Raw genomic sequence first — 72,089 nt, 5'->3', positions numbered from 1 at the left:
ATTTGTAAAGTAGCTGTTTAGTTATCCGTCTTTCCTCTTATCCGTCACGGCCTCAGTCCCAACCCCTGACAGATAATCAAGGTTTTACTGCATATAATTTTGTTGTGTGTTCCTGGTAAGGAATAGAAACACTCTGTGAGTAATTTAGAAACTGGTTTAAAAAAATCAAATGGACAATTATATGGTCTGTTGGGAGGTGAAATGAGAGTCTTCTGCTTACTAAAGATACAAATAAATCTTAATATTTTGGAGGCAATTCATTTCGAAACAGCTATTATAAAAAAGGTCTTATTGACTGCAGAGAGTTTGACTATTGATAGGAAAAAAAATTAAAAATATGGGTGTTCTTTTAGTTGCCAAAAAAAGGTAGGCCATAAATTGAATACCATTTGGCACCAAGTAACAAAGGTGACAGTTACCGAAATCAGTACCTTAAGGTGTTGAGTAACTAATACTTTTAGCTCTTTTATGGTGAAGATGTAACAAAGATGTATTTCCAGTATCCAAATTTGCCACAGCTTTCAAATACCCACTGAGATTATTACCTCCCATCCTTGTATCACTCAGTGTTTGAAAAAAATACATTTCTTCCTGAATGTTTGTGATAGATGGTTCATTTCTCATAAATCAGATAGTAAACTACAATACATTTTTTGACTCAAACACCCCACTGTTTCGTCTGCCAGGTAACACCTACATGGCAATAAAATGCAGAAAACAACACACAGTGTGTAAACCCTGAAAAAACATATTACAAGCCTGACTCTACAAAATCAGTGTGAGTTCCTGCTTACATTATACAGCTCTTAATGATCAGTTAGCCACTACTGTTATAAAAACATTAAAATGGTAAGGAATTAAACCAATTAAGCAAATAGGAGCATAAAACAAAGGACAGAAAATGATTATTAGAATTCCTTCTCTAAATGAACAGGCTTCAAATGCACCTATTATGCTTCTGAGGAAAATAGCAATACAATTATGAGATTAAATGAGGAACATGAATATCTTCAACAGACACCCAAGACTAATCTTCTAGGTCATAACTATGTCAGTGTACTAAATAATAAACATAATAAGTGAGACACCTTAGACTCCAAATGTGATTGAGTTTTCTATTCAAGGTACCAGTCTACTGTTGGAGTTGAGCAGACCTTTCAGAAAGTGTATTAGAAAATGCTGGTTTAACACTACAAGTGTCATTTATCATGCTAATGAGTGCGGTGTTTTAAATTTTTAATGTGCAGGTCAAAAACCTGTCCCTTCCTGAGGTTTTCTAAATAGCTGCACCATAAATACCCATGTTCTTATAAATGTAAAACTTAATTTAGAAAAATGAATAATTTTTTCTTTTTTTATTTACTTGATAGACCCTCCATTAGCACTTCAGACAATGCTATTGAACACTGTGAATCACTGTTTATCTTCTCTAACTTGACTGACTGCACTTGCAAATTGTTTTACCTCAAAAAATTCCCTCTTGCCATTGTTATTGATTTTAATTAAACATTGCAATACAAATCTGAATTGCAGTCCATCTCCTAGACAGTAATCACCAAAGAAAGTCACACTTACTATGCAATCAGTCACATTATTTCACTATGTGATTAAGATCATAGTCAAATCTGAAACACTGTCAGTTCTACAGTTAATTGTTTTAGCTAAAAAAACTTATAAACACAACTGACCTTACATCACAGTGTTTTATACACAACTTGAAGTAACACACATGAAATATAAATGCAATATTTCCAGTCATTCTTTAAAATATTACTTGATCTTAATAGCAGTAATTTTATTTTTCAAGTACTTATCTAATATTTCAGTAATGTGCTTAGTCATTACTTAAAATCAGTTTATTTACAATTGACTTTCTACTGAAGGTAACATAAGTATATTTCACTTAGTAAATTTATCAAACCTTGAATGCTGGTCTTTTCATTCAAGCCTTTGTTTGAGGATGTCTACATTGAATTTATTACTCTGGCTTTTCCCTTGTGGTTCTTTTATATATCCATCCTGTAGGTATGATTTCAGTATGTTGCCCACCTGCAAGAATTAATCATTGTTTCTGGGCAATATGGAGGAAAGGTGACCTATTGGACTCAAACTCCCAGAGGTTTTATTTTCTCTAACACAATTACATGAAGACTGTAATAGCATTTAGCCGTTTAGCTTTTTTAGCATGCAGCACCTTTTTTTTTAAAGGGCATCTTTGTTGTAATTGCTCAGCTGCAGTACTCACTACGTGCTTGCTCGACAAGTTTCAAGAGTGCTGTGTTTATTCAGCAATCTTGAAGCTTCAATTCTCAGTTTTCTTATTTAATTTACTCTATTTTGTGAGTTCTGATTTTTTTTTATCTTTTAACTATTTGTCCTATAAGGAACAGCAATTGCCTTTGTGAAGCATTTCTGCTAAGCTAGAGTATTCTACTGGCAAAAGATTGCCAGAGGCACGGGCACCACTAAGACAGAGCGAGACAGAGTAAACAGCTATGGGAAATCTCAGCAAAAGACAGCTTAAGTAATTCTTCATGGTAATGTGGGGGAATAAAGACTGGTAGGTGTCAGCAGTACAGTATAATACCTAACATTCTATCCAAAGAAAAACAGAAAGAGATGCAATAAGAAATGGAAGGCAGTTAAGGTCCAGGAATTCCTAGAGCATTTTATGTAGCTCTATAAAGCCAAGGTCATGTTATACAACTTGTAAAGTTTGGAGGCAACAAATATAATGACTGCAGATGCTGATATTGTTGCTGGATGCTGTTAGGATATGCAACTAGATATGGCAGGGTGCACAATGACTTCTTGGCATAGTTTTACATTCCCAAAATATCACAAGCTCACATCTTTTTCATTAGCCAATAAACATGCTGGCTGCCAAAGCGGGTGTCAGTGCAAAGTTCATCTGTAATCTTGGTTCTAAGACAAACCCTATTCTGTTTGCAAAGACTTAAATACCCACATTTCTTATTTCTTTTCACTGCCACTTCCAGATAAGTGCCCGTTGTTTGGCAACTCTCACACACTCAAGGTCTGTAGTATGACCTAAGACAAAACTGGTTTGATTATGTCAGGAGTGGTCACAGATGGGTTGGATTGATTTGCTGGATATGTCAAACTATGCGGCTGCCTCAGTAAGATTATGTAAATAAATACAATACAATACAGTTTATTTTTATATAGCCCAAAATCACACAGGAAGTGCCGCAATGGGCTTTAACAGGCCCTGCCTTTTGACAGCCCCCCAGCCTTGACTCTCTGAGAAGACAAGGAAAAACTCCCAATAAAAACCTTGTAGGGAAAAATGGAAGAAACTTTGGGAAAGGCAGTTCAAAGAGAGACCCCTTTCCAGGTAGGTTGGGCGTGCAGTGGGTTTCAAAAGTAGGGGGTCAATACAATACAATACAATACACAGAACAGAACAATTCCTTAAGACAGCATAATAATAAAAATTTTAGAAGTACGGTTTAACAGTAGATGATATGACTTAATTAGGTTTGGATATTTTTAGTCCTGGAGACCTCATCTATCTAGCTGCCTCCCCAGTTGGCCATACCACGGCAGAAACGTTGCTCCGATGAAAGGACCCCTCTTTCCCATGATTCCTGTGATCCTCCATCAGGGATGACTTTACCATAGGCAGGCAAACAACTTGGTAGGTGGGCCGTGGCACCAATTGCCACATTTGGGTACCGAGAAAAGAAACAGAATAGGTGAGGGTTAGTATTCAAATATAATTATCATGTTAATTATGTTTTAGTGCTAATGACTAACAACAGAGATGCAGTATGTACAGTTAATCAGCAGCTCTAGTCAGGATATGCTAAACTGAAGTAGTGAGTCTTCAGCCGGGATTTAAAGGCTGAGACTGAAGGGGCATCTCTTATGGAAGCAGGAAGACCATTCCACAGTTTAGGGGCCCTGTAACTAAAAGCTCGACCTCCCACTGTTATTTTATTAATCCTTGGAATCCTAAGCAGACCGGCATCTTGAGATCTTAATGTGCGCTCAGGTTTGTAAGTCATGATAAGTTCAGACAAGTAAGCCGGACCTTGGCCATTTAATGCTTTATATGTTAAAAGGAGGATTTTGAAATCTGCCCTAAACTTAACCGGGAGCCAGTGTAAAGATTTAAGAACTGGGGTTATGTGTTCATATTTTCTTGTTCTTGTAATAATTCTTGCAGCGGCATTTTGGATTAACTGGAGGCTGTATAGAGAACAGTTTGAACAGCCAGTGAACACCACATTGCAGTAGTCAATCCTACTAGAGATAAATGCATGAATTCATTTCTCACAATCCTGTTTATTTAGAAAGCTCCTTAATTTCCTAACATTTTTAAGATGCAAAAAACATGTTTTAAAGTGTGCGACTTAAGTTGTGCAGTGTGACATGGCCTTTTCCCTGATTACTGAAGGTAAGTTCAACTTGTATCTGCCATGATACATCATAACCCTTTAACACACTCTTACTAAGTAATCCACATCTGCACAAATAATTTTGGCTGTGTGTCTAGTACCTTATTAGAATGTCTTAAAATGCTGATTTGTCAGGCTACAAAACTAAGTCACAGAGCTGAAAGTAGTAACAGAGTGGATAACAGTGCAATAAAAGGACACTTTAAATAATCTTTGAATGCAGAGAAGAAATAAGCTTTAACTAGATTAGAATAGTTCATTTTTATTGTGTTTTTTATTAATACCCCAATTTATATCATAATTGGAACAAGTTACAAGATATTTATATTGTCATTATTTCATTGCGGATTTCTTTCTCTGAAAATTAATAACTATATAATTTCTTTAGCTTTGGCATTTAGAAAAAAAGCAAGTATTACAATACTGACTCACTAAACAGTTGACTTGATTTTGGTTTTCATCCTCCCCAGATATGCATCTTATTACCACTGTGTCACTAGCATGTAACAATGATCATTGTGTACAGTCATTAGCATGTAATTAAACAGAAAGAGAAGTAGAATGCAGCATTTTGAAGATACTTAGAATACAAACTACTTTTCAGTGGAGTAAGAGATTTCTAATGATTTAAAAGACAATCCTGAATCCATAATGTAAATGGGCATTAATATTAATTTTTCTCAATATATCGATCAATATGTGAGGACAGATAATATTAAACACTGACGAAAAGCTAAGAGATACATAGAAATCAGGCATTTCAACAAAAGAGGAGATATTATGTAAAATTAAAACAGCATGTGTGCTATACTTCTGTTTGCACAGTAAAAAAAAATTGGTGGGTAAATTGTTGAAAGGGACAAGTGTGTGTTATCAAAAATGTTCCTCACCAAATGTTTGAAGCATGTTGTGGTGAGGGCTACTGGCTTAGAGTCATTTTGACAGCTTAATGTGAAAACCTTGGAGACTGGAGTAATAACTGAATATTTCCAGAGCTCAGAGCACCAGTTAAAGAGCACATGAAAAAACTGGAGAAAGCTGCTTGAAACAGGATTTTAGGAGCCATTCTGATAAGCCATCTAGCCCCAATGCCCTAGTGATTCACACCTGGAGAAGTGATTTGTGGCATTTTTTCCAAGAAATCTCATTTACTTTTTTTATTTTGGGTACTAAAACATATTTGTTTTCAAACCTTGACCAAATGAAAATTAGTTCATTATGAAACAGCTTTTGGTAAATGTTGGGTGCAAAGATGATCTTTTCTTAGAACCCAATCCTGTGATCATTTTCAGACTTTTCTGGACATGCCTTGGGTTGTGGTCATTTAATTTTGTTTTAATGAACTTATTCATCCTTCTTGATAAAACCTGCTTTTCCTGTGCCTCACTTTTCTGAAGACCGGCCTTTTTAATCTACTCTTTTGTGTTCACTTTGCTAGTTTTCTCTTCGGTGATTATTGACTCACAGAAACTCATGTTCTTAGTGACAGTATACACAGCTCAACCCAGCCTGCAAGGATGTCAAGGGCTTCGCAGAACCCTTGATGCTCCATTTGTTTATTTTATGTAAGGCTGAATTTTCCTGTTTCAGTTTCTGCTTGTATTTTGATAATGGGGGAATAATAGTACGTTAAGATACAACAAGATCCACTCTACAATTTGATTTGAAGCCTTCAGAGATATTGTATAAGATTTGCCCATAAGTTTTCCCCGCAACCATTAATTTTAATGTACAGAATACAGTCTGGTTAACATCAATTTTAGTTTGCATAAATTGCAATTTCACATTCCAGGAATGAGTGGCGTGGTCTCCTGTTTTTGCATGTTTCTTAAGTAATTTATAGTTGCACTTGCCATATCTATTATAATAGTTTGTTCCACTACATGCAAAGATCTGGCTAAATTCATCTGGATGTTAATAAGGTAGAAACATCTGGACAGTAAGTACATTTTCTAACACTGATTTTATTGCACCTATCTTCTTAGCAGAAGTGGAGATCCCATCTTGCTATTCTAAAATTCATCTAGTTCAGTATCTGTATTCTGAGTCTGTAGTCTTAGAAAAAGTTTCTGTAAATTACATCAAAATAATAGATTATCGGCACATTTCCTAAAAGAAATGCAATCAACAAGGTAAGGGAAATGGTGTGAAGGAACATTGCTGATAGAGGGAGTCTGTAAAACATTTAAACAGTGAAATCTGTGTAAACCGTGTCTAGTAAATTACTGTGTTGTGCAAAATGTACCTCTGAGAATATTACCTTTCATGAAATGGTATATTCAAAAACAGTACTAGTGTTATGTGTGCATTGACTTATTTTAGTTGTTTTAGTAGCACTGTGATAGATGTTGAATATTATTTTGCATTGGACCCAGTATTATTTTGTAATTATATGTCAAAAGAGCCCAAAGGTTGCTTATTTTCTTAACACAAATTTGCAACAGAAGACTTGGAACAGCTGCCCACTCTTTGCATGGTAACTTACCTTTTCAAACCTGCAGAGTAAGGTTGATTCACAGAACACCCTAATGAAAGCTACATTACTAAGTATATAGGTATAGGTATTCACAGAAGAGGCCAGCTTTCAGAGGTGTTATTGTTGAAGGCGAGAAATGATGAAGCTGGTTAGTTTGCTCCATTAGCAAGTCTATTAACAGTAATTACTACTTAGAAATGCCTTAGGATTTTAAATTAAACTGCCCTACCTGCAATTATGTGAAACTCAGTTTTAATGGTGGTTACTTATTTATGTCCCGGGTAGACAAATTTCTGATCTCTGTGGAGAAAACTACTGTTAGGGAAAAATGGCAGGAAACACATTGGATTTGAACTGATGTCAGCTCAAACTTATAATGTGTTACTTTGAAGGTGTAAAGTTTTAGATGGTTGTTCAGATATATTAAGGTTTCAGAAGACCCCCGTGACCCTGTAGTTAGGATATAGCAGGTTGGATAATGGATGGATGGATGGATGAATGGATGTAAAACAGTAACGTTTTATGCAGGCTGTTCTCTTGGCATGCCAGAATGTTTGTTTGATTTCTAATTGTCCTTTCCCCGGTGGTTGTGGTGCTGTGTCGAGCTGTTGTTCTGGTAGAGCACAGGCATAGCCAGTGGGATGAATGTCATGTTTAACTTACACAAAATATGTCATATAAATGACCGTTCTAACTGAGTAATGAGTGATGGAATTATGATTCATGGACGTTCTAAATGGTTTTCAAATTAATTCTCTGCTCCTTAATTATTTCAGTTGCAATCTGTTAATCCTTTCTATGAACCTGCTATTCCACAAGTTAGTTTTGGGGCACTAATTGCCCAGGTAACTGAGCTGGATTGCATCAAACCTTTGATTGTGGAACCGACAAAGACCTAGCCTAGTCCAGAAACAAGCCTGCAATGTCTCCAAGATCTCCTGAATGCTTCTGTACCACTAAGCCACCCTTACCTACAACCACTGGATTGAGGCAACTCCCCCCTAAAAGTCATCTAGTCATCCCACTTGCTGGGATATATCACACTATTAAACTGAAGTGCAGCCCCAGCAGTAATTCATCAAGCTGCTGAAAGTTTCCATTTCACAGTGTGATGTTGCTCTTTCTCAACAGGAAACTTTAGATTTCCATCCATGCTCTTGGTACTAACTCTTGTGTGGGTTGTATCATTACAATCTTTAAGTGAATATCAGTTTAAATGTAAAAACAAGACAATACTGCAAAATGTAATCATTTTTTCACATGTTTTGCTTGTTATATTAAAAATGAATGTTTTTGTAAGAAATAAGGTAAGAAGATCTGGAAGATAATTTATACTACATACAAAAAGTCTTACCTTCTTTTTGCATGTGTTTTCTATTACAATCACTAAAGTATGAGCCAAGTAACTGGAACATGAAGCAGTGACATTCAGCAGGATCTGACATCTTAATGATTGTATCCTATTTCGTTAGCGTGGATGAGAATAGGAGAGGCATGCGGGCTTTCCCCACTTTAAAAAGAAGCTACTTATTTGCTGAATTGTCATAATGCAAACAACAAATTACAATTAATTTAAATGGAAAATGTTTCTGAGCATTCCTTAGCCCCAAAAATGTTCCAATTTTTGTTCAAATAACACCTAACTATTTGGAAATCATCAGAATTGTTTAATAATAACATCAGTCATCAAAATAGACCCTACTAATGTTTACTAAAATACTTTAACTAGACTTTGTCACTTTTTGATTCCTATTTTAAAAGAACACACTTTTGTTTTTCCTTGAGCTTTTCCAACTAGTTCATGATTTCTTTCAGAGGTGTTATGCCCAGGGTAATGTGAGAAGACATGTGATTAACACACATGACAAAGTAAGTGAAGCACAACATGTGAACACACAAGGACACATTAAACAATAAAACACTGTTAATATTATTAAATGCATCCCTCTTATCAGCAGGGATCAAAAATGTCTAGAAAGATGTAGATTCAATTCATTTTAAAAATAATCTCCTTTTTCTATCTGCCACAGCATAATACATTTTCTTTATCAAAACCATGAAAAAAAAACCTATGGCATTTAAAAGGTATGTAATGCGCTCCTTCCAGTATTTTTGTGAAAAAGTCTAACACTAATGTAGTAAAATTTGTAACTTCTGCCAAAATTCTCCAAAACTTCCATGAATTATATTTTTTTCAACTTCATCTTCTCAGTGTGCTCATTGTTTTTCTTACTTAAATGTCTCCCATTCTTATTTGTATTCTTCATGCCTTCTTTAATTTTGTTCACATACACCTCAACTTAATTATTATATATGCTCTTCAAAACCTTTAATTTAGAACAATTTGTTTATTCCTCCATTCAAAATGCGAGAAGACTTTGCTACTGATCTTGATGATGACTTTGCTACTAGCTGGCCACCTCCAAATGCTTGATTTTCTACCAACATTGCTGCAATAGCTTAAGTATAATAAGTCTGGGTTTTTTCATTTCCATAATCAGTTTTATAACATTTTTGACTTGATATTAATTTTAATTTTACAATGGTGATGTCATTTTGTTTTTGGCTTTGGTATGATCATCTCCATTTTGCATCAGTCTTATTATTGTTATTAGCAATTATTTATTGTTGCTTCATCTCTCCTTGCATATATAAAGATGAATACACACAGCCGGTGACATCCAAGTTTTTAGATACTTCCAAACATCAATCAAATTTACTTGAAAAAATCATTTAGGAGTTTGATTTCTGCTCTATACTGTATGACTGCTATTTCACTATATTGTAATTGAATTTTGTTTTTTTTATTGCTAGATAGTTTGCTCTCTCATTTTTTGAATTTTGACCACCTTTTTGCCTGTTTCATTGAATTCAGTTGATCACCATGTCCAGTCTTTCACTCATTTTTGTGACTGAATAGTACAATCAGGGCCTCATTTGCATTTGTATCAGCTTATAATATGACATATTACTGTTTTGGCACCTCTTTAGGAAGTTATTGTAGGTGCATATGTTCCTTGGAACATTAGAATGCAGGATATCTTTACACACTACTGCCAGAGAAGAACTTGTCTCAAATATCCATACCTAATAAACAAAGTAAGATAGTTTTTTTTCTGAACTGTTCAATCTGCACATCAACACTGTAATAATCTGTTTCACTAAATATTTAATCAATAATCAGATAAAAAAAAGAAACCACACAATGCTCAAAATAATGTTTAGATAATTAAATATCTACCTGTAGAATATTTTTGTATTCTGTATTTTGTTTTCACACAGAAGTTTTGATGCCACAAACCCCCACCTAAAGAAGGTATGCTTTGATCAATTAGGTACACATATCTCCTCCCTGTTCTGCTGAAGATGAAAACTGGCAGGCCACAAAATATTAAAGTTAAAGAATAACACCAGGAGAAAAAGGCCTAAACATAAACCAAAAGACTAGTCAAGGTCAACACAGGAATAAATTTACATAAGGAGGATAAAGTAACTGATGCCTCTCATGTACTATCAGGACATGCTATTCATACACAATATATATTCACCAATTTAAAATGAATTATTAAAATGTATACATGAAATCAGTTTTTCCACATTTAAAGTATATGCTTTTAATAGTTCCTTTAACACTGACAGTTTTGCTGAACATGGCCATTTCACTATGACACAGACTAAAGATGTGTTTTAAAAATGACTAGTAACACTGAACTGGTCTGGAGAACAGGGACTGTGCCCAGTCATGGAGGACTGTCTTGTTGAGGATTGCTTCCCAGGTTGTGCTGTCAGTGCAGTTTCCCAGGAAAAAAACTAATTATATAAAGGATGTATTAATGAAAACATAACTTTTAGATTATCGGGTCAACTGGAGAAAGTATAAAGCATAATTTGGAAAAAAAGCAACTCAAACCCTTTATACTATTGTGATGTATTCAATTAGAAGATAAAAAAATAAAACAATCGTTCAGTCGCTAGAATTCTATTATTGATTCACTTGGTTTTCATATTAGAGTCATGCAAGCATGCTTAACATGTAAGAAATGTTAAACACTCAAGGAAATATTTATTGCATGGATGCTTTATTTCTTTTTATTTTGTTATCTCCAACTGTCTGTGTATTGCAAGTGACTGTATTTTTCCCCCCAATCTCCATTTTGCTCAGTAGCAACCTGTCAGTCTCCCTGAATCCAGAGAATCTTCATGTTTCTGACTAACAGTCGCCTATTTCTAAGCTGGTTTCCAGTGGCTGTTTTGTTTTTGTCAGATTGTGTGTTCTATGAGTTGCCATCCATCTCGTGCTATTCTCTCCCTGCTTTTCTGTGTGGCTGTAGAGAACAATAAGGTAACAACTTGAATTTCTTGTGACCTTGGCTATTTCCCATACTGATTGGCTGTAGTTTTGGCTCCTTGTCTTTTCGATTTTTTTTTACTTCCCCAGAGGGGAAATTGTCTTGCCAGTAGTTTGCGAAATTCCAACCTGATGCCAGTTGTTAACTTGTGTTTGTTTGTGTGGACAGCCTCCATGGGTCTTATTTGTCTGTCAGTTTATACCCCTAAGACGGGTCTGTACATCCTGAAGCATTATTATTTTTGCAAATATATGCAGGTTGTTTTGTATAAAGTGTATATTGTTGATTTATTATTCTATACTGTTACTTTAGTGTTCTAAATCTGCAAATGATTATCCCCTCGCTAACAATGTCTGTGTACTAATTCATTTTTTCTGTCCATAGTGGAACATTCCCAAAGTATATTATTCTTGGTAGCACTTTCTGCTAGACGCACATGCATTCTGTAACATCAAAATCCATCCTATATATTTAAAGTTTTTGGCAGCATATTAGGTATGTTAAATATGCAATTTTACAATTGTATATTGGTAATTGTAGAACTACTTGCCAGTCCAACACATTTACCATTGCAGTTTATGATATGGCTTGTATTATTTCATGTATTATTGAACTATATGGCTGCAAAAATTCTGAATATTATTATTAGCTTTGTCTTTTAGTTTCATGCTGGAGATGTGTACACCCATGTCAAACAGCTCTTCAAGATGCTGATTTAATAAAGGAAGGAGTTCAGCATTCTGAATATGAATAATGTCTTCAGAGAGTGAGAGAGAGAGTTCAGAACAGGCTTCTATATGGAAAACAATTTATATTTATGATTATTAAACCTGCCATTCCGGGCACAATTCTTCATTTCCTATCCATGTTAAAATGTCTTGTATGATTTCACATTTTTGGTCAACATCCGTTAATCATGTTTCTGGTTCTCTCAATGAAGACATTTTGTTCACTTTTGCATATTACCGATTTCATCTGGGCTTATCTTTAATTCTAAATTCTAGTTGTGCCTTAAGTTATGCTTGAAAGGGGAAAAAATAATTTTCAAATACTACTTTGACTTCTAGGTACTTAAACTCAGCAACTCAAAAAATACAATAATAGTGAGTAATATGTCATATAATAACAATGTTTGCACTCATATAGCCATGGCCCTAGATTAATATGCATTCATTAATTATTGTGGCCTTAAAAGAAAGCTCCAGTCTTACTAAAAGTCTGACAAATGTTACAACATTTCTATATTTTGATTGACCAAATGTTTGTGCGGGCAGCCATAGTTTAGGTTATATTATTCTTCATACCTAACTAATAGCAATTTTCATTCCAGAATTGTAACATGAATTGGAGACCTCTGTCTGACATCCTCTGTCTGACTCACATTTAGTCATAAAAATATCAACTAGCATACTGGTGCAGGAAGATTATTTTTGGGAAATGTGTCCTTGTAAAAACAGTTAACCAAGAACAGAACTGCAGTAAAACCTTTAGAAAGTGGCAAGTTTGAAATGTTTAAATAAATCAAGTCATCATTATTTTATACTGAATCATCATCACCTCACACCGTTATAAGGTGCATGAAAGGGAAAGTAAGATTGCTATACAACATCAATACATTAAAACCATAGCAAACACTGACAGATGCCAGGAGGAGCTTGAAAGTATACCTGACAGATTTTAAAATAGCACTTCACCACAGGCAGGCTCCAGGACTTATTGTAAACTAGAAGGGATCTTTTGAGGAAGTGGTGTGGATTCTTAATATAAGTTTTCAGAGTCCACAATAATGGGGGTGCAATGAACTGTACAGCAAGTAAAATGATTTTATTTTTTAATTATAAATGAAACCCAGGAAGCATGGAATGTTTAGTGATTGTTTTTCCTTTCTAAAAAAATCACATTGTAATTCTCTTCAATAATAACTGCATGGCCATTTTTAACCATTGTAAATTTTCTAAATAAAATCACTAGAGGTACAGCAAGCACCTTTAAAGGGAAAAAAAGTATGCATTATTTCCTTTCTGGTGATATACTTCTCAGATTTAGTATTCCAGGCTTCAAATCCCATGGATGCTCTCATTCTGGGTGAACTTTTTTCACATTCTCATTGGTTCTCCAAACCATACAACTTTGGTGGTCCCACTACTGTTTTATAGACCTTCCCTTTCTTTCTTGCAGGTATTCTTCTATCACAAATCACTCCTGTCACTTTTCTCCACCCAGTAACACCCTGCTTGCACTCTCTTCTTCACCTCTCTGCTGCACTCTCTGTTGCTTCAGACTTTTGAACCCACCTCTCCAGTTTCATCTCAACCTGCTGTATATTATCACTACAGATCACAATGTCATCCGTGAACATCATTGTCCACGGAGACCCCTGTCTGACCTCATATGTCAACCTGCCCATCACTATTGCAAACAAGAAAGGACTCAGAGTCAACCCTTGATGTAATTCCACTCTCCCGTTGAACTAGGCTGTCATAACCAACCACACACTTCACTGCAGTCACACTGTCCTCATACATATCCTTCACCACCCTCACATACTTTTCTGCTACTCCTGACTTCCTCATACAGTACCATAACTCCTCTCTTAGCACCCTGGCATACCCTTTCTGTAAGTCCAAAAACACTGAGTTCAATTTCTTCTGATCTTCCTCATCAACCCTCGTAAAGCAAACATTGCATCTGCAGTATTCTTTCCTGGCATGAAACCATATTGCTGCTCACAGATTGCTACCTCTCCTCTCACCCTAGCATCCATTACTCTTTCCCTCTGTGTGTTAGGTTAGTTGGAAAATGTATATTGTCCTAATTGTGTGACTGTGCTGCAAAGTCTGGTGTCCCTTCCAAGGTAGTTTTATGTCTTGTGCCTCATGGTCCTCCAACACTTTCCTCTTGTGACTGTGAATTGGATTTGTTAATTTTGACAGATTAAGGTTTAGATAAACTAATGATAAAGTAGTTAGCTTTAAGTAGGAGTGATTTCTCCTTGCAGGATAAAATCTCAGCAGAGACATTTTGTTTACTTGCTGTTGTAAGCTAAAAGGTAATATCACCTGTTTTGTAGAAATTCACAAACAAATAATCACAAATGTTAATGAAATGCAGATGGTCTTCTAATACAGCAACTATGGACAACAAAAAGAACAAAGAGATGTAGAAACCTCTTGTTGTGGTTAGGATATCTTTAATAATTTACATTTACTCATGTAGCTAGACTGCAAATTCATGCCAGGTGGACTGCTCGACTACAGAGTTTTCTCAACATATGAATTGGCTTGCAGCACCTTTACAGGGTTTATTTAAAGCTGTAATGAACACATTTTTTAGACAGGAACTGCTTTAATGGATTGACAAATAAATATTCTTCACATGTTTGTCAAATATAAGGTGTCTGATTTTTCAAAGGGCTCAGAATTCTATAACATCTGTCTGGAAGTGATGAAAATATACATATGCATGCGTAATGGTAAATCAAACCCTGCATGGGATATTTTTCATCCTCAGAATACTGCTGTATCATGTATTTTTTCAAAGATCCACTGTATGTACCAGTTATTCTTTTTACTTGACTGGTGAAGCTTGTCACATTTCTGTTATATGCACTTTGCCCACCCTTATCACAGTGCTATATAACTAACGCCTAGTTAGACATATTTTCAATTTTAATCCTTTCCCCAAGAAAAGTGCTGCAAAATAGGCTTTAATTACATGAAGGTTTACTATAATTATTGGCATAAAATTAATTGATCTATGAATAATCTTTATGCTCAGAAAGTTAGGTTTGACCAATCCAATAATACAAATCTATTGGGGAAAAAATCATTATGTTTTCTCTAGATTGATCCAAAGAGCAATGCTCTAGCAACATACTGTGAGCCAGGACTGCTAACCTTTAGGAAATTAATTACCTTTTTTAAAAAAAAAAAAAATTTAAACTATGCTAAAACATTTTTTCACAGGAGCATTACGTTTGACCTTATAACAGTTTCACTTTTTTTCTCTAGGAAGGACATCTGAGTTGGGCTAACAGCTTATATGAACATCATCAGTTAGTGCTTATCATATAATATAAAGTGAAATATTTAGGAATATGATGTGTGTAATATAAAAGCACAAATGTTTTTGTAAGAATTGTAGTCAAGTGTTAAAAGGAGCATAGGTGGCCATATACCTAAATAAGAATAGAAACATTAGGTCAGTCCAACTGGGAGGCAAGTGAGATCCTAGTGTGGATATTTGGATTACACTGTGAGGATATAAGCAGAAGCATGACACTGACAGCATGATATTGACAGCCCAATATAAAGATTACTTTTAATATGTATCTTGGTGGTCTCAACATGAATTACTGGAGAGCTGCATTTGCACCCTAATTAGTAGCCATATACTACTGCTACAAAAGTGTTTCTATTCTAAAGAAACCATACTTTTGCAAAGTGTGGGTTTCTGATTTAGAAACACTTTTACTGATCACTGTTTGTGCAGTTTATGTAAAATACTGACAAACAGTCATTTAAGGAGACAAGTTCATGTTTCTGCTTAGAAATTCCATGGCAGTATTTTAAGCTATAATAAGTTAATTTACTGCATAAAATGCAAATGTCTTAATGATAGGACTTTAATTCGTCACTACTTTATCTATAGTGAATATGTAAGCTGTTCTAGTGAAAAACACATTTCTTATTTTTGATCACATTACTAAATAAAAATATAAAGCAACTATAGAATATAGCAGTAAGTCAGTTTATGGAGTACTGCAAAAAAAATATTTGAGTTATATTTTTACTAACCTCATTTGTTTTTTCAGTAAAAAAGAGTCTTTGCAATGGGTGTCTGAAAATCAGCTAAGTAGAAAAATAGAGAAAAAAAGATAAAAACGAGGATTACTTTTTATGTATATTATTTAAAGGCAGAATGTAAAATCTCCCTTCACACATTACAAATAATAGGGCTTTCTTCATTTTTTGAGTGAAGGCTTTGCTTTCTGGCTTTATTAAAAATCTCTGTCTTCGGTTCTTGTATTCTTTATCTTTTCAGCGGAATTTGTTTTTCTTTCTGCATCATCATCTATTTCTACTAAATTTGCTGCTCAAAATTCCCTTTTTCATCAGCAAAAGCCTATTGTGCTTCTTAAAGAGTGGGCCATTCTGTACTGCTTGAATAGCAGATTTATTCTGTAAAGATTGACTAGTGCTGCAAAATGCATGCCAGGATCATCCCTGATGAATCCTCTGAAGAAACTACTTCTGTAAGTGGGGCACCTGTTTTATCTAAATAGGGCCCTCAGATACCATTAGTAACTAATTTAAGGCTGAAGGAAAGCAAAACCTCAGTAAAACACTTTTAAGACAAATAGTTCAATTAATATTGGTACACTAGCACATTTTTGTTACTCTGCAAATAAGATACACCAAGGAATGTGTTATGCTGAGATTTGCACGTCATGTGACATCTTCCTGCAATTATAGTATGTCTTTAAGGTATCACCACATGCAACCTGAAAAGCAGATTGGTTCAGCACTTTGTCAGCAGCAGTGAAAGCAATACTCAGCTACATCCTGAAGAATGTTTGTTCAGCAGCTACTGGGGGCTTTCAGTTGAAAAGAACTGTTATATTATGACCTGTATTAGATCTGAAAGCGATTAATTTTAACCCTTTTAATTATCTTTTCCCTGGAATGTTAGCCATGTTCTGTTTGTATGAAATAGTTGTTCAATGATTACATCTCATCTGATTTCCACAGAATACAGGAATAACTTAGGTAAAGCAAACTAAAACCTCCTCCCCTAAAACCACGAATATAAGAACAAAATGTGAGCAAACTGTACAAATAAGGTTTGTTTTAGTAGCTATTTTTTGGTTGATTATTTTTTTTAGTCTTCTCCCTGATTACATCAAAAAGTGTTTTGGAGTGTTACAATCAGGCTGTCAAATGAGTTATCAGGGTGGGCAAATTGTAAATGCATATGGTAGTCTGCTAGACGAGGTATGTTTTCTGGTAGCCTAGCTTTATATATACAGGGTGGAGGTTTACCTGTAACTTTTTACAGTAGTGTTTTTTTGTAAATGCAAATGAGTCCAAAGCACACTTCTACAACAATAGAAACACAATCAGTGTCTTGGAAGAGAATATTTGGTTTAGGTATTGCAAAAATGCACATGTCACAGATAGACCCTTAAACTAGTTCTCATGTTAGTAAAGGGGAGCTTTAGGCCTGAAAAAAACATGTTCACACTCTGAAGTGTTGGAGCTAAAAGTAAGAAGCATTTGCACAATCTCCTATGTACCTGTTAGGAGCCTAGAGTGCATATCAGTTAATGATGAGCATCTTATTTTTAATGGGATTCCTTTCATGGCCTTTCTGTGATTGCAGAAGGAAAGATGCATTTGTAGTGGAGTATAACCCTCTGCTTGCCAAAGATTAATGTTCATTTTATAATGCTGAACTATAGTAATTTGTGACAGGAACATTGTTGGAACATTCAAACCATCACATGTGATCAACAAGCTTCTGAATATTTTAGGTCATTTTCATTGCTGTAGTTAAGACCCATCAGCTTAAAATAGTTACTTACTGCATGACTGTACATTTTTATTTCCAAGTTGTATAGTTAATGAAATGACTCATCACTGCATCAGCATTTTTAGATCTTGTAGGCTGGCTAGTATAGTAAACAATCTAATGTTGCTGTGCTTTCTCACATTTTTAATTCTTAAGTTTATTCCACCTGAAAACAAAAGACCAATTTTATATCTTTTTTATGAATACACTCTACATACATCACAATACATTCTCACATTTTGGTTGTGATGCTGTCCCCTTCCTACAGCCACTGTTTTGTGTCTGAATATCCTCTGCATTTAATCCAGTGAAAAAGTTCTTCCAATATTTGAAAATTTATTTGATTGTAGTCATAATGCTGCTTGTAATTATGATTCCTTTCAATTTCAACTTGTATTGAAACGACAGATAGATAGATAGATAGATAGATAGATAGATAGATAGATAGATAGATAGATAGATAGATAGATAGATAGATAGATAGATAGATAGATAGATAGATAGATAGAACAAACTTTATTTGTCCCTGGGGGAAATTTGACTTTTTAAAGCTCAATCAATAAATAAATATACTTTCTGAAAACACACGAGAATAACTATAAATTAAGAAAATGAAAATGAAAGAAAACCTTTGACTTGGCTGTCATAGTCACAGTGAGGCATTGCTCACACATGTGCCAAGTTGCAAGTATTTTCAAGAAGAACTGATGCCATGCTGAGGCTTGCCCACGGTCTCTGTAACTCCTCCTAACACAACTGTGTCCAGCAGCATCAAACCAAGAAGAGGGAGGAGTGGGGCAAAAGGCCTAGTACTACTACTGATACCAGTTAGGCTCAGAGATTTAGGGCTAAGATCATTTATATACAGTATTTTATAAAAAAAAATAAAATGGTCTATACATTACACAGAGGACCACAGACACAAAGAATGAGTTATCAAAATGTTGCAGGTAGTAGTACTATAAGGATGTCCAACTTGACTTGAAGTAATCTGGGAAAAATTAGGCAAAGAGGGTTGACAAGCATATTGAGCTGAATGCCCTGTTCTCATCACAGTTGTTGTAATACTGTCATACAGGTATATATATGCTGTATATATATATACTGTATATATATATATATATATATATAGTGGTAGATAGGGGGCGCTCTCGCTCCCTTGAACCCCTGTCCACGACTCCAAACACCAGGTAAAAGTCCAATAATCGACTTTTTTTAATTGCCACAGTGCATAAAGCACACTCTCCACCACAATACTCATATAAATCACAACAATACTCAATAAATCAATCCTCCAGCTCCCAGACGCGTTTCCATCCTTTCCACCCAGCTCAGCTCGCCGTCTGGGAGCTCTCACAGTCCTTTTACATCTCCTGACCCGGAAGTTTTCCCAATCCCCATTCCATGCGATTCTCAATCACTTCCGGGTCAGGTAAAAGCTCTTCTCTTTAACCCGGAAGCCCATCGCTCTTCCTATGACGAGCTTCCGGGTCATAGGGCACGAAGAAGTCCTCAGTCCTCCCTGCAGCTCCCTCTTGTGGCCCCCATGGCATCCAGCAGGGTTGTGCATAAAAACCACATTGTCCATGATGCCCTGCTGGTCTTCTGGGAATCTCCATGCTGCAAGGAGGGCTCCACCTGGCGGTTTGGGAGTATTGGCTGGGATAAACGGCCGGCCATCCACCACAATATATATATACATATATATATATACATATTTGTTTGTTTGTTATTTTCCCACTTTTATCTTCAGAACTGATTGCATTCCTGGTTAAAGGATTAACAATGGAATATTTACTGAATTACAAAGTACGTTGTAATTGTGCACTGTCACACACACAAGCCATCAAAGCCGGTAGGAGATGGGGAAGGTTAGGAGTGTTACACTTTTCAGAATTCCCTTTACCTCTTCTTCCTTAGGTTAAAAGACAAAAGCTAGGCAAACTCTGATGTCACTTCCCATGTACCCACAGAAACCCTTTCCCTTTCCCCACCTCTCTATTTAGGAAGATTGACAATAAAAAGTTAGCTTTCATCTTGCACCCTGCTTCTGAAGGAGATAAATCTTCTGAAGTCGAAGACTAATTTGATAAAAGTTGTTGTCAAATGAATTGATGATCCTTCCATTTTCTTTTTTTATTTTTTAAGAGGAAACTGCCTTGTTTAAAATGGAGTTACTATTTTGACACCTCAAATGTTTGACATTGTCAGAACTCTCATATTACAGTGCACTGGGAAAGGACCCATTAAGGATAATTTTTGTTGTAATATTACTCTAGATTCTATATGTTCTCAAACCCACATACTCAAATTAAAGTTTACTTTCTGAAAGGCACTATATACAATACTAAGTGATGATAAAATTACTCTTTTCGTGGCTTATTTTATTTCACACATCTCAGATCCTAGTCTAATTTGTCTAAAAGTTTCTTGTTGAAACTTTTGAAAAGGTCAAAAGCTTGTTCTCGGACAGTAACATTCAGAAACGTATAATCTGTCTAAAAAAAGTTGAAAGCTTTAGATAATTGAAAATAGAAAAAAACAGAAACAGAGCTAAAGGGATCTGCCGCTTTTCTAGGAATATTTCAAGTACATCATCTCAAGATTAGATTTGAGTGCATTCACCGTTTATTTGAAGAAAAACAAGCTGGTCAGCAGAAACAATTCTGAGAGAATTTCAAAGTACACAAAGAAATAAAAAATATAAATGATCCTGTTTGCCAAGAGCGATGGTGACAGCTTGTTTACAGCTGATAAACACTCAATTACCTGTCCCCTTAATAACTAGGCAAAATATAACAGAAAAAGCCAATATAAATGTTATGCTTTTATTGTGAACAGACATCGACTATTATACTGTAATTTGAAAGAGAAAACAAAATTCTAAATGGATTTCAAGTGCTTGCCGACACAATGTTTCTTAGGATTTCAGTAGGCAGACAGATTCTACACTAGGTTCTACTAAAATGTTTTCCAATACTAATGTAATGTATTTCACTACAAGGTGACATTTCCTACTCTGCATTTTCCAAAGTTTTTTGCGGCTACCATAAACTTTTGCAAACAAAAACATCATTGCCTTTTTTAATAAAGGAACTAATAATCAAAGTTTTACTGAATGATTAAAGTTTCAATTGTAAAAACTTTAGATGACTTTTAAGATTCTGAGGAGGCACCTGCCCTTCATTCAGACAAATTGCTATTTTCTTATAGCTTTGCCAGAATTATCCCTTGAATGGCTGGTGCCTAATTTTGGGTTGCATCACAGTGTGTATAAACAAATAGCAAACTTTTTCTTGTTTAAAATATTTTATGGAGTTCAAATGTCATTGCCAGTTATGAGTCTTTGCAAGACCTTTATGACATTCTTCTGAAATCACTAATCTTTGCTTGTACTGTGATGCAGTGCGAAGTGCTTCAGTGGGGTGAAGTTGTTGTTATCCAAGAAGATAGAAATTTGGATTACTATTTTTAATACTTTAAGAACTCTTTATTTAAAAGTAATTTATAAATAGTTTATGTGATAACAAAGCTAAGCATATTTTAAAAAGGCTTCCAAAAATAAATGAAAATGCCTCCATGGTATCATCAAAATGTAAGCCAGTAACTGGTTAATTGATTAATCCACCAATTCAATCATATACAGAATCCACATAATGTAGTTTTAGGTTCAAGGCCAGTCACAGCCCATCCCAGCTGAATTTGTCACAAGACATGAATTTATTATAAACTTGAATGCTATTCTATTACAGGGCACAATTAGACACATACTCACACATAGTAAATCATACTTGGCAGAAATGATTATGGGCTTTCTCTCTCTGTTACACAGTATGCAGAATTTGGCAATACAGAAAGACCCAATGCTTCTCTGTACTGAGAACAGTGTGTTTTGGTGGTTGGACAGTAGTGAAGCAGTGAAGTTGATCCTCTAAATGCTTACAATAGGCGGTGTACCAAGACCCAGTGTAAATGCAAAAAAATGCAGGAGGGTTTATATCTATCAACAGACCTAGAACCTCCTGAATACTATTTCTGGATAGCATGGCACAGTCAGCCCAACATATTGTGTTACTGCCTTGGCATTCACTGGGACAAGCCAATGGAGATTAAAGCAAAGTCTTCGGTGACTTACACTAAAGCTTTGAAACATGCTTATTTGAAAGACTCCTGTTTTATCCAGCTGTATCATATATAACCAAATATCCAACTCTTCAAAGCATTTTGAAAATTATATTTTTAATACTCTACTTCACCATTTACATACCATTTTCAGAATGGTAATTAGTTTTGCAGTGTTAAAAAAGTTAGCTTTACTGGCTTAATACAAAAAAAAAATGATATATGGTAAATTATTCTACATATCATACTGCATATTCAGCAGTGATTTAATTCTGCAACTCACTAGTAAGCCTATAGGAGGTTTTCATGAGTTACACCTTTTGTTTTTGGAAGTTTTAAATAGGCTCAAATAATAAACCATTAATTCATCTGTGGAGACTATCTTAGGAACAGTGGGCACAAGCATGACACAGCTCTGGGCCGGATGCCAGTCCACCGCTTAGTACATTTCATTCCAATTTATACTGTAGCTATCACTTAACCTGAAGTGCAAATCATGGAGATGTGGGAGAAAACGAAGAAGTCAAAGAGGAGAGAGAGAGAGAATATGCACACTCCAAATAGACAGTCACCAGGACCACAATATCAACAGTGTTTTTTGGAGCTTGGAGACAGCAGCATTAAAACTTTCCACAGTACGCTTAAAGTCGCATAATCATAATCAAGAGCCTGTTGGAAAGATTTTAAAGAAAGCATGGTTAGTTCAGGCAAACAATTTTCATTAGTGGTCAGCATAATGGAGCTATATAGTAAAGTTTAAATGAGGCTACCTTCTCTCTATCTATATGCTCCACATTTTGGAATGGTCAGAGCTAAGTTCGAGTATACAGAAGATGAACAAAATGTTTTGAGAGCAAACTATTAAGAAAAACTCCAATAAAACCAAATACGTTTTACTTTTCAACATAATCCCCATGAACACCAGGATACTTGTAGTATTCACAAAACTTTAAATGAAATATTTTGTCTTGCGTATATAACTGCTTTTATGTACCTGTCCTGATATTTTCCTCACTGCCTTTTCATATCCAGCCACCATAAAAAACCTCACACTGTCCCACTCCACCTGAACTAGTGTGATGCTCAGGTGTCACCCATTGCATGGCTGCACTCGGGTCCTAATCTGGGATTTTAAATTGGTTTGTTGTGTGGTGGGTGCAGCAATGCAGTATCAGTGCATGCTCCTAACCTCTTTCCTCTCTCTTGTCATATGCTACAGAGTTAGCCCTTCAGACTGAAGAGCAGGTGGTAGCCATAAACATGTATTTTGCATGTTGTTATCATACAGCTAGATAACTTAAATGTGTATTATGTAACATGAATAAGATTATTATAGTTAACAAAAACTAAAATCAAAACTGAAACTATAAATAAAAAATATTTTCGTAAACTGAAATAAAATAATTAACAAAACCAAAATGAAAAAATAAACCTAAACAAAACTAAAGCAGCTAAAGACTAAAGTAGGAAAGACTAAATAAAATAAAATAAATTAAATCAATAATTTACTAAAAATACTTTTAGTTTTCATTTTTGAATAAATATTCCTGCTGTTAGTCTTTAACCCTTGTAACTTTTAACTCTAAAACAGAAAGTCATCCACCATCCATCTGCCCACATCTATCCGTCCAGTGACTGGCAGCTGGTGATGGAGAGCGGGTGTTCACACAGTATTTGCAGTGACAGAGCAAGCTGAATATGGGCGCATAAAGCACGTGAAGTAGAAAGCGATTTACTGTGTGATAACAGTGACAGTTCTTCAGGAGCTGATAGCGACAGCATGATAGATTCTGGTTCAAGTGTTAAAGTGAAGCATATCAAGGTGAAAGCTAATATTTGCATTTAACCTAATAAAACAATGGCTGCAGTTCATATCAAGGTAATGATTTTGCTTTGAATGTGATTGGTAGCTTTTGTTCACAGGATCTCCGGGGCTCAAGAGAGAAGTATTACATACAGATAATCCCTTACAGAATTTCAATCTGTTCATTAAATCCCTTACAGAATTTCAATCTGTTCATTAATGACAGCATGTTAGCTGAAATTCTGGCTGAACTATTAAACAACAGCACACACTAAGCCAGGCTATATACATAATAGACTGACATCCGTTATGATGAGCTGCTACATTTCTTTGTGCTTCTTGTATAGGCAATATGTAATTCAAACGCCTGGAATGTCAGAATGTGCTGGTCAACAAAACCTTTACCGTATGGACAGAAAAATCATGAGTGAGTAACTTTTCAGTTCATTTCTCAGGTGTCTGCGTTTTGCTCAGAATAATTTACCTGCCACTTCGCACAGGAGAAATCCTTTTTGAAAATAAAACAGCACTGATCAAGACTGACAAGGTTGACATACAAGATCAGCATATTGTTGCTGACCAATCACTTTTGCTTTAAAAAAAAGTCTTTTAACAACAAAGCGATACAAACCTTGTAAAATTCTTGAGTTGGCAATGTCTACTGAACTATAGGTAGGTAGGTGAAGAGAGTCTGCCAACTGGTGAAAATATAAATATACTAATATTTTTTGTATTTACTCTATACTTATTCAATTATCTTTTTTTAATTTACATTCACAGGTTAAAATAAATGATGTTGTGAAAATAATCCCATAGCAGAATTATATTTTCAAATATTTCTCTCCCCTTTCTTCAATTTTTCTCTCTCAAAACAGATATATGAAATCATTCTTTTTGTTCTTAACATCAGCCATATCATACATATTGCATAACAGGGATTTTTCTTGCCTTGCATCCAAACCTGCTAGGATAGGCTCCAGATTTCCTGTGGTCCTACTTTACACACCAGTTGAGAAGATGGATATATTGTTCCTAATCTCAGAAGCTGTCCCTGCAATTTTGTGGCTATCTATACTCCTATTACCTGCTCATACTCTACTCATTATGGGTTTACTGTACTTATGCATGGACTATTCAAGTCTCACTGTCACTACCCTTGACACTACGTGCTTGTTTTTCTTTGTTTCCCTCAGTAGAGACAGGTGGGGTCTGCACACTGATTCAAGCCTAAGAGTCCTGTGCTTCCTAAGACTCTAAGATTTTCATGATCACACCTGTCTATTTTCTGATTATTGATATCTTTTCAGGGCTGCAGGTGGCAAAATTCTGTCTATAAATTTTATGTGCCTGAGATGGAATCAGAGATCAATATGGCTGGTAGAAAATAAAAAAGCCCAGTATGGGAGATTTTTGAACTAAATATTGAAGGCATGCATTATAAGCACATCGTTTTGGAGCAGGATATGTTTTGTGCTATAGACATTTAGAGTAAAAAAACCTGCAAACCTTAAAATTCACCTAAATTTCATTACAAACTGGTCCATCCTGGACAATAAAAGGAACAGATGAAAAGTGACAACAGTCAGTGCACATTTGTTCAGCTCAATTGACATAGAATATATTTAAAAATATATAAAATTGTTCATATTCAGTATCTGGTTTTGATTACGCTTCTTTTTATCAGACAAAAATAAAATCAGATAGTAAACGATGTAGTGCAGAAAGCTTCCTCTAATATTAAACTCCATATTAAATCTAAACCCTTTAAGTGTACTGTTTGATTGTGACACAAAACTAAACTCCATAGTAGCTCTTTAACCACACCATAATTACTAAAACTAAAACAAATAGATATACAAATAAAATAGAAATGTCTTTGTGAAATAAAAACTAAATTAAACTAAAAATACACAATGAAGGAAAACAAAAAATAAACTGAATTTTCAAGTATGGTCAGAAAAAACAGAAATAAAAGCTAATATAAAAAGGCAAAACTATAATAACCTTGGACATGAGTAAAGTAATATTTTTGTTTCCCCATAGATATTTTGGTTATTATTTGCCATTTTACAGGATTGATCACAATAGATGATTATTCTGTTGTAAAATTCGTTTTACCTCCATTCTCCATGAAAACAAAAACATTACAGATAGTGTGAATGTAAGTGAACTTAAAGATTAACAGATAGGTTTTAAAGGGTGAAGGACAATGTGATCGACTTAGTGTACAGGTTTTGCAAACATACCTATATTGGATTGTAGCTGAGAGTCATTTTGAAAACTTAAAGCCTTAATGGAATGTTGTGTGTTGCTGTGCAACCCATCTAAGATGAGTTAAAACCTAAGTAATCAACGTAGACCTCAGCATTAATGTCTGCAGTGCATCATGCAAGGAATATGTCTCTGTTACGTGCCATTTGGTATGGGAATCATAAAAGCAGTGTTAATGTTTGTGATACGGCATCTGGTGGAATGTCAAATACAATGTATTTTATTACTAAAAATATTTGTGATGCACCATCTGTTAGAACGACAAAGACATAGCAACCACATGGACACACAATAAACACTTATGTTTTATTAAGGTAGACAGCAGGTAATCCCTGACATATACTAACCTTCAAACTATATTTCTGGATTGTCACTGTGTGAGTCCCATTACCTTTTTGTCTGTCTGATAACTTCCCCATGAACATATCTGGCTTTTGTTGTTCAGGTCACTATAATTCAGCATGAACTGCAGCAATCCCTTTATTAGGTTGAATGCAAATATTAGCTTTCACCTGACTATTTGCTTTGAATATAACCAGATGTTTCTGCAGTTCACACACAGCTGTCCATGCAACATTTAATACTGAACATTACCTACCCTGTGTAATTACTAAGATCAACTGGAGATTCTTTAAATATACTCCCCTCAGCTGTTTCAAAGGTAGTCATTAGTTGTTACTCAGCTGCAACTGACCAGAAATACATAATTTTTAAAGGACAGGATGTTCTATTTGTTATGAATAGAAAGCACGTTTCCGGAATATGTTGTTATTGGAATTACAGATTCTGACATTTTTGTAATGTGTGACTTTCTAAACATTACTGACATGTGCATGCAAAATAAATCCAGAAGACATTTTTGTGGAAATAAAAAAATAAATTTCTACAGGTTATTCTAATTATCACAACCTTGTGTATACTATACAGAATATTGTCTAGAATTGCAATTGTTAGTCCATCCATAATCAGAATACACTGGAGTACGGAAGAAGACAAAAGTAAATAAATAAATGCACAATAAATAAATCCATAAATACTTAACAAATTGTAAATATAAACAATAAAATGTGTCTTGAAATATTTTTTCTTGCTTATTTATTTATTTATGTATTTACTTAATTATTACTAGTTGGTGTTTTTAGATTGATGAATGACCAATGATGCACAAGTTATGACTGTGTGTGTCCGTGGCAGACATGAGTGAAAGAAAAAGTTGCCCATAATTACTGTACCATGCAAAGTGTCTCCTTTATTTCAAGAAGCCCTGATCATCAGGAGTTTGCATCTGAAGTATATGCTATAAATGTGGCCCTTGATGTTCAGAGATTTATGTCCACTTTACAGATAATTGCCTCCTGAGATGTGGAATGCCACTCGGTAAAAATTTACATGTTTGATTTATATCTACTTGCTAAATATATGCAGATTCACTGCTACACAGCATCAACTCTGATACAAGACATCTCAGCTGGAGACTGAGTTCCTTTCTGTAGTTGTCTTAAGTTAGGTGTGTAGTTGAACTTCATTCTGGTGGATAAAAGGGCCGTCTCAGTAAACCTTCATATTGTGGACAGGAAAATTGGCTATTGTTTTTTGTGTATCATATGAAAAATATTTACAGTTTTTGCCTTGTTGAAAAATTATTAGAGTGTGGCTTGAAAGCTGATCAAAATACTGACATTACTATCATATGAGGTGTTTTAATGCCAGTACATTGAATGACAAAAACATATAATGTATTGACAGAGAGCAACAACCTTCATATTAAAAACATGAGTGCTTAATTATTATTAGTTTTACTGTGTTACTTTCCTATTACCCACAAAAAAAATATCTGTTCAAACAGAAGGTCATTGAAGTAAATGAAACGTTCGCTGGGGACCAAACTGGAATTGTATTTTTGATTTCAGCATAAATGTGACATGTAGGCAGGATGTCTTTTCTCCTTTAACCTCTCCCCTTAATGTTTTTGAAGGAAAATGTGAAACTTATGGAACTTCTCCATATTCATAGAATAAAGCTGAAGGTGCTTTTGATCTGTCTTTTTTCCCACAATTCCACAGTTGTGTTATCATGCTCAAACTTAAATACAATTTTACGTCTTTCCTAACATCACCACAGTCCTTCAAAATAAATACAGGGATCAAGTTAATTGAGATGAAGTGTTTTCTCTTTCTTTAAAATACTTTATCATTTTAGTTGTCTCTTTACAATTTAAATATAAAGCTTCAAAAACGTAAAATTGGAATAATGCTTTTAACACATTACACACACACATATACTCACCTACTGTATAACTATTGCTAACAATACAAATGCATAATAGACACATTAGAAATACCCATTTAGGGGGTCACAGAAGTTGCCTATCTGGAAAACAGGATACCGACTAATGCTCATCTTAAAATATATTAGTTTCTTTTTTAAATGGTGAATTGTGGTTAATTTTGCTGTATACATCATATGTGTGTAACTTATACCACCCCATTACTGAGTAGTTGTCTGCAAAGAGATTCTTAACCTTTGCTTTCATAAGCAGTCATCCTCTGCATTTACCAAACGAATAATAAGACAAATGTACCTGTTTTCTATAATCAAGATCTATTGCATCAAATGAAACGATTTAAATGTTTTACGGCAGTTAGAATCTATTAAAATGAATATTCACTGGCAATGTTTAGATAATCTGTTAATTTAGTCTCATGTGTCTGGCAGACCGAAATAAATACACTGAAAAATGAAATAATAAAGAAACTAGGATTGATAGAAGGCTAAGCGCTGAAATTTTCAACCAGCCCTCCAGGCTAAGACAAACAGCGGTCAAAACTATTATCATTTAAAATGTATTTAAGGTGATCTTGGAAATAGTTTTGTGTCATATTATGTCTTCCACAGTAATTTGTCTCCTGTATCATTGCCCTATTCTGCCCTGCACAATATTTGTTCATTTTAGTGATGAACATATCCGTCTCATAATCACTTAAGTTTGGCAGTCATGTATACGATTTCATCTGTACGTCTGACATTTTACAAACAAAAGACTGTGCCTGGAAGCCCTTGCATGGCTTATTATGCTGTTCGCATCATTAGTAAAATCCATTAATATTCATCATGTCCAATTTTGAAACGTTATAGTGGAACTACTCAGGGTGCTAAAGCTAAGTGTTCAATGAGAATTGATATCACGTAGCTCTTTGATAAAGGCAAGTATAAAAATTTTTTAATAGGATTAGGAAATATATTTTTTTAAATCAAAATTAAAAAATTATCATTTAGATTTCCCTTAGTGTTTAGATTAAACATTTAACAATGAGAAGATATAAGAGTACAAGTGGTAATTCTAAATATAAAATTAAAAGTGCTGAACCAAGTTTGAAAAATGTTTATCCAGATATTCTTTTACCATTATTTATTTTGTCAGAATTATATGGATTTAAAAATGTGTTTTTAAATGCACAATATTTGTGGATGACATTGACTTATTTATTACTATTTACTGAAACCATGTATTTGTATTCTGATGTCCGGGAAAAGAGATATGTCTGTTTTTTTTTTGGTTTTTTTTTTTTTTACATATAGTTTTTTCAAATGAATATTAAAAAGCATGCTTAAAAATTCCTAGAATACCACACATTTTAGGAAACAAAAATACAGTAGTGTCAATCTCTGTCACATCCACAACAGGAATGTCTAAAGTATGTATTTAACCCCTTGTAGACGATTGTCGCAAAATCGCTTCAAACAGCTACTGGCGCGAATGCAGCCGAGGTGGTGTCTGTATCCCGCCAATGCTGATCGAGGCGTATTCAATACATACCAAGGATCGTATTGGAAGCACTGGTCACGCCATCTAGCAATCGTAGTGGAAACTACATCTCCTTGATGGAAGCGAAGTGTTGGCGTGGCCATGCACGTGGATTTTGGCTGCTAATTTTGAGAAATTGTCCAAATTTGAGGAAAGTTGTGCTAAGATAAAAATACATTCCAGTTTATTGTTTGCTTGAGCGCTACTTTATATTCAAATTCACAATCTCCACTTAATTTAGCATCTGCTTGACAGCAAAAACACACATCATTTCTTCTTTTATATAATTATGTAAATTTTGGCCAAAAGGGGTTAAAGATTAGAAATAGGATTAAGATATATTAATGCATTTAACACAGAAAATAATTTCTGTAAAAAGACATAGGTTTAGATCTATACAATATGCAAAGAAGAGAAATCGCATATCCAAAAACAATTTGTAAGCATGGTATGATTCTACTACACTTATTTGCTAAAACAGTGTTTTTGTCCCCAGTATGATACAGCATTTCATCAAGTCCAATCCTACATGCTGTACGTTGCAAGGAATGAAAAAAAAAATGCGCTACTACTACTAATAATAATAAAAACACATTTCAGTATGCTGCCTAAATAGTTTCTGACTACCTGCTAACCTATGTTTACATTAAGCAGATTTAAGCTATGGAGGAATGTTCACAAGCTGAACGCGCCCATTTAATTTAGTTTGAGTATTCATGCATCAGTTAATTTATAACAGATATTAACAGATTTTTAACATTATTTATCTATATAACAAATATACGTGATACTTATAATAGATTTATTGTATACTTCTTATTATTTTTATTACAAATCTATACTAATAAAAGGCAAAGCCCTCACTCACTCACTCACTGACTCATCACTAATTCTCCAGCACCCCGTGTAGGTAGAAGGCTGAAATTTGGCAGGCTCATTCCTTACAGCTTACTTACAAAAGTTGGGCAGGTTTCATTTTGAAATTCTACGCGAAATGGTCATAACTGGAACCTATTTTTTCGTCCATATACTATAATAGACTTCTGCTCGATGCCCGTGGGAGGCGGAGTGTGTGTGTGTATATGTATATATGTAGATATGTATGTATATGTATATATATGTTTATATATGTGTGTGTGTATGTATATATATATATATATATGTATTTGTGTGTGTATGTAGATATGTATATATATATATGTATATATATGTGGATGTATGTGTATATACGCGTATGTATAAATATATATATGTATGTATATATGTGTGTGTGTATATATATATATGGGGGGGTGGGGGGTTTTGGAGATTGCTTCACGTGTTTGCTGAACAAGCCAGTTTCCCTTGCCTCCTGAGCTGAGAGAGAGAGAGCAAGAGCGAGCGAGCACGTGCCTGCTGGGAGGATATTGCTGCACGTGTTTGCCTGCCTATCTGTAGGCTGTAGTGCAAGTGAACCATCCCCCCTACCACAGGCAGCCTGAGAGAGAAAGAGAGCTGCCATGCTTTTTCATTTAAGCAAAGCCGCTCCTTGTTCATTGTTTTCAATAAGACGTGCACTCTCTTTGTGCTCTACAGTATTCCGTGTGCTTTTGCAGTTAACTATGGCTTCTAAGCAAGTGGAGAGTGGTCAGAAGTAAGTTTTGAAGAAAATTGAAATCGAAGTAAAGAAAGAAATTACAAAAGGTGGAAAAAATGTTTACCAGTTTACTCATTTACCAATCTGAGAACCCTCGTGCTTTCAAGCAGCATAATGTAAACAAAGCCAGACTGCCAGTAATGTGGAGGGCAAACACGAAGGGTTGGGTCACAAGAACTTTCTTTTTGCAATGGCTGCATGAGGCTTTCACTCCCACCAGCTAAACAGCTAAAAGCACCAGAAACCCAAGAAATCACAAGAGAGAAAACACCTGAAGGAAAACACTTCATGCCAGAACTCGTTTCATGCAAGGTTAGTTTTCTTGGTGGTTTTTGTATTACCGATTTTTCAAAAGTTTAATTTTTTAGTTCATAGCGCGATTAGGTGCGATGTTACATTTCTCTTTTTTCAAATGTTCGCTTTTTTCCTTGTGCTTAAAACTCATTAAAAAAATTGTTTACATGGAGGACTTCATCGTGTGATTTGTTGCAATGTTACTTTTTTGTTTGCTTGTGAGTTAGTTTTTGCAAGCGCTTCGGATTTGTTGTTCCTTTTTTTTCTGCTGTGCTTAAAACTCATTTTAGAAACATTGTTTACAGCGATCAGGCTTTAGGTTTAATAGCGTGATCTCCTGCAATCTTTTTTGTTTGCTTGTGAGTTGGTTTTTTCAAGCGCTTCGGATTTGTTGTTCCTTTTTTTTCTGCTGTGCTTAAAACTCATTTTAAAAAAAATGCTGCGCAAGCACGTGCTACAGAGAGAGAGAGAGAGCGCGAGCCAGCCAGCTCGTGTAGCTGATCAGGGAGCCTGGGTGTTTTGTGTCAGTGTTATTCAATGTTTTTACATTAGTTTACTATTACACTGTGGATTCTATGGTGTAATTAACTATATTTGTGCTTAATCTTTACATATTTTTACATATTTACATACAGTTTGTACGGTCTGGAACGGATTAATTGTATTTACATACAGTCCTATGGGGGAAACTGCTTTGGTTCACGACCAACTCGGTTTACGACCAAAGTTCTGGAACAAATTATGGTCGTGAACCGAGGTTCCAGTGTATATGACAGCAACACTCATCACTCACAACAGTGACAAAACAATTACATTGACAATCATGTTACGTTATTTTCAAAATGTTTCCTTTTCTTTTTCATTACTTCTTTAACACACTACTTCTCCGCTGCGAAGCGCGGGTATTTTGCTAGTTTAAAATATTTGCAATACAGATTCATGTATGGACTTGGACACAAGGTCAGGTGTTAATGTGGACCATCTGATTTACTTTAAAAGACCCACTGAACTCGATAGGGTTTTGCCAAATTAATAAGGGTCTGACTCACTCTCATAATTATCACCTGTGGTGCTGAGACAAGTTTTAATCCTTTAGATAACCAAGATAATTATTTTTTTACATTTGATTTGTTTCTCCTGTTACCATAACATTCACACACTCTCTATTAAATAAAAAACAGTGTAACCATTAGATTGTACCATACCATACTGGTATGTAGACTATCCTGGCAAGCAGTTGATGCAATGCAGAAATAAACAATGGTTAGGGTGCAAAGGAGGACCACACTCACACACTGGAGAAACCGGAAACAGCCCATGTGGACAACGTTCATACTCAAAGCAGGGAGAACCTGGGACATGAACCTAGTTCTCTTTAATATGAGGCACCAGAACTAACAGCGCGCCATCATGTCACCCTAGATTGTACCACTATGTGCAAATTTATGGATATTGTGAATAATTTAACAATGTAGGTCAGTCAGAGAGGCTTTAAGTGAGTTACTTTTCTCAAAACAAAATGGGTAAGATATAAAGAAACAAGTCAGGTAATGATAACACTCTTGTTCTTCAAATGGAATACCTGAAATCTAAACTAGAAGATGATAGCTATAAAATTACAGAATGTTTAAAGGAACAGTATAAAGAGGCCTGGTCCATTCTGAAAATCATTGCTGAGTAAGTAAACAACCTTTTGCGTACTGTTTATAACCTTTGGCAATTTGATAAATAAGAACTATGAAATGTCACGCAAGTTCCAGCAAACATTATCAGTGCAGACTTTATGTATCTCTTCAATAAAAAAAGGTAAAATAAAATTCAAGACTCCAAGATCTGTTTAGACACTAGGCATTATGATGTTAAACCCTATCTTTTATTGGGAACACTGCCTGATTATTTTCAACTTAGCAATAAATTTTGGAATTCCTTTAATTTCTAAAATCAAACTAATTACCTGTGCCTTACCAGTCCCAACAAAACCGTTGAAATGATTAAATCACAGTTCTAGCAGCACATATTCTAAACATTACTAATACTATAGATCTTTATTGACTAGAACAGTTCAATGCACTTAAATGGTCAATTGTTAGATATTTATTTTAAAAAGTTACATCAAAAAAAGTATATTTAATAATTTAATTTCAAATTGATCTTTTTAGGTTTGTGAAAAAGTAACAGTCAAAGAGATATTTCATCAAAACTAAAACACAATCAAAAGTTCAAAAACAACAGCAAGGACACATAATCAGAAAATAATCAAACAGAAAGCCTTTGGAAAGTAATTCAAGGGTTTATCCATCAATGTTAGATAAAATATCACCACTTGTGCTGACTTTTAAACCCTTGCCATAGTAAAATCAGGGTTATGACATCTGAGAACCCACCCCGGGGAACCAGAGGACGCATCATGGCAATGGGATCCACAAAATGGCGCCATGCAAATAAATATTAAGCTTTTAAAATGTGCAAAAAATTCAAAAATAAACCTGCAATTTGCTTGTCAAATCTCTATAATTGATTTACAGTTAGCAAGAAACTTCACTAGAATTTGCATAACAGATGTTTATATATCAGACCTTTATGTATCATATTGCAGCTCTTTTGTTATTGATTGGCACTTAAGTAAAATTTTGCAATTAATTTGAAATGTCACTTTTTTGGTTCTCTTCAAAGTACCTGAAATACTGGGAAGTTTGAGATTCACTAATAAAATTATTTAATTGTACTTGCACCTAATTATAATTATGGTAGAATGCCCAGAAGGAGTGGGTGGCCAGTTGCCTTTGTTCTCCTGAAATGGTTATGATATTGTCCATTCCAAATGTGGAGCTTTATTTTCAACTGGATGTCTGTTGACTGGATTTTAATTGTCATCACTGTCACATTTTTTCATCACATCACTGTTTTCATTTTCCTACACTCATAACTAGCCATATGTCAGTTATAATTAAATACTAAATTGAATCCAACGATTTTTTCCGTCTATGTTTATTTTATAAGGTTATGGTGAATTAGAGCCTATCCTGGCAGCGGTAGTTAAATGTTAGATCCAATCCTGAACTCAACTGTAATTAATTTTAGGGTAGACTGAAGCTCATACTATACCTTCTGTCACTCACTGTATATAGTGTTGATCCTTAATAAGCCAAATGTGCACCACTTTGGAATGAAGAGATACAGAATAAACAATGCTGGACAAAGTAAAAATGTGCAAATAACCCATTGGCAATGACTGGTCAGAAGATCCATCCTAAGTTCCTTAAGCTGTGAGGCCCAGGCACTAAACATCATGCCTTTCAGTTTATACTGATTGACAAATGACTGCAAAAATTCACTAAAAGTTTTGTGTATTTAGAAATAGATGGTCTTATTGTCATATTTTTAGGCTGCATTATTCTGCAGTTTCTGTTATTGATGATGATAATCAAATAATGTGTCCAAATGACCAGAGGTTGCAATTTAATGTTAACTTCTGCAATTTACTGTCAAAGAGTATTTTTACCCATAACAGAGTTTAAAGACTAAAGCAGAGTTCTTTTAAACTTCTTATAGGACTTTATTCTTTAAAAAAAACTTGCCTTATTTAATTTCAAAATTTAAATTGTAAATAGCTTTATAAATCAATATTTATGTAATAATAATAATAATAGTGGTGTATCACATACATTATTCTCCAGGATTTTCAACAGTCTTTAAAACTCACTTTTCTGTTTAAAACAAGCTTCTCACAATGGGTATCTGCATTTTTCTTGCATTGAAAAAGTACCTTGTACAAATATTGAAAGGTTGAAAGAACGTTTCCTAAGATAATTTAGCTCAAGATGAATGCTGTCTCTGAGTAAATGCATTGTCTTGTTTATATAATTTACTTTCAAAGTATGATTAAATATAATATGAAAGAAAATATATTAGCATATGTAAACTATCTGACAAGTCTGAGGATTCAAAATGATTCTGTCAGCTGCCCATATTTTTGTCACACAGTGTCTTTGTTTAATGTTGTTTGAAAATAAAACTGCTTACAAGGTACAAAGTAAAGTTTAAAACCCTAACCATGTAACATTCAAATAGACAAATTACAATCTGGAAGATTTAAGTCTACTTGATTCTTATGGCTATAACAAACATTGTTTAAAACCTCTAATTACAGGTACAGTTTTTGTTGCTGTGTATTGTTAACCTCTGTGATCTGGATGGTTGTGAAAAAAGAATGATTTTTTTAACTCTCAAATATGATAAATCCTATAGAACCACATATTTTTAAAAATGTCACAGATAAACCATTTCACTTTTCTGCTCAATAGACCATGTGCTGATTATATTATTACATGTTTCCAACCTGAAATTAAAAAGTCACACCTTCTCAATGGGAACATTAAGGAACCTTCTACTGCATAGGAAGGCCTTTTGGATATTTAAACTTAATAATGTTATTGAACTGTGTTTACTGGGAAAGGAAAGTCTAACAGGAATTTGTTTTGAGTATTTCGAGTACTGATTGATGAACTAATCAACAGATGCAAAATGTCCAGCCAGTGGAGTCCAAAAACTCCGCTTGGTATTAATGGAGCTAATGGATTTCAGAGACGGGATCAGCCTCTTTCAGGGTACTGGTTTATGCTTTCTCTTTTTATGTTAATTCACCCCTAGTACAGTAGTGTGTTCTCTAAATTTGTTTTTTGATTGTATAATACCTATGTTCAGTATAGATGCCCATTTTTACTATTTTTACATTGTGTTTTTATTGCAATGTTCATATTGAATGTAAATATTTTTTAACTTTGACACAATTTTTTGTTCCCTGCTTCCCATTAATATAATATTTATTTTGTATTGGCCTTTGTTAGTCACATGCTTATTTGTTTAGTTTGTGTTTATATTAAACCTGATAAGCAGGTTTGTTTAGAAATTGGTATTTTTTCCAAATATTTCATTAAAATACAGTATGTACTAGTGATATCAGAAATGTAATACAGGAATGATATACAGTACATATCTTAATGAGAATGTATTTTACTTTTTGTCTAGCCAGTTTTGTTAATTTTAAAAAGACTATTGTTGTGCTTTAATTTATGTAGTTTATTTCTATTAACCATCGATGGTAATGATGCAGACAAAATTGTTTTGATAAAATATATTTTCTACATTACAACATGCAAATGATCACTTTTATTGGTAGGATCTCATATTGTAGAAGCTAAGGTGGCAGTGAATTCAGTGAAATGAGTAGGAAATGTTATTGCAAATTCAAATTGCATTTTTAATATACTGTCTTTTCCATTCTGTCCTTGTGATAAAAATGGTAATTCGAGGTGAAGCATGATGGAGAGCAAATGCAGAGCATGATCCTAATTTATAGCTGTTTCTTTAATTTGTTTTTACACTATAAAATTAACTACCTTAGTTATGTTAAAATATTAAGGTGGATAAAATACTCTGGTAAGCGCAATGTGCTTTCAACATGGCTATGTATGCATATCTTGTTATTTATAGAATTACGCTGATTGAACAGTAAGCATAGAGTCATGAGAGCCACATGAGAACAAGACTTGTAAAACAAGAATGAGAGATGGATGAGTAATGACAGAGGAAAGAGTAGAAAAGGGAAATAAGAAGGAAAAACCCAGAGATTAACTGACTTTTACATATTAACCCACATTCAGAAGATCACAAAAAGAAACCAAGATTTATTGGACATTCGCACCCTTCAGAAAAACAATTTAAAGACTAAAGTGGAGGTACTGTATATGTTATTCATAAAGGGAACTGTAACATTTATAAAGTTCTTAAATATATTGTTTAAGAAACTTTAATTCTTTTAGTAAATATACAAACAACACCTTTTACACTAAGACAATCAGTTATTGTTGATGATCTGGGAATCAATTAGAAAGTTACGTATTCAATATAGAAAATATGAGATAATCCAAGTATTTAAAACCTTTCAAAAGCTGCTGTCAATTGCTTTTCTACTGGATCTCATGTGATTTCTGTAAATGAAAAAAACAAATCTGCTAAATTTGCAATGCCACCTTTAACTTTTTACCTTTTTTTTAGATCCGCAGTGTATAATCACAAAATGCAAGCAATTAAAATCTAATTTTTTTGTAATACCTTAAGGAAAGCCAAGATTACTTCTTGCCTGAAGAAGGGGCCTGAGTTGCCTCGAAAGCTTGCATATTGTAATCTTTTTAGTTAGCCAATAAAAGGTGTCATTTTGCTTGGCTTTTCTCTACATTCATAATGGCTAACACAGTACAACACCCTAGTACTACGTAATATCTTAACACATTTTTAAGACTTTATAGAAAATAAAATATCAAAATGATTATTAGCTTTTAATTTTGTCTGCTTCATCCCATGGGGGATACACAGTGACCACAGTAGCCTTCCATCTCTTTCTGTCCTTTTCTTTTCCTTTTTCCATGGGGGTTCCACTCAAATACATGTTTTGGAATGTCACTGTTCTTTTAAGGGTGGCAGTAAGGTGATCAGTTTCCGTGTCCCAGGTCCTTCCTGTGTGTAGTTTGAATGTCTCCAAAAGTCTGTGTGAGTTTCTTCCAGGTACTACGGCTTCCTCTCAAAGTCTTGCAAGTTAGATGAATTGGAGAAATTAAGTTGGCCCTAGTGTGTACTTGGTGTGCTGTTATGTATGTGCATGTGCCCAGTGTTGGACTGGCATCCTGCTCCCACGCTAACTGGGATAGGCTTCAGCCCCTCATGACCCTGGTCTGGATCAAGCAGATTAGAAAATGACATGACAGTACTGTTCTTTTTTTCTCAGTGTGTGTGGCTTATCTAGTTCCACTAACTAATATTAATTTTATGGGCTGTTGTTTTGCCTGATGCCATAGGGAGGTATTGCTGATTGTTTGGCCACCTCACAACTAAAATGTTTCACAGACAATGTTTGACAAACACTTGTAGGGTTTTAATGGAGGTAGTAGTTTTTCTCTGTGTCTCCGATCCAAGCAGAATTACTGATTTCACACTGGAGTTTAATATTCTGACTTTAGTGCTTTTCCTCAGTGCTCTGTTTCTCCAAACTGGTCTTAACCTTGCATAGGCTTGCTGTGTTTTGCCCTTCCTGGCCTTTATGTCTTCATCAGTGCCTTTGGTAATGCTCACTACACTCCTAAGTATGTGAATTCTTGGACATTTTCTATTTCTAGCCCTCTAATATGGATCTGGAGTGAATTTTGGCCACATCAGCATGAAAGCACCTATTCTTGTCAGATATCGGATGCTAAACCTACTTGGTCTCAGTCAGTAATCTAATCGGATGGGAGATGTGCCTGGTAACCTTGAGTGCTGTAAAATGATTATTGGTCTGTTCAAAATAAAAAACCTACCTGCCTCCTACAGGCAGTGATTCAATGTAACACATCTGGTGCAGTCCTAAGAGTGCAGTCGAAGGAGTGCCAATATTTGATGTAAGCTGTGGGATAGTCCAGTTGGATGGTGGCCATGAGGTGGCCATTTTGCATGCTAGCAAATGGTTGATGACCACCTTGTTGGAGGCAGACCATGTAAGAAGATTAGGTACTCTGCTATAGGCTAAGTAGGCATCAGCAAAGCTTAAGATAGGCAAGCAACACAGTCATAGGCAGCCACAGTGCAGAGATTTGACCAATGATGTGTGAATGTATTACATGCACACATGAAACCTCACTCCCTCTAAATGTTGCTATTAAATGAGTTTCTAATGTAGATAGACTAAAGATGTTTTTTAATGTATGCACAAATACTGTACTCCCATAATTTCAACAAACTCTTCTGGAATTATGTTATTCTGTGGATTTTGCAAAAATTGTATTTTGTAAGAAGTCATTTTTATACACAGTGCAGAAGAACATTGCAGTCTATTCTATTCTAAACGCAAAGCCATACACCCAACAGTGAGATTTAGATGATCATCTTATCTATTTTTAAGAATAAAAACCAAGGATGACTATGACACTATTAAGTGTTTTCCCAACCTCTTACACAGATTTGATTGAACCAATCTGCCATTAAATGGTGTTTGCTAGCTGGAAGCTCTCAACTTTTCATGTTTTCTATTGTTTCCTTTTACATAACCTTCAGTCATTTTAGCCCCTTGCCCCATTTTGAGTGGATATTTTTGTAGATCTTTTTTTTTAAGGAGGTATGTATTTCAATGTATTTCAAAAACTGCAAGTTCATGTTTCAATCACTTTCACATTCCTCCACTAGTCGTCTATAGCTCCTGCCAAGAAAAAATAACAATTTTCTTTTTTGCAGAGATAAATGTGAATAGCACATGGTGCCTTTCTGAAAAGTGTTCTTGCTTTGCAATGTCTTAACACACTTGGCTTCCTTCCAGGGGACATTTTTAATCAATTTTAAAAGTACTGTTTATTGATGTGAAATGGCTGCTTTATACACCTGCTTACAAAGAAGACCCGCATGATCTGTCCCACCCACAACAGCTGCATACCCCCAGATGGAGATCCTGAAAGCATGGCATTGAAGCTGGCAAATAAAGAGCATCTTTTAGAGTTTTTAAACTTCAAAGGTGACTTTTATAATAATGTATTTAACAATAATAAATAAGACAAGACTTGAATGCTGTATTCTGACTACTTGTATAATTCAGTGCACACACTTTATTATGGCTGATATGTGGCTGACATTATTATGTGTTTTATTCCTCCAAATTAGAAAGTAAACTGGGTTTGCAATATATGTATAGCAGTACAGTTGATCTATTTATTTTTTTGAAGTTTAGCAGAAACACATATTCAGTAATAAAGCTAAGACTATTAACACTAAAAAAGTAAAAATAAAACAATAAAAATAAGAGTAAAACCCATCCCCCACTGGTGCCCACCCTTATGACAGCCCTGAATAATTTAAATTGAAAATATATAGGCCAGCATTGTCTGGAAACACTTGGGAGAGAGGATAGCATTACAGTTAACAGCAATGTTGACACAGAATGCAGGCATGACATATGAACATAATCAGTCATGGTATTCCGCTAAAAGATGTGTAAAAAAAACCCTCCATGAAGTTATAAAATACCACTCAACCAAAACTCGGCATTGGAGACTATAATTATACAGGTGATCCAGCTACAGGATTCATTAAATAAAATCGGAGCAGCATAGTGGTTCACTCGTTAGAGCAGCCACTTCTCAGCTCTAGGGGAATGGGTTGATATTTAAGCACAGTCCCTGTCAATGGACTGTTTGCTTGTTCCCCTCATGTCTTTATGAATATATATCTTTATGATCGTTTCTAGATATTCCATAAATATACTGGTAAAGTTAACCAGCAACACTGTATTAACTCTATATGAGTAAGTGAGAGAGTGCCCATGGTTGTTCATGGTTGGTTAGTCCTTCATGCGTGATGATGCTGCCTGAAACACAAATGTGAATGTAGCGGGCTAGGAAATGGGTTTATAAAACGATTTTGTACAATTTTGAATATGAACATATCCATTAATATTTTACTTGAATGTTTGTGAAAATGTGGTATCCACCTTCGTTGTCTGGGTTTCTTAGGACATTATCCTGATGAGGTTTCCAACCTTAGTCAGAAACAAGTAGCTATCTTGATAAAAGGAGACACTGCTACTATACCAAGGCCATTACAATACAAACAACCTATCAATTAGAAACAACATATTATGACATGTAACATTTATGTTTGCAGTAAACTGTATTTTGTTGAAATATACAATGCTGCTCTGTCAACATTGCTTGGTGTCCATGTGTGATTCTTGCCTTGCTGTCTTCTGAAAATAATTTTAAGGTTTCCAATTAGTTGTCTAACTTGAACAAGAATTTTCTGCTAAAATGTTTTGCAAAGACAAACTGGTAAATATTGGTTGTCTACTTGAATTATTTCATGTCACAATGGTAAAACCAATTGCAATTGTACAAGGAGCTGTTCAGCAAACATGCATTATCTACTACCATCTTATCAAAGCACCAGTAAAATGTAGCCTTTTTGGGAGTGCTTAGGTAATCAGACATTTTAGCCTTTGTTTTAAAAGTCTGTGCTGTTTGCTATTCACGTGAGCACCTCGTCCCTAAGGTAATGCTTTTAATGTCAACCAAATCTATAAAGATTCAGCCGCCTAACAAGTAGTGCCAGGGAGGACAAATGATACAAAACAGGGAAGGGGATAGCACAAGCAAGTTCAAAAATATCAAGAAAATAGGCAAAAACAAACCCTTTACTCACTTAGAGAAGCTAATACAAGGTTTGCAGCTAGAACAGTGCCTCACACTTTTTCACAAAGACAATATGAAACCTTTTCTGAATCTTACCATGTAGTCTTCCTCACACAACCCTTCTTCCCAATAGTTGAACACCTGTCCTACACACAACCCGATTCCAAGTTCATTTGCCTGTATGAGGTTTTTGAGCCATGTGCTGCTTTCAGATCTACATTATGTCAGAAATTATTTCTAAAGTCAGGAATAGGTTTGGAACTCCATGGCCTTTCTCCTAGTACACTCTCTAGTAGCTCCAGACTACAGCTGTTCTGCCAGCAGGGCATAATGCAGGGTAAATAAACTACAAAGACTGTGAGATGAAAACAAAAACTATTTTGTGCTTTATCTCTAACACTAAAGCACTACACAAATTTTGGTATAGTTATTTTCATCAATATCTCTTTAATAGAGATGAGCAAACCATGCAGAGTTCAGTTTGCCATGAGTTAGGCAAAATCACAGGAATATTTGGGGACTTTACTGAACTACATAAAATGCATTGAAGTCAAAGAAGGAAGGAGGTTTGAGTGAATCATAATAGTGAAATGGTCTTCTAAGTGTCTGGCAACTATTCTAGACCAATTATTGAAGCCACAAATGTTACATGAGCTGTGAGGCAGAATTGCTAACCATTGCGTACCATGCTTCATACAACAAAAGACACAGAGGGAACAAACACCACAAACAAAATACATGAAGCTAACACAGACTAGCAACAATTAAATAAAATTGGTCATGCCATTAAGCAGTAATATGGGACTGGCTTGTTACATTGTTAAAAGTCACGCTACAGGATCCACTTCCCATGTATTTGTGCAGATGCTTCGCCTGTTTTTCCTTCCACCAACAAGAAAATCCTTGTAAATAGTAATAAATCTTTTCTTCTTATTATTATTTAATGGGGTCTCATTCTGACATGAGCAGAGGAAGGTGGATCGTTTAAGATTTGTTTTGAAAGTAGCGAGTCACATTTTTTGCAAATTATGTTTATAAAAATAATTACTATTAATTACCAGTATATAATGTTGCTTGGGAAAGGTGCTATATAAATAACATTTATTATTATTAGATCTTTACAAATCATTTATTTCTCAGTTATACAGTAGATCTTTTTTATGTAACTAACCCAAAGTTAGAGAAAAGTCAAGCAAAATGACACCTTTTATTAGCTAACTAAAAAGATTACAATATGCAAGCTTTCGAGGCAACTCAGGCCCTTCTTGCACAGGAGTAGTCCTGTTCTGTTATATGGCAATTGTGTCCTTCTATTATCCTTCTACCTTGGAATATGTGCATAAAGTTGAGTTTAAGTGTTTTGTTATGCAGTCTGAATTTATCCATATTTATTGTTTATTGTAATTTTTAATATAAAAATACTTTATTTTTATACATTTTCTGAGTTAACTGTAATTAGATACTAACCTATTAAATGTCTCTTCTTTCCATGTGTTTTGTGAGTTGCAGCCACAGGAGGCAGGGCCGCCCTGACATTTCAGCTGCTGTGTCCTTCTTCTGGCTTTATATTCCCAGCCAAAAGTAGGGTTGAGCAGTAAAACATCTGGAGAATGAAGTAATATTTTCTGTATTGTTTTTATTGGATTTACTGGCTTCTTTGACTTACATTGCTTTTCTCTAATGTATTATGAATTTGGAGTTGTTTGCTTCAGGATTGCATTTTAGGCAAATCTTTTTTTGCTCCTTATTAGCATTTTTCTGTATTTCCTTTTATGTTATTAAAGGTTCTTTTTATGAAGTTTCTGTGTTGCCAATATTTTGTAAGGAATTTAGTATATTTTGGGAATTTTATATATTTTTTGAATTTTCAAAGCCATCTCCCATTTCTGCAGCCTGCTAGCCAGAAGACAGCAGATAGTAGTTATGAGTAGGCTGGAATGGATGCACTTCTTCTGCACTGGCCTGTGAAGTTCTTGGCATGCTTTGTGGCTGTATTTTGGAGGCCTCACGCCCATCTGTTGTGTTTGGAACTTCAAATCACAATAAAAGCGAAGTACTCTGTGTCAGTAAAATTATTCTATTATGTTGTTGAACCCAAATCCCACCCTGTGGAAAGCAATACTACCAGTACTCCTGGACCCTGACTCTTTCCACAATATATAAACAAAGTCCAAATCACTATATTCTTATATACTGCAAATACATGTGATGTAAATTATTGCAATGAGAAAGAATACAGTTTCTCTTTTCTGAAAAAAAAAAATCTTAAAATAGTTTCTTTGTAAGGATATTTTGGGCATACTGTGGTACACTGTGGATTAAAGGGTAGAGTGTATACATTAATAGCAGGAGGGACACAAATAATGTAAATACTTCTAATCTCCTAGTACCTCTGCCTTCAGAGGTAGGCTGCATTAACATTTGTCAGACCTGCTTCTCCATGTTTTTTGCTAGAGAAACCCCTATTTAATTCAGCACTGCCAAAGAGAAACCACCCTTTCTGACAAGACAGTATTTGCCACCTTTGCAAATCAGTGGGTTTGGTGACAGCACTGAACCAAAGTGTTTGATTATAAAAATCACTAGGGGTATACCCTAGCTCATTACTGTATCTGCAGGTCAGGCATTAATCAAGTTATACTTCATCTCCTGGGGTGTTCCTTGAGAATCTATCTTGGGAATGCTACTTTTCTCACATCATGTAATTATCTACCAACAGAAGCACAATTGCGATTTAATTGGCAAGAAAAGGATTTTATTTTATATTTTAGGCATAATGAAGAAGGTGGTTATATTGAGTCTGCATGAGAATTTTTTTAAATAATCAATATCTGTTCCTTAATATCCCAATCTCTACAGTACATTCTGTTAGGTTATATGAACTGGTATAGTAATGACTTTAGGAACTGATTCTTTTATTAAACAATCTGAAGGAGCCATTCTAATCAGTAGATAATAAACACTCCAACTAGGACACAGCATGCTGGAATGGCAGGTAATCTTAAGGTGTCTCTGGGCAGTTTGACACCATTTTTTCTGTTTTGATTCCTGCTGCTCTGTTATGGCCACTGAAAACACCAATAATACAACCAAGTATGTGCAGTGCTATCTCAGGTCTCATCTACATCTTTCCATACATGTACTTCAATAAGCCTTTTGTCACTATTTTCTAATTCTTCTCCAACAGATGTGGTGTTTTCTTCAGGTAATTGGTGAGCAGCTGCTACAAGTGAGGATATCCAAGTACCTCAGGGTTTAAATTGTGGCTCGGGGTAAAGGTGACTATGAGATTGACTAATGAATCATTACATTGGTAGCAGTTTTCCACATGATGTATCAGACTATGATAGTGAAGAGGCGGGTAAGACTTTGGATGGCACTTAATTTCCTGGTCACTCTACAGCTTTGTGCAGTGACAGAAAGCATGAAATGATAAGTACAAGTGGGCAAAATGTATGTTCTTAAGCAGGGTTGTTGGGGTCACTCTCTGTAAAGAGGGTGAGAAGCTGAGCAATATGGGAGGATCTGTGAGCAGAAGTGCTGCTTCTCTTGACTGATAGAAGACCTCCATCGTTTGGAGGTGTAGCTCTTACCTAGGAGGATGCCAGGGAACCCCTTTTGGGAGAAGTAGAGATCCTAGTCTTAGTGAGAGAAACATATGACATGCTGGATGGATTGTAAGTCTCAGCTGGAATTGAAAGATTTAGGAATTATTGATCGTAGGAAATTATTGACAAAGGCTGGCCTGCTCTGTCCAGCTCACCATGTTGCAACCTTGATCCTCACCAAGGTAATGGAGTGAAATGGGGGATGTATACTTCTTATCATCAGTGGTACTAGTTATGTTGAAGTACAATTGCAACTAAGCCATTTGAGTCATATAAACAATATGCTTTCATTTTTAAGGATCTTATACAAATATTTCTGGTTCATACAATTTGACAAACATGACATAGAAAATGTCTGCATGTATGTGAGCAAGTAACAGAAACTAAAACTTACACATAACTTGTCAGTAACCCTTTTCACTTTTGCTACAATTTTGTTACCTGACTCCAATGGTCTTTTTGTAAATCTTTCAACTCACTATTTGTCCCTACTCTGTATACAGTACATTATGCAGATACAAATATGAAAAAAGCAAGAGTGCGGCTGTGGCCAGATGAGCTCAAGTGGACTTATTTCTGAGGTAGTGAAACAAATGTGAGAGATTGCAAATAGGCTTAGTCTAACACTAATGCTTAAAAACAATATCTTCATGCCACATGGGAAGTCTTTTAGTAAACTGTAGAAAAGTTCCATTCAATTTTTTTATTATCTTATTGTATTTTTAGAGCTTGAACAAATTTAAAGAGATCACAGATCATATAAATACAGACACTCGTAATGGAAAAGAACTGATACATCCAACACACTTTTAAAATAGACCTTAATTGTGAATGGTATCAGTAGATGTACTGTTTATCTTTTCAGGTCTACACCTACTTGGATGTTTTTCCTTCCTAAATTTTTACTGTAATGTATCTTGTTTTAAGGGTACGTAAAAAGAAACTAAGACTGGAATAGCACTGTTTATCATTTTTTAATGATATATAATAATATAAATAATAATAATAATATTTCTTATAAAGTTATTGCATGCATAACAAGTGGGAAATGCAGTACCATGTAAAAAATGTGAATGTAGTAATCCTCACAAATTTACAACATATATTTTAAAACTATTTAGTTTTTTTTTTTTTTTTAATAAACTTGTTTAGAAATACTTTTAGATTACTAAAGTTAGAATCAAAGGTGTTGTTTTAGCCAGGTCTGATTTAACTCAGGGACAGATTCTTGATTATACATAATACTGCCAGAAAAAAATTGGCTCCCAAGACCCTAACCTTAGTTTAAGCATTTTAAGTAAATGCTTTGAAGGACTGATATTATAACCAAACACATTTGTGTCATCTTTCTTTATTTTATATAGTACCATTAACAAAATGCTCTATCATAAGGTGCTTTGCAGAATAAGCAACATATCATATAAAATATACATATAAAGCAGTACCACAAAATATAGTTATTTTGTAATACAGTCTGTCCTGTTACAGCAGCAGGCTGAGTGACACAAAAATACCATAATAACACTGAGAAGTACATGTTTTAAATTATGGATTACATGGTTTTATAAAGAGGCAAGAACTTGCTGATGTTAATAACAAGTATTTAGAGTATGTGCTTAGTTTGCTTATAGCTGGCTAATGAAAGAAATAATGGATTCACTAAGCACATTTTGAGGTGATTATCAGGAATTGGTATTAGACGTCCAGCTGGAATTAGCGTAATTTATATATTTTTAAGGTATCTCCTTTAGTTTAATTAAAGTGGAAATGCAATTACTAGTTGTGTGTCAAAATATAACCAGGTTGAACTGAACTCCAAAGCTCTGTACAGGCATACCACCATCAACAGATGTGACTCTGTCCTTACTAATGTCATAGAAAAACATTCCTCTGTCTTTAAAGAAGGCAGTCACAGAGCCCAAATGAGAAAGTGGAACATTTCTTTATTTGCACAGAGTTATGCACAAATGTATCAGTCCATGAAGTGAGAAATCAATTAAACATCTGCTTTTATACTTTTTTCTAATTACATTGCCTTATCTATTACACCACATGATCTAACTCTTAATGTGCGGAACTTTATTACCTCCTCCAATCAACAAACGCCACCAGTAATTTCGAACTCCTGTCGATTCTCTTATTATTCTGCTTCTTTAAGAGGGGTGTTTTGTAAATCGTCCTATTGACTTTAGCACCACTTCATATGGGGGATGTATGTGCTTTCCTATCAGTTTATCCCCTTTTTCTTGAGGGGTGTTCTTTACTCATTTACCTCATTCTAACCTTGGAAAATTACTTTGGTAGCTTTTTTAAGATGAGGCAAAGACCTCTTGCGCTTTCAGCTTTAAGTTACATTTAATTCGAATACCGTAAATGCCAAAAGGGACTCTGCTCTGTTGGGCCCTTGAGCAAGGCTCTTAACCTGCAATTGCTGAGCACTTTAAGTAGTGAGAAAAGTGCTATATAAATGCAAAGAATTATTATTAACCACTAAGTCACATTCAACCTATTTCCTTATGTTTAATAATTCATTCTGTTACAGTCTCATATATATATATATATATATATAGTCACGATAAGAGACTCCAGACATTGCAAGAAGGTTGCAGCCACCCGTTTATTATAATCCAGGCCGGAAAAATATAGTTGTGTCAAGAAGTTAGCACTAGGTAGTTTACACTACTGAGTCCAAGACAGAACTGCTTACCAGAGGAAAGGGAGTGGCATTTATGCAGAGTTGACTGGAAGTGATGTCGCCCTCAGGGCCGGGACTGGAAGTGATGTCGCTCTCGGGCCCGGGACCGATAGTGTCTTCTTCTGGGCTTCGGCACCTGGCGAGATTTCCCGGGAACAGTCTGCAGGGAACTGAGAAAGAGAGTCAGTGCAACCCTCCGCCCCCTGGTCGGATAAGTTGTTACGATTGTATAAGCAATCCTTATACTCCTACTCGCACGTGTGTGACAATATATATATATATCATGATCACTGATCTATACGCATACTAAATATACAGGACATATATTAAAGTGGTACAACGTACAAGAAAGATTTAAGGCCAGTACTAAAAGTGCCAGAGAGCTGACCGAATCTTGGCTATCAAATGAGAACGCCATCAACAGAAGAACATGTTCATAATAAATAAAACTTTACAACCAATACCCCCAATCACACTGACTTAGCCCCGTGCGCCCCCGCCCCGCACGTAATTATTTCTATATATTGCCTTTGATTCTTGTAAGCATTATTCTCTGATGAAGGTCCCTGGCAGGGGCTGAAAGCTCAGGAATAAAAACTACTTTATGATACATGATTCATTTTCTTCCTTTGTGGATCTCCACCTGCAAATATGCAAACCGTATCACAGACCTTCTCTTCCATATATATATACTAGCAGAATACCCGCGATTCGCAGCGGAGAAGTAGTGTGTTAAAGAAGGTACGAAAAAGAAAAGGAAAAATTTTTAAAATAACGTAACATGATTGTTAATGTAATTGTTTTGTCACTGTTATGAGTGTCGCTGTGATATATATATATAGCAAAATACCCGCTTTGCAGCGATGTCATGTGTTAAAGAAGTTATGAAAAAGAAAAGGAAACATTTTAAATATAATGTAACATGATTGTCAAAGTAATTGTTTTGTGTATTTGGTGGCAGCGTCACAAAGTTATTTTCGTCTAGCTGCATCAGAAAATGTACCACGACGTCTGAAATGCCTCCTTTTTACTGTTTTCTCACAGCTTGGATTGCTACTGTCATATATTTATATACACACACACACACACACACACACACACACACACACACACACACACGCACACACACATACATACATACATAAATACATACATATATATATATACACACATATATATATATATACACATACATATCTTCATATCTACATATCTATATACATATCTACATATACACATATATATATACATACCTATCTACATCATATATACACACACATACATACATACACACACACAAATTATATATATATGTATGTATGTGTGTGTGTGTGTGTGTGTGTATATATATATATATATATATATATATATATATATATATATATATATAATGTAGATAGGGGTGTGTGTGTGTATATATATATATATACACATACATACATATATATACACATACATATACTTGTGTGTATGTTTGTATGTGTCTATATGTGTGTGTATAGCTTTGGTCACTGAGTGCAAGGGAAAAATAATAAAATATAGTCTATAAGTTATTAAACAGTAAAACATTAACGTTTCAAGAAGTACAGGTACATTGAGCACTACTGGAGTGGTTGCGGGTAAACTACATTTTAAAGACTGTGTAACACAACAGGTAAGTAACTAACAGCAGCTAAAATGTATATGGATCATCTCTGGTAGTAGATCCCTTTTGAAAGGCGCTACACGACGGCTGTGGTATAGAAATTACATTTTCTATGTGAACGTTCAAATTTGTGCCTCTGGTAATGTGCCTTACCGGCATTTAAAGAAAATTAGTTTTGTGTCCTCTGCAGTGTTAAGAGAGAAAGGCTTTGGTTTGGCATAAAAGGAAAAAAGGTGTAAAGAAAGGAAAGTTGCCTTTTTCTTTTATATAGTATAGAGATGTGTTCGCTGACGTTATGATCGCCTTTTGGGGACAGTCGCGGTGGATCTTGTGTAGACTGGTGAGACGTCCCCGCCATTAATCGGCTGTGATGGCACTGTCAGTCCTGCACTCATGTGCGTGAATTCATAAGGTGAGGACCTGATAATCGTATACGTGCAAAAGAAAGTGTGAATCGCCTTAATATTATTTTGCCGTGGTGTAGAAAAGGGGTCCTGTGTTTGCACTTGTCTGGGCTATAGCGCAGGGGGAGGATGAAAAAAATTAAAAGTGCTCACTTTGACTTAAAGCAGAAGCGCAGTCAGCGTCTCAAAGGCCGGCACAGCTATGCACGCGCTGGCTGCTCGACTTTTGCTGGGCAGGAGACCCCTTTTGTACACACGCTCATGATATCAAAAGTCTCAGCTCTTTGGAGGTAATTCATATATTATATATATAGCAAAATACCCGCCTCCGCGGAGAAGTAGTGTGTTAAAGAAGTAATGAAAAGAAAAGGAAACATTTTAATAATAACGTAACATGATTGACATTGTCATGAGTGTTGCTGTCATATATATGCCTGCCTAAATAAGTCACCTCGCTTTGCTCTTACTTTATTTACCGTTCATTTAATCATGGCTAATGGCGGAAAAATTATAAAATGGAAGGAGGATGGCTTTACCAAAACAATTATTGATGGCGAACGATTATTCATAAAGCTTGAATTGGTGATCTGTTTTTCTGTGTTAACCTCATATTTTTCATACTTCTTCTCAAACTAAGGTGGTGCGAGGGTAAAATGAATCGGGATGCGCTGATCAGTGTAATCGGTGTACCAGGAAATCATGCATTGACAAAAGCTTCCCTTTGCTTGTAATGCAAAGTGTGATTAAATGCATTATTTTTTAACGTGTTATGGAGCACATGCATCAAGCTTCTCAGCTGTGCTTGTGCTAAGAAAAGGAAAGATTTTAAAAATAACGTAACACGATTGTCAATGTAATCTTTTGTAAGTAGTGCCTGGAGGATTCAGTGTGGAGAAACTGTAGAGAGCGTGTGTATTAACTTGTGGATTTTTCTGTGAGTATTTGGTGGCAGTCTGACGAAGTTGCTTCGGAAGACGGCGTTAGCTGCAGAGCTCAGCTCAGAGTGAAATGAGATGAATGGGCGGGGAGATGATGACGTGACTCCCCACCCGCCTTTAACTGTCAATCCCCCACAAACACAGTCTCTCGGTATTTGCATAAGCACACCCCTTCACCTACAATTTTAACTTAGTTACAAAGTGATCAAAACTCCGTTTATATCCTCGTCCTCTCATTAAACTTGTATCCCGCATTACCTGTGGGCATGTGAAACGCCAGCGTAGCCTGTCTATGAACTTAATTTAAAGTTTAGGTTTACACCGTGCTTTCTTTCCGAGGTAGCAGCACTCATGAATATGGTATTATATGTCACTCGCTCGCTTCTTATTGTTTCGCTGCCTTCTCAATTATATAATGCATGTTTTCTTAAGCGCTTTTGGAGGTCTTCCTGGTTTTCTACGCTGCGCTGACAGTCAGTTCACGTGATTACGTGGAGGCGTGATGATGTCACACGAAACTCCGCCCCACGTCATTGCAGCTCAACTCCATTACAGTTAATGGAGAAAATACCTTCCAGTTATGACCATTAGGCATAGAATTTCGAAATGAAACCTGCCCAACTTTTGTAAGTAAGCTGTAAGGAATGAGCCTGCCAAATTTCAGCCTTCTACCTACACGGGAAGTTGGAGAATTAGTGATGAGTCAGTGAGTGAGTGAGTGAGTGAGTGAGTGAGTGAGTGAGTGAGGGCTTTGCCTTTTATTAGTATAGATATATATATATATATATGTATATATATACAGTATATATATATATATATATATATATATTTATATATTTTTGTAGCTGGAAATCTATCATGTTTCTTAAAATAGGTTTTTATTCCTAAACTTTCAACTCCTATCAAGTGTCATCATAGGCAAATGATTAGACATACAGTAATCTAAGGCAATATATAGCAAATTAGGAAAAGAGGGAAGATGAATGTAGGGAGGGGCGGGGAAATATTAAGATGAGATTCAGAGGGTGTTGTTCAAAAAGTCTTATTTATAATGTGCATATTCTTTTTTTTGTAGCCTGCATACGATGGGTTCATGTCCAAATGTCTGTTAATGATGTTTTCATTGGATAACCAAGATTCAGCCATGAAGTTTGCATATGCAGGCTTGGTGCTGGGTTCTGGTCTGATTTATGTAAAAGTGAACTGAAATTATCCAATCTAATATATTAAAGAGGGGAAAATTCAGTTCATTAATTGTTTTTGTTTATCTAACAGGTAACCGTTATTGTTAATGGGTGAGTGTGAATGTATATGCTAGCATTTAAATCGGCTGACATTATTATGGAGCTGTATTAAAAATGACTTAGTGAAAATTTGTGGTCAATTTACAGTAGCTTCATTGAGGATTTTGAGATATTAATTTTGAAAATGTTTTGACAAAATTCAATATTTAAGTAACCTGGCCCTGCCTGATCTTTCACTATGTCTCTGCCAGTCTTTCTATAATCTTCAGCCAAGGCCTAAAATAAGTTCATTTCTCCCCAAAAGACTCCTTTCCCTTTTCCTACAAAGGGTTATCCTTGTCCTTCAAGTCATAGACTGCGTGTTGAACCCTTGCAATAGGTGGAAGAGTATTAGCTCACTGCCATTTCTGCTTAACTTCATCTTTGAAGGGTCAACCTTGCTTCAGCTTCCTCAGCAAGTGGCCATATGCTGCCATCTGTCATCCAAAAATTCCTTTATGACTCTCTGTAGCTGCAATTGCAATTTTTACTTGTTTAACCCCCTTCTTGCTGACTGTTGGAGCCATTCAGCACACATATTGGACTTACTGTGCAATAGTGACTGTTACCCATACATTGGTATCAGCAATACCTCTCTACCAGCTACCAGCATGTTTCTATCTCCTGAAGACCTTCCTTCATCATTCTGCTTTTGACCTTGCCTTTGCCATCTCTTACCATGTGGGCAATCCTCTCCAACAGATGATCACTTCATTGCCAGTATATAGTATATTATGTTTAAATGAAAAATCAAAGTGTTAGAATTTGACTTTAGAAACCAAATAATTAGTACAATTTAATTTGGGCTGTATTAAATTATTTTATACCAGTAACGGCACACTACACAATAACGTGCAGTGAATACACATGACTTGCGCATTCATAGTTTTCAACCTCTTTCTCTCTATGTTTAGCATTCGTTTGCTCAGAGGTTGATTTGTTTGCTGCTTCGTGAGCAGCTCTTCTTTTATTCACCCTAGCGGCCCGCTTCTTCTCTTCTTCGGTCGGCATCTTTTTGCATTAGAACTGATTAAGTCAGTGTTTGTGTTGCAATTACTTAGTACATTTTCTTTAATTTTTCACTTAAGCTGGCACTTTAGTTTTCAATTTGCCTCAAGAATGATTTAAGATATGAAGGGGTAGGGGAAGTGATGGTGAAGGTGGTAGGGATGAGAATGGCACCCGTACACGTGTGCTGCATGGCCACCCTGCTGGCCGCTGCCGAGAGTTGATTCTACAATAAAATAAAATAAAAATAAAATGAGGAAAAACCATGGAGGTCAATCATCACCCCGAAAGTGGATAGTAGACGTCACATAGTATATGTGTACCAACTTTCAGGTCAATCAGTTAAATGGTTTGTGAGCTACACTTGATTTAAAATCATGGACGGAAAAACGGACAGGCACGTTAGCGTATTATATAAGAAGATCAGTCAGTTTTCAATTATTTTATGTTTCTCACAGAGTCATACTTAGTCTGAGCCACTACAACCACCAGTAATGTGTAGCATCCACATAGATGATACGGGATGGTGAAGTTGTGAGAGGGATAGCCAATTGGAGACAGGGGTTGATTAGGAAGCCAGAATGACTAAGTCATGGAGGGCAATTTAGCCAGGACATCAGGATAGACCCTGCTCTTTGCAAAGGATGCCCAGGGATTTATTATGACCACAGAGAGTCAGGACCTTGGTTTTACATATCAACCAGAGGATAGCACCATTTTTACAACACAGTGCCCCCTTAACTGCACTGGGGCATTGGGATCCACATTCAGACCGCAGGGTAAGTGCCCCCTGCTGGCACCAAAACCACTTCCAGCCCAAGCTTTTCCTAGATCATCTCCCATCCAAGTACTATCTGGCCCTTAAAATAAGAAATTTCAATGATGCTGATGTGTTGTGGGAAAGCTACATTTTGATTTGCAGTTATATGAACCGATGAGAGCCCTGAAATGGGATTCTGGGTTGGGCAACCCTGGGTACAATTCATGTGGTAAGTGGAAGTATTTAAGCAAGGTCTTAAAGTAAAGAAGGACTGTAATAGAGAATAGCAGCTAAGAGCCATGTGTGGTCTGGTTTGCCCTGCACTGTGGTGGTCTCTCACTCTCTCACTGACTTCTCTCCTGCACTGAGATTCTCAGACAAGAGATGTCTAATTCAGAGCAATCGGATGTACTCTTATATTTACATGAATAGGCAGAGATTCAATGTCTCTTTTTGCATATACTGCTGGTAAAAGTAGTCAGGATAAAGAAAAACAGCAAACTGGAAAATGACAAATGACATATAAGTATATGTGAATTAGTGAAAATTAGGAACCTATTAACTTTAAATCACAACATTTCTCTCTTCTACAGTATATATGCAAAGCAATTACAATTTTGTAGTTTAATTTACTGTAGCTAGTTATTATATATAGCTTTGTTAATGTTTATTATTAATGTCACATGCAGGCTGAATAAATATTTCAAGTGGTAAAATATGAAAAAGAGAGGTTACTGCTCATTTATAAATATTTCTTTTTACAAGCAACAGTGTGTAATTTTCAAGTTACTTAAAACAGAATTATGACTACGAAAACCCTGTTTATTTACAATTTATTTTGCTTAAAAACTCTTTATGCCCAAAAAAAATTTTTATAGCATTTTTTTAGATGTAGAAGAGGTTGTGTATGTAAACAATATAGTCCAGCACAGTGACAGCAAAGGTCAATTTAGATTTGATTCATTATTTGTAGTTAGTAAAGTCTGCTTCTCCACCTGTACTGCAGAGACATATTTAGATTATATATGAAAAATGGTATTTAGGTCTTATACCCACAGTTTTGCTATGCCTCACATGCCTACTAATTATAAATGTTTGCTACTTTATTTTAATATAAAAGCACAGATGTCCAGTGCAAGTGGTCTGTAGCCATAATGCATGTAAATGATTAACATGACTTTTATTTTATATTATAAAATGCAGGCATAACAGTTGAAATATGAGGTGAGGAAATGTAATTAAATAATTGTTTAAGTAAAAAATTACTGGGATCTAATTTAAGAACTTACATTCATAATTTATGGATGTTTTTTTACTTACTATTAAATTGGTAATTTTTTGGAATAAAGAATGGTATACTGTAAATGGTATATTTGGCCAAGAGCTAGTGGGGTGAAACAAAAGCAATGTCTATCCCTTAAAATTAAAATAATGGATACCTAAACAGAGAATTAAATAAAGTTCTATCTAAAAATAAATATGGGTGCATCAAGTTTCAATTTTTGTTATTTAGCAAAAAAAAGCTACAGAAGTTCGTGTATGCAAAGGTTTAGGTGACTGGTTACTATTTTATTATTTACTGATCTCTGAAAATCAACTTTGTTATAGTCTTTTTTGTTTAGCATTCTACTTTCTGATTAAGCTTTTTCTTATAATAAAGTGGTTTAATACATAATTTAGATATACCCACTGGTTTGGATATCACTCTATGTGCAGTTTTTTTCTTCATGATTTTGTGGGATCTTCCCAAACTGCAAAATACCCAACATACAGTAATATTCTAACTGTTGTATTGCTTTTCATGTCATTTTTGTACTCTGAGATACTTTCTTTTGAGTTGGTTTTTACTAGAATATTCATGAAATTTCCAGGTGCATTCCATCTCTTAATATTTTACTAAGATAAATACATACATCTTGAGGAGTTAAATTTCTGGATTCAATCATTTCAGAGTTTTTATATTAGTGATTAAGACTTTGAATTTAAAGAATTTCAAAGGCCAAGGCTGCAGGTTCAGATCATACTTCTGACACTGTGTGACTGTGAGCAACTCACTTTGCCCACCTGTGCTCCAATTGGAAAAACAAAAGAATTGCAGCCAATTATATGTTGCTTGTTTTAAGGCATGTTGGATAAAGGTGCCAGCCAAATTAGTAAAGGATAATTATAATAACAATAATAGGAGAAATAGGCGAAGGCTATTCCCACACTGAAAACTACACAAAACATTTACAGGCAGTGTTATGGTCTATAGCCTTCATCAGATTCATGCATAATTTCTTTCTTTCTTTCTTTCTTTCTTTCTTTCTTTCTTTCTTTCTTTCTTTTTTCTTTCAGTTGTTTATAAGTCAAGAGTACAAAATTGACCGTGGTTGTTTATTTTAAAATTAAGCAAGGCATTATAAATATTGAAACAATGCTAGTTTAAAGGCACTATACTCTGGTGGGTGAATGGGGATAACTTGAATGTCCTCCTGGAGGCACAACTGATCGAAAAATTTACTCTGAAGCAATGGCTTGTGAAATCCAAACCCATTTTAGCACTTTTATGTTTGCATTAGTGGGAATTAATAGTGAGATATAGAGAATTTTTTATCATTTGCCAAGAGAGCCCATTCTTCTAGAGTCTTTACTGACTGTTAATGGGAAAAGCTTATGTAGCTTACTAGAAAACATACTATTTGAATAATACAATAAAAAATCTTCATGCATATGCTACCACAAGTTTGAAATAAATGTTAACTGTACCCATCTGAGTAATATCATGCTTCATCTGAAGGACACCTTCAGATCTCAGCCAAGGTATGTAAAAACCCCACCAGGACGAGAGGTTGAACCTCTGCTAACAGTGTTGTCCTTTTTCTATTCCTCAGCAGTGAGATGACACCCATTAACCCCGACCCTTCCATCCCGACAGCTATAAAAGCCCAGTGTTACTGCAAAAGACATCTCATTTGGCCCCAGACAAAATTAAAGGGTGAAGCTCTGAGATAATAACCTGATCTACAGAACCATTACTTAGAAAAGTTGCAAAGGCTATTCTGTGTTCTATTTTGTGCCCCGAGCACTTGTTTTATTGTTCACTGTCAAAATATTATAAGGGGCAACCCGGATGGCAGCCCAACACTTTCTGCAGGTGCCTATATTCCTTACACAAAGACATTAAGGCAAAATTAAATATTTGAATAAATATTTTAACACTAGAATTACCAGAGCCTACGAAAAAACTTGTAATTCCGCCCCACCTTAAATCGCTTCTAAAATCCCTTCACACCTCTCCGCCAGCGCCCTTTGTCTTCTAAATGTGCTGATAAAGAGAAGCTAGGAGCAGCTGGCTATTCCATCCCCCCACCAATTTAGAACGTGCACGAACTTCTCCCAGCTCATGCCTTGATTGAGTATCTGGGAGTGAAGTGGAGTTTTAGAGTGGAAATAATAGATCGTTGTTTGGAACACACGCATTTCATGTCTGTTCCGTTTCTACGGTAATCTGTGTAAAAACATTGTTAAAACAGAAACGTTTTTTATATTCTAGTAGTAGATGACAAAATGTAGGCATAAACTATATAATGTATGAAGCCTGAAGTCCAAATGGCAAAGAAACATTTTCATAAAAGGTTCAAATATAACACAACAATTGCGCTTTTATTCAAAAATATAACTGCAGAAACAAAAAGCCGCTTTAACATGCGACATTGACAGCAGTTTATTATAACTGCCTCCGTGGTGCAATGGGATTTGTTCTTGCCTTAGAATCAAAAGGTCACGAGTTTGATCCTGCACTACTCCGTTTTGAGAAGTAAACTGCTCTTAGTCTTACTATTTTAGAATAAAAGTATACATATGATTTCAGTCTGTAACAGCCGGTGCAATTTATGATCCTTGTAAAGGTTAGCTTTTTTTTTTTTTAATTCACTTTTCATTCTCTCAGTCGCGTTCAGAATCAATCCATACAGCCCCATATGACATGGCTGTTTCCACTAAAGACGCGCTAGGTTCTGACACACAAACGCTGGCAAACCTGCCTTCTTCGTATCTCACCGTCACTTGATTTTCTTTTTATTCAGTTTTCTTGAGTGTTTCTGCCAGAATCCCGCATTTTGCTGTATGCTGTTTCTTTTGTACTCCAGGACATGCAGAGGAAAGAATGGTAAAGAGCAGTAACTTCGGCGCTATATGCAATGATCAGACACTCCCCATCTGCCCGTGTCATTCAAACACAGGAACATATATTGGTGTAAAAGTATAACAAAAGTGCACTTTTATTCAAGTGCACTTTTTCCATCGCCTTTTCCTGTAAGAAGCAATGTACACACTTCTGTCTATGCTGTGGTTTCTATTACACACCTGAAAGAAAGAGATAATACATGTGAAAATATCATTGCACTAATGCAATATTATTTGAAAACGAACAGCGTCAGATCGGGTGTGAATTTTTGCAGTAACTGGAAATTCTCTGATGTGGGACCTTCCCCCAGGGAAGAAAGTACAGTGTCAGGTGCTCATTCAGTGTAATAGAAACCATAGCACAGAGAGTTGTGTGCACTGCAACAAGTACACGTGTCGTAAATGTAGGAAGGACGGTCCTTGGGTGTGTGGGAACTGTTAATATTTGAACGTCATGCTTTTATATAACACGGAATGAAAATCAGCACTTCTTAGCATTGCACCATGCAAGCTGTCGTATCAATCGCCTACTGTAACTTGCTTTCTTTTTTCTTCAGTTATACAGGTAGTCTTGAATAAAAGTGCACTTGTTTTGTTTGCGAAATGAAGTGTCTGCGTGCACTTTTCGTGGCATTACACGTGTATTTTTTAAGCATGCTCAAACACAGGAACATAAGTTGGTGTAAAAGTATAACAAAACAACGGACAGATGGGGAGTGTCTGATTATTGCATATAGCGCCGAAGTTACTGCTCTTTACCATTCTTTCCTCTGCATGTGCTGGAGTACAAAAGAAACAGCATACAGCAACATGCGGGGACTGGCAGGAACACTCAATAAAACAGAATAAAAAGAAAATCAAGTGACGGTGAGATACGAAGAAGGCAGCTTCGCCAGCGTCTGTGTGTCAGAACCCTTTGGGGGTTCGTTAGTATGCATCGTGGTACAACGCAGAACTATAGCGCATCTGTATTCTGTTTCTTTTATACTCCAGGGCATGCAGAGGAGAGAATGGTAAAGAGCAGTAACTTTGGCGCTATATGCAATCATCAGACACTCTCCATCTACCCGTTGTTTTGTTATACTTTTACACCAACTTATGTTCCTGTGTTTGAGCATGCTCAAACGGGCATGCTCAAAAAATACACGTGTAATGCCACGAAAAGTGCACGCAGACACTTCATTTCGCAAACAAAACAAGTGCACTTTTATTCAAGACTACCTGTATAACCGAAGAAAAAAGAAAGCAAGTTACAGCAGGCGATTGATACGACAGCTTGCATGGTGCAATGCTAAGAAGTGCTGATTTTCATTCCGTGCTATATAAAAGCATGACATTCAAATATTAACAGTTCCCACACATCCAAGGACCGTCCTTCCTACATTTACGACACGTGTACTTGTTGCAGTGCACACAACTCTCTGTGCTATGGTTCCTATTACACTGAATGAGCACCTGACACTGTACTTTCTTCCCTGGGGGAAGGTCCCACATCAGAGAATTTCCAGTTCCTGCATAAATTCACACCCAATCTGACGCTGTTCGTTTTCAAATAATATTGCATTAGTGCGATTATATTTTCACATGTATTGTCTCTTTCTTTCACGTGTGTAATAGAAACCACAGCATAGACAGAAGTGTGTACATTGCTTCTTACAGGAAAAGGCGATGGAAAAAGTGCACTTGAATAAAAGTGCACTTTTGTTATACTTTTACACCAATATATGTTCCTGTGTTTGAGCGACACGGGCAGATGGGGAGTGTCTGATGATTGCATATAGCGCCGAAGTTACTGCTCTTTACCATTCTTTCCTCTGCATGTCCTGGAGTACAAAAGAAACAGCATACAGCAGCATGCGGGGACTGGCAGGAACACTCAATAAAACTGAATAAAAAGAAAATCAAGTGACGGTGAGATACGAAGAAGGCAGCTTCACTAGCGTTTGTGTGTCAAAACCCAGTTTGACGTTACTATGCATTGTGGTACACTGCAGAGCTATAGCGCGTCTTTAGTGAAAACAGCCGTGTCAGATGGGGTTGTATGGATTGATTCTGAACGCGACTGAGAGAATGAAAAGTAAATTAAAAAAAAAAAAAAGCTAACCTTTACAAGGATCATAAATTGCACCGGCTGTTACAGACTGAAATCATATGTATACTTTTATTCTAAAATAGTAAGACTAAGAGCAGTTTACTTCTCAAAACGGAGTAGTGCAGGATCGAACTCGTGACCTTTTGATTCTAAGGCGAGAACAAATCCCATTGCACCACGGAGGCAGTTATAATAAACTCCTGTCAATGTCGCATGTTAAAGCGGCTTTTTGTTTCTGCAGTTATATTTTTGAATAAAAGCGCAATTGTTGTGTTATATTTGAAACTTTTATGAAAATGTTTCTTTGCCATTTGGACTTCAGGCTTCATACATTATATAGTTTATGCCTACATTTTGTCATCTACTACTAGAATATAAAAAACATTTCTGTTTTTACAATGTGTTTACACAGATTACTGTAGAAACGGAACAGACATGAAATGCGTGTGTTCCAAACAACGATCTATTATTTCCACTCTAAAACTCCACTTCACTCCCAGATACTCAATCAAGGCATGAGCTGGGAGAAGTTCGTGCACGTTCTAAATTGGTGGGGGGATGGAATAGCCAGCTGCTCCTAGCTTCTCTTTATCAGCACATTTAGAAGACAAAGGACACTGGCGGTGAGGTGTGAAGGGATTCAAGAAGCAATTTAAGGTGGGACGGAATTACGAGTTTTTTCGTAGGCTCTGGTAATTCTAGTGTTAATTATCAATGTTGGAAAAGCTTTAGATATTAACATTTGTTAGATATAGAATAAAGTTTTCTAAAAAATATATTTAGATTATTTGAAGTAAATCAAACATTTTTACATTAATCCATCCTAACACTCTTTGCAATTTTGGTTTGAAACATCACAGATAATGTATAACAAAGTGTATACCAGGGAGGTACTGTCAGATTAGGCGGTGTGCAACAATTACATTTTTTTGATCTGAGAAAAATTAGACCAAGAAACAGAACTGAAAAATATAGCTACATAATTAAAAATATAAAATCAGGAGTGATCTTCCCTAGATTTTCTCGTATACTCAGATATGGGGATGGATATTTGAAGAGTAAACCGCAAGAGAGTGATTATATTTTTAAATTATGTACATTAATGAACCATCAACAACAAATCAAATCAAATTAACAATATATTGAACATTTATTATAAAAGTAAAGCTGAATAAATCGGACTCTGCAGCTACACAAATAAAGGGTAAATTACCACTTCTGGTTAACAGAAATAGTCCAAAAATTGATAAAAATCTAAGTTTTGTACCTAATACTTGTATGCAATATATAGTTGACCTAAGTGAAAACGTACTCAAGTTATTGTATTTATATACACACACACAGACATAATTCCAAAAATGGAATTTTTGGTCTCAGGGAGGTCTAAAACGTCAAGATTCATCGAAATCTCAGCATTGAATCTTTGGACGATTAGAATACTTTCCCTATACTTCGTATATGAGAAAGTAAAAATAGCGGCATAAATGGTGCTTTGTCCACCATTTGATGATTTTATGATCCACTTACTTGAATTCATCCTTCCATAACATCTTTACCTTGCTTTTTGTCTTTTTTCAGCACTGATCTCTGTAAATGAGCACTTTTTGGCTCCTTACTATTGTCTTTCATGATCTGCTACTTCAGATTTTTTATTTGTTATGTTGTAAAGTTTTTCCTCACATATTCTCTAGGCCCTTCAACCTGCAGGAAAAAACATGGGGGTGGGTGGCAGAAATGGCACTCCAGCCGCCATAAAATACCTCACACTATTCCATTCCATCTGAACTAGTGTGGTGCTGAGGTATCACCCTTGCATGCCTGCACTCGGGTCCTAATATGGGATCCTGAGGTGGTTTGTCATGTGGTGGGTGCAGCAATGCACTGTATCAGAGTGTGCTCCTAACCTCTCACTCCTCTTACTTTTCTTTACATTTACCCATGATTTTGCTGCAAAAACTTTAATGAAATTAGATTTTTATCCACTTTAATACTTAATATTCCCAATATTATATATGTAGTGGTAGTGGCCGCATGTTATGTAATTTTTGCAGCAACATGTCAAAAAACGAAAGTTGCATCCTTGTACAGTTTATCTGTGATCATTTATGTTGTCATAGTACTAGCCACATCAGCCATATTAAATAATATTTTAGATTACTTAAATCAGATTTTAAGAAGTATCTTTATATAGTAGGGAGATGCTTAGATTTCAAAGAAATCACACAAGCCACAATTATTATTTATTGTTAATATATATATTGGCTGATAATAAGGATCAGGATAAATAACAGCTGTTTACAGGTATCTTTTATGGTCATTTTTTACATTAGGAGCACAAAAGTGTTAAGTTACTTGCTCAGGTCTAAACGTACTTGGACAGAGTCAAGTGTTAAAGCAGCAACCTGGTAGTTTAATGTCCAGTGCCTTAGCCACTACACCACAGAACCTGCCTAATGTATAATATTGATTTCACAGCATTTGAGAATCTTTGCACATATGTGACACCTAATAATTATAATCTGAATTCTGTGGATAGCATTTTCTTATTTAAACAGTAGTTTTCAAACTCCTTTTTTCTCCTAAGCATTACTTCAAAAAGCAATAGTCTTAACTGTTCTTTTCTCTTCTGCTCTGTATAATTTATGTTGGTTGAATAAGATTAAATTATGTAATCCTTATCTTTGTTTTTCAGAGGGAGTAGCCATTCTACATGCTGAGGAGAAATAAAATCTACTTTCAAAACTACGATCTCCTAAATTCCTGATATACTGTCCAATGTTGTTTGCATGAAGTATACAGTAGTTACAAAACAGAGAACACAGTAAATTTCAAAAATACTTCCCATTTTTCCCCCTTTCTGCATACAAGTTTTCTATTTTTAGTTGATTAAACATGGAGTGCGGCTTAGTCATGCATTTGTACAAAAAAATCATGCACAAGGAGTTATGCATAGTAATTGTTATTCAGAAGAACGAAAAGGCCAAGGACAATCAAAAGGCATGTTTCTAAGGACCTTATTTTATATTTTTGAGATAATATTTATAGCATGTTCACTTTTGGAATAATATAATAAAAGTAATATTCTAGTGCACAAGCACTGATTTGGTGCAAATAAATGCACACAATCTCTTTATTTTTATTTATATGACTGATTTTCTTTTTATGTTTTGCATTTAAAAATAACTCCAACCACATTATGTGTGGCAATATGAAAAATTCTATTCCTGCTTCGCTCTGTATGTAGCTAAAATGCTCAAAAAGACGGACTAATCATGGTTGTGCTGCATTTCAGTGAAAAGCTAATGTTTCTAACCTTTGATCTGAATGAGAATAGGATCTTCACATCTGACTGCCCGTATCGGAGTAAAAAAGAACAAAGAGTAAAGTATAGTGGTAATATTATTAACCCATATAAATAATAAAAACCCATAATATATCTTAAATCCACTAGACTTTTCACCAGGCGCTGTCCTTTTTTCTTGAAAGCATACAGTTTTCATTTACAGAGTCATGATCTACTGAATGGTGGTAGTTGGTGTTATAGACCTTTTATGATTTTGTTCATTCTACTCGCTTTTTCTGCTCAACAGGGTTTCAAAGAAAATTTAGTAGCTAGCCTATATACTGTACATGAGTGAAAAAATATAAAAATGTCAGTCAGCTAAAATTACTTTAACATTGGATAAGCTTTTCTTGAAGTCAGTTTATTTGTTGCAGGAGCATGCAAAACCGTTCCATCATTTTCAATAATGTACAAAGGCATTCAAATTACAGACGTTCTCCTCCAGTGAATATGTTTGATTTTTGCAGGCATTCAGAAAATGATTTCTCTGAGAGTGTGTATATAGGGTGCTGTAAAAAGGGTTACACACTTCAAAAAGCTGATCATCTAAAATAGTGTACAACATAGCTCTTTAATCTTCATTAGACTGTACCTTTTTGTCTGTCCCAAAGTTGAAGTAGCAGATGAATCACTCTGTCAATTCAGTAATTTTCTCATCTGACACATTTTCTTAGTTAACTTTGTAAGCTTCAAGGAAACTGTCAACTTTGTTGTTTCTCAAAACCCATAAAGTTCCTTTAAAGTCATTTGTCAGAGCAAAACGGACTTAACACAATTTACCTAGGCACAAGATTCTTGAATTCGTGGATTTAATGAAAATCCTAGTGATTTACCACTGTAAAGAGAGTAATGTATTTAAGAAATAATTTTCAGCATTTTGAAGTCTGATCACTGCTGAATTAAGTCTTAAGTGTTATTAAGGAATTAAGTGTTAAACTCGGGAAAAGTGTTAAATGAAGGAACTTGACTCAACTTTGTCAGAGATCCATTACTGCAGGGGTGGTTTCTTCTGGGTCTTTATATTTTTTATATTTTCACTGCAGTTATTTTTTGTGATTGCTAGTTTTGATCCGGTTTGAACCACTTGTGATTTCTTCTGTTTCATTTATGAAACCAATGTTGTCCTTTTTATTTTTGCTTTGCGCCCTACTGCACCAAAACCTATCAGAAGAGTAGGAGCAAAAACTTTAGATTCATAAAAAATATTGATCTCCAGTTTTCCACAGATTTCAGCATTTTATGGTTCCCTGATACCGAAAACATTGATATCTCGATGATGGGTGTGTGTCTGTGTGTCACAGTTTCTTGAGGACGGTCTAGATCTAAAACGACTGGATGAAAAAATTCCAAACCCGTAACTTAATCTTGTTATGAGATGACGATGTGCTGATTAGTTTTTGAGCCAAATCATGAAAGAGAAAGAGACACTCTTTCTACAATTAAGTATGAATTCTTCTAGTCAATTGCTACCGTAATGACCAATTTTATGATCAAAAAGAAAAGCATCGGAGTGGTAAATTGTTACTGAAATGTTATAGAATAGTTTGGGTAACTTGGTTCCTAGGGCGCAAAGCCTAATGATGCTCATGTCCGAATTATTTGAGATTGTTATTCCATTTCATGAATGCAGCCGTATTGTTGATAGGTACATTGAAGTTTTTAAACCATGAGCGCTTGTAGCCTGATTACAGCTTGGTGCACACAACACTGTGTTTGAATAATGAATAAAATAAAGCTGCACTCATACTGCAGCTCAGATTCTCATTTTTTTAATCATAAGACTGTGTAATCATTGCTTATTTAGGTTTTTCTTGTCTAGGAGCAGTTTAACCTCATACTCAGGTGTATCGAGAATGAAAAGATGGGTAAGACATGTATGGCACATGGACGACTCAAGGACAGCAAGAAGAGTGCAAAGAAGGACACAAAAGAGATGGTAAAATATGGTGATAAGGAAAGCAAGTGACAGAGGAACAAAGTGAAGAACCCTGGAGGAAGTGGCACAGGAAAGAGAGAAGTGGAAGAAGCCTTATGACCAGTGAGAATGCAGCATTGAACGTGACAGGCGCATTGCTAACTAACTAACTAATGTCACACAATTCTTGGACTCATTTTTCAATAATCCACTATGAGAGTTTCACTCACATTCTTCTCACTAGTTTCTCACTAAGATCTTTTGTTCGTTTCTTGTAAGAAATCAGAACCTTTCACCAGTAAAAAAAAAAAAACAATAAAATAGAACCACAATCAATAAAAAACTTTAGTTTAACACTGCAGTGATTAAATTGTTGACGACTATTTGTTAAAACTGTATAAATAAAGTCTAGTGTGGTACATGAGAAATGTCCCAAAATGACAGATAATGAACACTGCGGAAAAGGCAAATCTGCAGAGAGCTTACAGTTTGTATAGTAGTTGCAGAAGTTAAACAGTCCAGGTACACCTTAGTAAGCACCAGGAAAGACATTCATGCTACGTCAACAAGACAGGGTTTATTGGAAGAAATATCCTAAAAATGACTGAGAGTGGCAGAGGGGTACTTAGTTATTCTGTTGTAGTGCTGGGTTTATACATATTGATATATTGATATATCCTTAAACGTGTGCATTCAAACAGGGGTGCTTACGCTAAAATGTATTTTGTATTAATGCATTTCAGATAGCATATCTTGCTGCATTGTTGTCCACTTTAATATTGTCTGGTTGATCATTTTGCGGCTGTCACAACTCCATTTACATAAGATATGTGCTGCTGTGCAGGGTGTTACCAAATAGGGAGGTAAGGGGATAACCGCTGTCTACCAAGAACCATACACCATGAAACCCACCGTTTTCTGCCACACACTTTGCATTGCAGTTAGTCCATATTGCTTCATCATGTGTAGCTCCTTGCTACTTGGCCTCAACGTTCTCTGTAATAAGGATGTAATCACAGGATTTGTATATCTGGGAAAGGTAACTCTTTTCTGCAAACAAAGTTTTGCGGCACATCTGAGGGGAATTTAGTTCTAATATGTGTGCAGTCCAATCAGAGTGAGAAAGCTGCAGATTGCATAAAAACCTTTTTTGATTGTCTACAGTTTTCTGATCGTGGGCCAGGTCATATAATGTTGTCATGGCTGTTATGGCACTGCATACAGAAGTCTCTGTGTGGGTTGTAAAGATACACTGTTTCTCACAAATGACCATGTGTGCCACTTAATTCAGGATAGTCAGTGAGAATCTTGCTAATTCTTCTCAATGGTATAAACTCCTTCTCACCAGAGTAAGGCTTTTGAAAAAATTGGACCCTTATTTTTTTAGAGAAATGTGGTTAGAAAAAAAGATTTACGCTACATTTATAACCACTATTTTGTGTCAAAAACTTCAACATTTTCCTCTCAACAGTCCTGGCTCCTTTCTCGTGTCCTCAGGTTGCTACATACATATACAGCTGTGATAAGTGCACTCAAAACACCACCTATGAGTTTTCATTTTCTGTTTCTCTTCCTGGACATCATGAGCTGACAAATTCACAGATGTCCTGCACCAAAACAGTTTAAAGTAGCACAGCAACCAACATCTGTCTGGTAAGTCACATATGTTTAACATAATTGTTTTATTCATTATGAGCATATTAGGCACATTTTGGTTAGATATCTGTGCACATTCTTATCAGGTTTGAATGACTTATAAAATTAGTTTAAATCGTCCCCAATTTTAGTGCATTCTTATCGTTTTAACTTTATCAAATACATACACTTTATTTGAAACATATATGGAATGGATTAATGCTAAGGCTTCCGCTCACTAAAATTACTTTGTTAAAATGTTTCTTTAAAATATGACTCACAGGAATGCATACATTTGTCATAACACCATAACACTATATTTCAAAATTCTTGCATGCCAATGTGAGGCACAGCTGTGATTTCTTCTGTAAGCGTTGCTTGAATGATGGATCATCGGCATTAGGCTAGCCAGAAATTTTGTTTAAAGCTTATTACATTGAAAAATGGCAGTTTGACTCATCCAAATATTATTGTTGCCTTTCGATATTTGTAATGAAAATGCTGCTAAAAACAGATAAAGTGCAGTAGGTGGTGATAGAGGAATTTTAATTTTTGTTGGATGACTAGTTTTATCACTGTGCAGAAGAAAACATTATTTAACAGAATAATATTAAAGCGCCTGCTACACTTTCAAACATATTATTAAACTTCTTAACTTGTTTCTTCCTTGTTTTAACTAATATTTAATTTTTAGTGTTACTTTGAAGTATCAAGATAAATTTATAGATTGTAACGGTGATTGGGGTCAAGTACTGCATCAACAGGTGCCACAACACATTCTGGATAGGAGGCCCATCATAACCTGCCCCAGAAGGGATGTTAGCATGTACCAAAAAGTTAGGGCTGTATCAAAAATTGACCCTTGAATTATAAATATAATGGAAGGGCATTGGGGAATGCAAAAGAAAACGATGGACATTCCCCAGCAGTGTTACAACTGCAAGCAGGACGCTGCTATTAAGGTTCATGCAGGCTTTTCTGGCTCTTTGGTTAAAAATGGGTCAGCACTCTTAGGTGGAGAGTGAATAAAGGGTTAACTGGCAGGAAGAAGGAGAGAGAAATGCATGAAGGCCTCATTTATTGTATTTTTGCCTCCAACTTCTTGTAACCTTTTTTAAATTTAATAAACCCTTTCATTATTCTTATATGTTTAGTTTATTTGCTATTTTTTTGGTTTGGGGACAGGAACAGCTCTCAAAAGGCCATTTGTATATAAAAGATTTCATCCTTTTATACATGTATCCATCCATTCTCTAACCTCATCAATCCTTAATACTTAATTATATCATGTTTTGTAAAAACATTCTATAAAAATTGTATCTGTGGTAAAATTACATTAAAGGACAGTCTGTAACACAAAGGGTTTAAGGAAGGAAAATTAAGGCAGCATGTACTACATGAAGCACTGTAGTAAGCAGGACATAATCAGGAAAAATCATGTAATTAGAGGGTTATATGCTTTAACTAGTTTTTGTGGAAAGTTGCTTGCATAAGATCTGCTGGCATTAAGTATGCCAGATTCCTCCTTAAGCTGAGAAATTGCTATATAAAGCTCATCAGCTTCACGCTTAACTCTGTCTTGTATAGACTGAATAACAATGACCATATAAAGGTCATGAACTGAAGCTACCTGACATTGACTGCTACCAACTGGATATGAAAATATGAAAATAGCTACCTGAAATGTATGGTAATTGACCATTAGAATATGTAGTGGTTAGATATTGTGAAACGCACTATATAGCGCCTGACCCGAGACAGATAGGACACGGGAGGCATGTGTAAAATAAAAGGACTTTTATATCTCTTCAGCTGGAGGGCATGTCTTCCCCGTAATCCCCCCAGCCACAACACAGTCCCAAGCACCAGTAACCACCAGTACAGCACAATCACTTTTCTCTTCCTTGGCACCTCCACTCCTCCCTTTCCACCTTGTCCTCCTCCACCCTACTCTGGCCAATGAGTGGTGGTTGCTGGCTCCCTTTTATAGGTCACCTGGAAGTGCTCCAGGTGTTTGATCACCAAGCTCCGGCGGCACTTCCAGGTGTGATGAATCTGTTGCCCACATGGGCTCAGGAGTCCCAAACACAACACCCCCTGGCGGGCTGCACCCAACTCCAATTCCCAGGGAGCCCTGTGGGAAACTGAGGCACTACACCAGCCCAGCGGGGCGGACATCTAGCGTTCAGGGGGAGGTATTGCACTGTCCAGGGCTGCTCCCCCTAAATACAGTGTGCAGGGGCATCCCGGCTGGGCATTGACACCAGCCACCTGCCACAATATGTTTGTGTATATTATGACTAAAATGAATGATAATGGGACTGCCCTGATTAGAGCTGAGATATTATTATTATCTTGCTCTCCTTGCTAGCATGTTTTTCATCAATAAAGTTTGCTGTTCCCCCTTCTATACAAGGAGCAAAGCTCGTTTTTTGCATGCTGTGTAGGCATATATGCTCTTATTTTGCTTTACTTAAGCATAAATTTAGCTTGAGTTTTTTTAACATAATATAACAAATACAGTATGTAATATAATATAATAATTTCCTGACCTGCTTAACCCAACACAGTGTTGATAGGACAGCGATCAGATATTCCATCACAGGACCATTACCACACACATTTATAGTACATTTATACTCATCTGCCACCAGATTACAACTGCCAGGTAACCTAGCTTGCATGTCTTTGGGTGACAGATAAAAATTAGTAACAACAGAAAAAGTTATGCAGATAAGGGCAAAATATGCCAACTTCACACAGATTGCAACCAGGTATGGGATCCAAAGTAAGCTGGGGTGACTACTTTTAAAGCCCATTGCGGCACTCCTTGTGTGATTTTGGCCTATACAAAAAATAAACTGTATTGTATTGTACTTATTCACCATGCGTTCTCACTAGTATTTATACAGAAGTTTTCTTTTACATATTATCAGCCACTGTTCTGGGATGCCTTTAGGCATGGATTTAAGCTGTAAGACAAGGCCCCTTTCAAGCGAAAACATTAATGTAATAAGTTGATTTTCTGCTCACCCAAGGCCACCAAGTAATTGTAGGAAATAGTGTAATGGTGTATGGATGAAAGAAAAAAAAATAATCAGTTAATTAATTATCATTTTTGCTATAAGCAGTAATTAATTAAATAATTTGGTAAGGCTCTCACTTTATTTTCCTTACCTTTCTCTGCAGGAGGTGGTCTCCAGCCATTAGACTTATATCAAAGTAACTGAAGCACACTTGTTTTAAAAAACAGAGTAATACAATTTATTGATAAATACAAAGATTATGGAAATAGGATAACTGTATATATTAACATAGAAGACAAGAATTAAGCTAGATGAGACAGATAGACATGTAACACAGAAGAGGCTGGTTGTTTATTGGCTATTTAGAGTTCTTTTATATCTTGGCATAGATAAACATTTTTACAATAACAAGTCTTCAATGATGATGTTCAGTATTGTATGGTGTTGTGTGTTGTTGCCAGGTTCCAGTGTAGGACTCTTCTTGTATTAGAGTGCACTGAGTTTTTGCTACATGTTCCTGTCCATGGTGCTGTTTAATCTGGCCTTTCTCAGCTCAGTGTTAGACTCTTTGCTGAGTCCTCTTCAACTGCATAGAGAAAGGCATTATATTTCTGACAGAAGAATGTAGGTGCTGAAGTTCCCTTTCTAAAATAAGGTGGCTTTTGAGTCTCACACAGGGCTTAGTCACTGAAAGAGTGCCTGGCTTGGCAGAGTGGATCTTACAGCTAGTTTGGAGTGACAAGCTCTGAGGCTCTATGGAGAGTAGCTTCCAGGCCAAAGAAAGTTTGCAAATTTTTTCTTCCATAGACAATGGGTGGCTTCTTACCTCAAAGAGAGTGGCATGTTTGCTGCCAGTTCACAAAGAAAACACATGATCAGCTTTCAGCTCCCCAAAGAGAACGGATTCACAGCTTTTAGTTTTGACCAAAGAGAACATATGCTCAGTTTTCACCTAACCCAAAGAGCATGGAGGGAGATGAATGCAGGTAGATTTCAAGGAAGTGTAACCTCTGGTGATTGGATAAAGGTCCCTTCCAGTTACAGATACATTGCCTTCCCTAATTTGCCCTATTTTGTCAATCACATACAGACACAGTTTATTTTTCAGTTGCAAGCTTAAGATGAATGTCCATTTGTGTGCCTTCTTGTCTGAAGGAGTCTCTGCAGAGGTGTCAGCGCAACTCTGATTTACACCATTGTTATCAGATGAAGTACGCAATTGACTGAAGTGTTAGTATGAGCTGAAATTCAGCCATTCAGTCTGGAATTCAGGCATTGCGCAGCTGGGTCTACTGCATAACAGCTTTTAGCCAGAATAAGCCAGTTACAGCCAGAAACAGCTCATTTGTAATAGCCATGTAGTTTATTAGAATCATTTTTATAAACATTTATATACTATATGATGGTAAACACACAGTATGTATCTGGCTATCTGCCACATTTGTTTAACAGCTCACTCCTAATCAGTATTGCCATCCATGCTTTGGACTCTTTTGACCAACAAAGTAAACTGAACACATTAAGGAAAAGACTGAGTATCACATGACAAGAACAGAAGTGTTAGTGAGCAGTCAGCATGGGTTCAAATGGGAAGAGCTGTATTTTACTAACATG

This window comes from Polypterus senegalus, chromosome 8 (assembly GCF_016835505.1).
Source record: "Polypterus senegalus isolate Bchr_013 chromosome 8, ASM1683550v1, whole genome shotgun sequence".
In the NCBI taxonomy this organism is placed as follows: Eukaryota; Metazoa; Chordata; class Cladistia; order Polypteriformes; family Polypteridae; genus Polypterus; species Polypterus senegalus.
Note: the sequence above shows the minus strand (reverse complement) of the source record.